This window comes from Microcaecilia unicolor, chromosome 2 (assembly GCF_901765095.1).
Source record: "Microcaecilia unicolor chromosome 2, aMicUni1.1, whole genome shotgun sequence".
NCBI lineage: Eukaryota > Metazoa > Chordata > Amphibia > Gymnophiona > Siphonopidae > Microcaecilia > Microcaecilia unicolor.
Genome location: NC_044032.1, coordinates 590,379,269 through 590,451,357, shown reverse-complemented (window position 1 = coordinate 590,451,357; position 72,089 = coordinate 590,379,269).

Sequence of the window (72,089 nt, the reverse complement as noted above, 5' to 3'; positions counted from 1 at the left end):
AGGCTAAGGGTATGAGAAGTTAAATATTGTGTGTTGCAAGGAGCTGCTTTGGAACTTGATATTTAGCAACTAACTGAGAGTAAAAGAGAGAGGGGTAAAGGTCATTGAACTATACTCAGCGAATTAACAGGAAATCTCTGTCTGGCATTGTGAACATGAACTTGTCAGACTGCAAATTGAGATTGTTGTACTGTGTTGCTGAATTCACTACAATTGAACAGCTGTGAACAGTGGCGTACCAAGGGGGGGCGGTGGGGGTGGTCCGCCCCGGGTGCACGCCGCTGGGGGGGGGGGTGCCACGGCGCACGCCTGTCAGCTGAGTTTGCTGACTTTGCTAACTTCGCTGCAGCTCCCTCTGCCCCATTAACCTGGCCCAAATCATTCCCCCCCAGATGTAAGATCAAAACGTGCGGGGCAGGCTGAGAGTGGAACTGCCATAACAGGGTGGGCAGGAGCTGCGCCCATCGCATGCCTCTAAACCCCAGCCATGTAATAGCGACCTGCCCACCATAAAAACCCAAGTTCTCCCCCGTGGGACGTATAGCTGCCCTCCTACGAGCCCAATAAACAAAGGAGTGGCCGCATATCCAAATCCTTCGCCTGTCCTCCAGGCCACCTGCAATAGGCGAAGCAAATATGAATTAACAGTGAAGAATGACAGTACATCAAATACAAGCTGTAACAGGATAAATATGTCAGGTAGGTACAGTCAGAAAACCTAACATGCGAACCCCCAGTAAACCGGGGTCGAATGTAAGTCTTGTACACTTTAGACTTCCAGCGACCTACATTCATGATTTGCTGCTCCAGCAAGCCCTGAGCAGCCGCCGCAGTGGCCGCCCCAATGCGGAAGGAATGTGAACTGAAACTCCTCGGCGGCATACCCGCCCTCTGAACACACAAAGATAGAACTTGTGTAAACCGAAAACGGGTGAGAGGTGCTCCATTTTCATGAACCAGCAGCCAGGTACCAAACAGCGGGCGGAGTTCCAAATATTCCCTCAGGGTCCGAACCGGGCATGTGCTTTCATCCCTCTGCTGTTGCAAAGAAAAACGGACCTCCCCGGGACATTTGATCCGTCTTGGACTTTCGAATGACTAACTGCAGAGAGGACCCATACAAGGTGACATCCCACAGCAGCAGACCCATCACCGGGGTGGGGGGGGGCAAAGTTGAATTAGCTACCAGCTCACTTACTCTCAGCGCCCCATGAAAAGCCAAGGAAAAAGCAGAACGAAAGAGGCAAGTCTCCCACACCCCCAGGTCAGCCTTAATCTCCCTAGTGACCCAGATATGATAATGTGCCTGTGACACCCCTTTAGTTGCCATTGCCAATTTCCGTGCAAAAACCCGGCCCATGGGAATAACCCCAGTAGCATAACATAATAGCCCCAGTAGTTCCTGAAATTCTTTCAGTGTGGCCTTGCGAAGCTGCCGCAACTGCCGGACAGCCGTCAACAATTTCGTGATCTTCTCCTCTGGGAGCCTAGAATGTTGACCCCGCACATCAAGCTCAATTCCCAAAAAAGTCAACACCCAGGAAGGGCCCACAGTTTTATCAGCCGCCAATGGAATGCCAAACATCCCCGCCACCTCCGAAAAAGTCCGCAACATAAGTGCACAATGCTGAGCATCCCGTCCAATACATAAAAAATCATCCAGGTAATGGACAAGGGCCCCACTGGGGGCAACCTGTTCCACCACCCAATGCACAAACGTACTGAACTGTTCAAAGTAGGCACAGGAAATTGAGCATCCCATTGGCATGCACCTATCAAAATAGAAATTGCCATCAAAACTGAAACCCAAGAGATGAAAAGAATCCGGGCAAATGGCAGCAAGCGAAAAGCCGACTCAATGTCAGCCTTCGCTAAATGTGCCCCCGGGCCATGATCCCTAATGATCCGGATGGCCTGATCCAAAGAAGTGTACTGCACTGAACAGTCCTCCGGGTCAATAAAGTCATTCACCGACCTTCCCAAAGGGTAAGAAAGGTTATGAATAAGCCTGAATTTGCCCGGATCCTTCTTCGGAATGATCCCAATGGGGGAAATAATCATCGCAGGAAAAGGAGATGAAGAAAAGGGGCCCAATACCCTACCTAGGCGCAGTTCCTTTCCTATTTTATCCGACACAACCTGATGATAAGTGTCAATGGATTTAGAGTTCCTAGGACAAACAATAGATTGAAGCAAAGGCCCTCTGAAAGAAATGGAATCCCCGCACGATCGCCGCTGCGCTCACCCTATTCGGGTACCGCGCCAGCCAAGGCAACATAGCTTCAAGCCTAATGGGAGACGCAGCACTAAGTTATGGTCAGATCAAGAGAGAGGAAAAAACTTTTCTCAATGCTTTCCCTGTCGAAGCACAGCCCTTGAAAAAGCTCACAAGCGAAACGGATGGGGCCACCGTCGTGCAACAGATAAGTGCTCGACTTTACTTTATCTTTGTAAAGCTGCTTTAGAACACTTCATGAGAATCAGTGAAGGTTTTTATGAACCAAAGAAAATTTGAAGTTAGCATTGATATTGTCAATATATTTAAAAACATTTTCTTGTAAAAAGAGCAAAATTGTTAAAATCTATTTGGAAATAAATTAAAAGTTAAAATAATTCTTTTCAAGCAAGGTTTTTATGACCAGTGATGAACACCACGCCCCCAGTTAAAGCAGCTGAAAACTGAAAGTAAGCGGTCGGACGTTTTGAGGTCTTTTCCTTGCTTTTTAGAAATATTTTGTTATAAAATTTAAATCAAACATTATATTTCCATATAAATTTTATTGGATTCCTATTTATATGTTCGGTCACCATTTCTTCCAGCCATAAGTCCACCACCCTATGCTGCCAAGAAATAGTAGGGTCATCGGCCATGCTGTTGCGGAACCTAATCTCGTAATTGAGCCTGGCCCACCCCTCATAACGCCTGTGGGCTTTCATAATGGAGTCCATATAGCGAATCAAATAGGGGCTCATTGAAGGATCCCGCTCCACCACAACTGACATAAATATATGAAAAGCGGATGTCCAATTTGTAAGGGACCGGAATATCCGAGGTTTCCTATCCCCTCCAAACAGCATAGTCAACTTGTCTTGCGCCGTGTTACTGTCATCTTCCGTCTCCCGTAAAAGGAGGGAAATATATCAATGTATTCCCGCTTCCAAATCTTCTCCTTCATGGTCTTAGATACACATCTAGACAGTGTAAACACCTCACACACTACATCACTACGCGGGTTAACTACATCCTCCCTAGTAAGTGACGCAGCTACCGCAGTCGTCCCCTGAGGAGCCACCATTAAGGTGGAGTCCTCCAAGTTCGAGGCAGCCCGGCCCTCAGAAACGGCCTCCCGAACAACCGGGGCCACACGACCCAGGCCGAGCCTCAAACTCAGTGAGTACCCTCCTAATCACCTCCTCCATAGATGTGCTTTGCATGAACTGTGAAGGTATAGGATCAGGGGACTTACCCGCACCCGACAGCACCTCTGGCCCCATAGGAACCACTGCTGGTACCGCGGAAGTCGCAGCTCCTCTGGGCTGTCCCTGCCGGGCCACCGCTACCGGAGCCGCCGACGCCCCCACTCCCATAGTCTGCAGTTGCTGAGTTACGGATGCCAACCCATGCTGCTCAATTTGCTTACGGAGCTCCGTCATAAGAGCATCCATCTCAGATGACGATGGGCCCGTCTCCGGCGCTGATGTCATCCTGCTGCCAGCGGCCCATGGCTGCCTAGAGCTGCGAGTGACCTTCGAAGTCGCCGGTACCACCACTGATTTTGCCCGGGCTCTTTGCTTCGCTCCACGCTGTGAGGGCATACCCGCAAAAACAACACTAACAAAGAGAGCAGTGAGTACCATCAGGAATAGCGTAAAACTGCAGACATGCATTCCCAGTATCCACCCCCTCCTGCAGTACCCACCAAAAAGACCTGAAAATAAACACCCCGTCACGTCCAAGGTACATCACCGCGGGCGTCTTTTAGCGCTATATAAATACTAATATTAGTAGTAGCAATAGTATACTGGAAAACCCCCCCTGTCTTCTGCTAAAACTGAAGCAAAACCCCAACCGGAAGGGAAAAAAGTCTCACTTCGCCTCACAGAGGATCCATCTGCAAGGCAAGTATGCCCTCTGCAAGCAAACAGCGAAATTGCAGCCTGCCGCTAAACAGGGAAGAAAATTGCTGCAGCATCATATTTTGGCGCCTCCGCCCACTGCGCGTCATCGTCCCGGCCCTCACGCGTTACTGTTGCTGCCTGCGCAATGAAAAAAGGCGCACACAGATTGCCGCTCACAGCAAAATGGCGCAAACCCAAACGGCCCGCTACCGAGCTGTAGGCACCCGACCCCATACGAAAAATGCTACCCGGCAGGTCATCCTGTTTGCTACTTGCGGAGAAAATTCCCTCCACACTCGTGGAGGCGCAGGTGAAGGGATTTGAATGCCCACGGAGGGACAGCTTAACACGCACTGTCTACCACCCCAGCACGCGCCAGTGTCCTCAGCCCTCGCTACACCCGAGTCCGAGGCGCACGCAAAGACGGCCCAGTATACCGCTCCACATTGCATCGCCGCTCCAAAGCCTACAGCGTCGACCACACAAGGCACCCCGAAGTGGCCAGCAAACACGGAGCCACTGCGCTACCTTCCATATCCCACATCCAAATCCCAGTAATCGCTCACTCCCTCAGGCTTTGTGCTCCCGTTCCATTTGGCTTTGGTTTTATTGTTTTTTTTAATCCCAAAACCCTCCTATTACCTGCACAGTGCAGCAACGCAAAGCCAGCACACAACCACTGCTAGGAAAATGGAGCACTGCCTGCAACAGGAAAAAAACAGCCAATCTGCTTCAGAATACAGCCAGGTACTTGTCAACTCCTCTCACCAACCCCTCTTGCTTGGCAATGACAAGTCTCTGCATCATCCACCCTGCCTTATATCCCCCCATTCCCCCTCCCCCTTTTCCTTCCCCTTAACCTTTCTTTGCCCTCTAGCCTACCCTTCCCCTCTCTTCCTCCCCCTTCTAGCTCCCCCCCTCCCACCTCCCTTCTACCTTAACCCTCCCTAGCCCTCAGCTCAGTTGTGACCCCCCTGCTCTTAAGGGATTGGCCTCTTTCTTTCACTGCTGCTTTTTTAAATGTACAGTTACTGATATTTGTGTGTTCAGAATTGGTGCTGTTAAGTTTGCTACATAGGCTCTGAGAAGCTTTTTTGCACGATTTAATGTTATTTCAGAAAGTAATTTGGTAGACAATCCTTTATTTGTTTACTCTTTCTTAAGGAGAAGGGGGTGGAAGGAACACTCTCAGGAACTCCCGGGACTTGAACTGGTTCATGTCAGCTTCAGAAAGGAGAAAAAACCAGTAGAAACAGAGGAATATATGACACTGTAGTATTTATTTTCCAGGACATTGTGATATGTGTGGGGAGGTTGACCAGACTCAAGTCTACTATAACTGCAAAGTTTAAGTTATGGAATAATACAACTTCATTAAAAATGTCAGTGTTTTCAAGGTTTCCATAAGTGTGCATGTGGTTTATTTTGATGCAGGACAGACTGTTTCCTTAGAAATATGTTATCAAGTGCACTCTAAGAATATCATACCTATATGTCTGGTGCTCCCCCCCCTCCCCCATGTTAACTCTGCCCCCCTAAAAAAAATGTCAGGTCTGGCTATGCCCCTGGTTGGGGTATGTCTTGGGAGGGATTTGGGTGGGCCCAGAATTTGGATGCTTTTCAGGGATAATGGAACAAGATGATAAAATCTAGGGCAAAAATTGGGGTGTTTTTATCTGGACCTGTTTCAATCACAGCTAAGTCACAAAACGGTGCAATAACTGACAACTGGAAGGATTAAGGCATGACCCCTATTCTTCATCTTAGATAGTCTGCATGTCATTATGAAACAACTCTTACAGAAGTTAATAGTGAGATCTGGAACATTTGGACACAGGAGATATTGTTCTCCCAGTATTGCTTGATCCGCCCTCTGCCTTTGATTTATTATATCACCAACTTTTGCTCTCTTGGTTAAGGTCTCTGGGTTTTGTGGGCACTGTGATTGTCTGGTTTACTTCTTTCGTAACAGGTTGCAGTTTCTCTGTGTCGATGGGTGATTGGTCTACAAAATCCTGAGTGGTGTAGACTGAGTAAGATGTAAATCGATTTTTTTACTTGATCCAAAAGTAGAAAGACTAGGGGACACTCAAGGAAGTTATATGGAAATACTTTTAAAACAAATAGGGGGATTTTTTTTTCACTCAATGAATAGTTAAGCTCTGGAACTCTTTCCGGAGGATGTAGTAACGGCGGTTAGCATATCTGGGTTTAAAAAAGGTTTGGACAAGTTCCTGGAGAAAAAGTCCATAGTCTGCTATTGAGACAGACAAGGGGAAGCAACTGCTTTTCCTGGGATTGGTAGCATGGAGTGTTGCCATGATTTGGGTTTCTGCAGGTACTGTTGGAAACAAGATACTGGCTCTTCTTATGTTCTTATTGTTGGATTATTTGTAGTAAATAATTAGCAGATTTTAGTACACACAGCTTCAGCTTTAGAAATGTTAATTTCTTTCTTCATCTCTCTCTCATTCACCCCTGAATAATTCACTGCTGAGTCACTTTAAAGTTGAAGTAACAAAACATCTGTTTACTCACAGTTTGTAGTTAGATTATAATCAGACAGGCTTATATATACATATTACTATACATTTGTCTTATCAGCTCCTTCCATGTGCTTAGATGGTAATGGATGCTCACACCACCATAGATCCTCTCAGGTTAGGAGAGAACATGAGCTCCATGTGCTCCATGTGCTGCATGTGCTGTGTCTAAACCCCCACAGGAAGTTACATAGCTGTGTGACCTCTCTAAGTAATTCACATCAGAGGTCACAGAGTAATCACAGAGAAATAATAGGTGACAGGCAATGCATGTAAAATACAATTACATTCCAACAAACCCCTTCTCATGCATAACTGTCATGCAATTATTTATTCATACAAAGTCCAAGCTTTATACGCAGATTCACAAAATGTTCTCTGGGTAACGGTTTGGTCATGATGTCAGCTGTCATCTCACTGGTGTGACAATAGTGTAGACTGATGACCCCTTCTTTCGCCAACTCTCGCACGTTGTGGTATTTCGTTGCGATGTGCTTGGTGCGTGACTGAACCTTGTCATTCTGTGACAGTCGGATGCAGCTCTGATTATCTTCCATTATCTGGATTGGTCTTTTTTCAGCTATTCCAAAATCCAGCAAAAGTTTTTCAATCCACATCAGTTCTCTGCACGCTTCCGATACAGCCACGTATTCAGCTTCTGTAGAAGACAAACTCACAATACTTTGTTTATGACTGGCCCATGAAATTTGTACATTTCCATACATAAACACATATCCACTTGTGGATTTATAATCAGAATGATCCCCTGCCCAATCTGAATCACAGTAACATATTAGTTTTGGATTACTATTGGCTGAAATCTTTAATTTACAATCAATGGTACCCTTTAAATACCTTACCATCCTTTTAACTGCAGTCCAATCTGATTTGGTAGGTGAGCTGACCCTTCTGCTCAAAATTCCTACTGCATTTGCTATATCAGCCCTGTATGTGGTAGCTAGATATAAAAGCTTACCTATGGCTGATCTATATTGGATGTTATCTGGTAAAGGTTCTCTTACTGTTTCATCCTTCAGAAAATCAGTGATCATGGGAGTGCTTACAACTTGGGCATCTTGCATACCTAAACTTTCAATAAGCTCATTTATTTTCTGCTTCTGGCTTAGAAGATAAGAACCATCATTTTGTTTCTCAATTTCTATACCAAGATAGTATGACACATTACCAAGTTCTTTTATCTCAACATTGAGGTTTAAACATTTTACAATGTCCTTGTACTCTTGCTCACTTTTGCTTGCAATGAGCAGATCATCAACAAAAGCTAAAATGTATGCATATTGTCCATTTGTGCACCTAGTGTACAAACATTTATCTGCTTCACCTTGCTTAAATCCTAAATTTGTCAATATTTCATGCAATTTTTCATTCCAACATTTTGCACTTTGCTTTAATCCATAAAGACCTTTGTTTAATTTACACACTAGCTGTCTTTGTTTTGTATTTATGAAACCTGTTGGCTGTTCCATGTACAAGTCTTCAGTTATATCTCCGTGAAGAAACGCTGTTTTCACATCAATGTGGTTGACTTGCATGCCTTTTGAGACTGCAATGCTCAGAAGTGTTCTGATTGTCGTGTGTTTCACTACAGGTGCAAACACTTCATCAAAATCTTCTCCATATTTTTGAAGATATCCCTTTGCGACTAATCTGGCTTTATACCTTTCCACTTTTCCTTGTGCATTCCTTTTTAACTTGAATACCCATTTGCATCCTATAGCTTTCTTGCCAGGAGGTAATTTTGTAAGAATCCAAGTATTATTTTTATCCAATGCATCAATTTCTTCTTGTGCAGCTTTATGCCATTCAGCAGCTTCTTCTGCTGGCATTTTCTCAATCTCATCCCATGTTAAGGGCTCTTGAGCTTCTGCTGACTTTGTTAAGTAAGACAGTCTTAGGGGTGGAACACCTTTGTTTTCCCTGGATGAGCGTCTGACAACAGGTTGGTCTGACCTTTCCGCATCCTCTAAATCTGAGAGTCCTTCTCCAATTGATTCCCCTTCTCCAACTGTACTGTCTTCTTCAATGATCCTTTCTGTGTCTGCTTCCTCTGCCTGTTCCTCGTTAGATACAGATGAGTTGCTTTCAGACATCTGCCTTGGTATGGCATTTATATACACTGGCATGTCTATTATGGTTCTAGTTTCATATTCTGGATGATAAGGCCCATGGATTAAGAACTGGTTGAAAGATAGGAAGCAGAGAGTAGGATTGCGTGGCCAGTATTCTCAGTGGAGGAGGGTAGTTAGTGGGGTCCCGCAGGGGTCTGTGCTGGGTCCGTTGCTTTTTAATGTATTTATAAATGACCTAGAGATGGGAATAACTAGTGAGGTAATTAAATTCGCCGATGACACAAAATTATTCAGGGTCGTCAAGTCGCAGGAGGAATGTGAACGATTACAGGAGGACCTTGCGAGACTGGGAGAATGGGCGTGCAAGTGGCAGATGAAGTTCAATGTTGACAAGTGCAAAGTGATGCATGTGGGTAAGAGGAACCCGAATTATAGCTACGTCTTGCAAGGTTCCGCGTTAGGAGTTACGGATCAAGAAAGGGATCTGGGTGTCGTCGTCGATGATACGCTGAAACCTTCTGCTCAGTGTGCTGCTGCGGCTAGGAAAGCGAATAGAATGTTGGGTGTTATTAAGAAGGGTATGGAGTCCAGGTGTGCGGATGTTATAATGCCGTTGTATCGCTCCATGGTGCGACCGCACCTGGAGTATTGTGTTCAGTACTGGTCTCCGTATCTCAAAAAAGATATAGTAGAATTGGAAAAGGTACAGCGAAGGGCGACGAAAATGATAGTGGGGATGGGACGACTTTCCTATGAAGAGAGGCTGAGAAGGCTAGGGCTTTTCAGCTTGGAGAAGAGACGGCTGAGGGGAGATATGATAGAAGTGTATAAAATAATGAGTGGAATGGATCGGGTGGAGGTGAAGCGACTGTTCACGCTATCCAAAAATACTAGGACTAGAGGGCATGAGTTGAAGCTACAGTGTGGTAAATTTAAAACGAATCGGAGAAAATTTTTCTTCACCCAACGTGTAATTAGACTCTGGAATTCATTGCCGGAGAACGTGGTACGGGCGGTTAGCTTGACGGAGTTTAAAAAGGGGTTAGATAGATTCCTAAAGGACAAGTCCATAGACCGCTATTAAATGGACTGGAAAAATTCCTCATTTTTAGGTACAACTTGTCTGGAATGTTTTTACGTTTGGGGAGCGTGCCAGGTGCCCTTGACCTGGATTGGCCACTGTCGGTGACAGGATGCTGGGCTAGATGGACCTTTGGTCTTTCCCAGTATGGCACTACTTATGTACTTATGTACTTATCTGGGATAATCCAGCCTTTATCAACCCTTTTGTTTTCATCAAAATATGTAACATGTCTTATGCCAACAATGCCAGTTTTCAGATTCAAAATTCTATATCCTTTGTGTCCTGGAGTATAGCCAACTAAAATGCCCCTTTCTGTTGTGGAATCCAGCTTATGCCTTCTTTGCTTTGGTACATGAGCATATGCTGTACTTCCAAATGTTCTTATGTGTGACAGGTTTGGCTTCCTACCATGCCATGTCTCATGTGGTGTGCGCTCAGCGCCTTTAGTTGGCATTCTGTTTTGTAGGTACACTGCTGTGAGAATGGCTTCCCCCCATAGTCTTTTAGGGAGATTGCTATCTGACAGCATACATCTGGTCATTTCCACAAGTGACCTAAATTTTCTCTCTGCAACAGAATTTTGCTCTGGTGTATAAGCTACTGTTGTGATATGCTGAATGCCTTCTTGTTCTAGAAATGTGCGCATGCTTTGTGAAGTGAACTCACCACCATTGTCGGTCTGAAGAACCTTTGGTTTTCTTTCAAATTTGTTGCTCACCATGGTTACGTATTTCTTCAGCATGTCTGTGACTTGACTTTTTTCTTTCAGCAAATAGGCCACACAATATCTAGAGAAATCATCCAAGAATATTAGCACAAATCTGTTATTTCCCAATGATGGGATATTAAACGGTCCACATAAGTCACTGTGTATTAAGTCCAGCACTTTATTACTCCTATTTCCTGTGTATGCAGGAAATGAGGGTCTTACACCTTTTTGAGTAACACAGTCTATGCATTTCTCCATTTTACCAGCATCTGCACTTATCTGAATGCCGGTGGCCAGTTGCTTACTGTAAAGATCCTGGATCACCTTACAATCACGATGTCCCAGGCGGCGATGCCAGATTTCCGGACTACATTTACCATCATTCTTCTTTACTTGCGCCATATGTGAGGCTTCACCTGAAATGCTCAGTTTATAAACATCATTATGCATAAAAGCTTCAGCATACACTTCATCATTTTTAGAGATTGTGCACTTACTGTTTTCAAAATGAATCACAAATCCCTTCTTATCTAATGTAGATACACTAAGCATATTACAAACTGCTTGGGGAATATACAAGACATCACTTACAGGAATTTCTGTAACTTCATTAGACACTTTGCATTTTAAGAATCCAATACCTTTTGCTTGGATCTTAGCAGTCCCTGCGTTTGCAGTTTTAAGAATACCTTCCTCTGGACACATTTCCTGAAAGAAATCCTTACAATTGGTTAAATGGCATGTGCTCCCCGAATCCAAAATCCAAGTACTTTCATTTGAATTATTATTTACCATAGTCAAAGATTTTTCTGTCATTAGAAAGCCCTTGTGTTTATCTTTGTCCTTCATACATTTCCTGGTTTGAAAATTCTTTAGTTCCATTGGCTTAGGTGAGCTAGAGGGAGTGTCTTGTGTTTCCTTACACCATTTAGATACATGTCCCTCCTTTCCACATGAGTAGCAAATCAGCTTGCCCTTGGGTGGAGTTTTCCCATAGCTCCGCCTTCCTCTGTTCTTTGCCAAGAAATTTGTTTCATTTCTCTCTGACTTGCTTTGAGAACACATCTCCTCAGAATCATTTATTATGCATTCCTGCCTTAGTTTTGATGTTGCCTGTTCAAAAGATTGCCCTTCAATGGCCTCATTTACAGACCTAAAAACATCAAACTTCTTTGATAGTGAGGTAAAAAGAAATGCTCTTTTCAATGCATCACACATGGGAATTCCAGAAAGTTCTAGCTTTTGAAATGAAGACATAAGATACATAATGTGATCATTACATTTACTTTTATCCCTTAATTTGGTTTCATTCAACTCTGCCAGCCAAATTGGTTGCTGCTTTGCATATGTAGTTGCATACATAGTTCTCAGTTTATATAAAATGTCCTTTGGTGTATCTTTTCCCTCCACTAATATGGCTTGTTTCTCTGAGAGAGCTTCCAAAAGCATGCACTTCACATAATAGTTTGCATTGTCCCATTCAGCCATATTTTCAGCTGTTCTGTCTTGGTCTAAGCATATATTTAATCTTTTTGCTCGAAGGAGACATATGAATCTTAGTTCCCATTGCTGATAATTAAACTCAGTTAATTTAGGCACCTTGAGAGAATAGAACAATGGTGAATTTCTTCCCTCAGCCATTTTCTTAGCCTTCTGTCTGCTGTGTGGGGGGAGAGAGAGACAGACTGAATCTTTCCTTTAAAACTTAAGAGAAAAATGTGGCCTTTTTTTCTGCCTGGTAATATTTCTCTTCTTTTTCAATTCCTGGCCCTGGGCCCATAACCCTTTTGTTGGATTATTTGTAGTAAATAATTAGCAGATTTTAGTACACACAGCTTCAGCTTTAGAAATGTTAATTTCTTTCTTCATCTCTCTCTCATTCACCCCTGAATAATTCACTGCTGAGTCACTTTAAAGTTGAAGTAACAAAACATCTGTTTACTCACAGTTTGTAGTTAGATTATAATCAGACAGGCTTATATATACATATTACTATACATTTGTCTTATCAGCTCCTTCCATGTGCTTAGATGGTAATGGATGCTCACACCACCATAGATCCTCTCAGGTTAGGAGAGAACATGAGCTCCATGTGCTCCATGTGCTGCATGTGCTGTGTCTAAACCCCCACAGGAAGTTACATAGCTGTGTGACCTCTCTAAGTAATTCACATCAGAGGTCACAGAGTAATCACAGAGAAATAATAGGTGACAGGCAATGCATGTAAAATACAATTACATTCCAACACTTATGAGTTTCTTAATCCAAGGATTTAGGTTGTAGGGTGCCCCAGGGCTCAGCTCTCTTCTCTATTCTTTTTAATATAATTTTGAGCCTATTGTCGACATTGATTCAGAGGCATGAAGTGAGTGGGTATGCTTATGTGGATGATGTTCTGTTAGTAGCTCAGATCTCCCCTACTTCCTTAGATCTTAGTTCTTTATTATGCAGTATGTTGGTGGTTTCTCAGTGCATAACTGAACATAAGCTGGTCTTGAATATGTCCAAGACAACAGCCTGTTGGTTTACTGTGTTAAACTAACTAACTAACTAACTAACTAACTAACTAACTAACTAACATATAAAGCTTGTTTTCTGCATAATTCTATCAAAACGACCAATTCTTTAGTAAAGTTTGGGATATATCATTCTGAATAAATTTGCAGGAGGCTTACATTCACGCCAGCTACCTCACCTATATGACATTGCCACCAAATAGCAATTATCTTCCTGATATGCACAGACATAATTTTGCTTTAAACATAAACAGTTACCATGGTTTTTAGTCAGGAGGCTTTGGTTCTCATAGACTGGTGCAAGAATTTCCAGAAAAGAGGTTTTGAAATAATTGTGAGAAATGGGCTCTACTGATCACCAGTCAGGAAGGGGCAGGACCCAATCAGTTTGTACAGAAAAAAACTTCACAGCAGTTGAAGAACCAGGTAGTGAAGTGAAGTCATGTAGGTGAGGTGGCCAATGTAAGTGTAGGCGTATTGCAAATTTATTCAGGATCATATATCCCAAATGTTATTGAAATTGATCAAGTTTTGACAGTTATGCAGAAAACAAGCTTTGTATAGTTGTTTGGTTTTTTTTTGTTTTTTTTTTTACCACAGTATAGATTGCCCAACCTCACCCCTGATCCTTTTAGGTGCTTCAGTCTGATAGTAGATAGATTTAAATATCTTGGTGTAATCGTTGGCGGTTGATCAGGTGACTTCAATTGTGCAATTTTGTTTTTTTTTTACATAGGTTACATGCAGTTCAGGGTTTATTTATGAGGCCTCCTTCCATACTTTGATCCATGCTTTATTGATATTGATAGATTGTGGTAATGTAGATCTCACAGGGATACTGGGGACTAAATTGAAGAAACTGCAAACATTGCAGAATACTGCTATCTGCCTTTTGGGGAAGGCCCATAGATTTGACCCCTTTGCATATACATTATCATTGGTATATATATATATATATATATATATATATACACACACACACAAATGGTTGGTTTTAACTCACTGGGCCTCTAATGACAAGCCACTTCCTTCTCTTTCTAGGTTGGTAGTCCTTATGTTCTTGGGAAGGCACAGAAGTCTGAGGCTGAATTTAAATGTATGATTCCTGCCCTATCTAGAGCATGGAGGGAAAACATTGGATCATAACCCTAACAGAACCATGAAAAATGAAAAGGTTATGATCACCTGGGACATCCCCATCCTGACTGATAAAAAGCCGTATGCCAGAAAACCAGATATAGTGGTAAAAGAGAAAAACAGCAGAGCAGCATTGAGTATACAGCTGTTGGTCCCAAAAAATTACTTGGTGAATCGCATGGAGAGAGGGGGAAATCCTCAAATACCATCTGAGTCTAAGAAAATATGGCAGAAAGATACAGAAATATTTTCCATCATTTTGGGTGCCAGAAGCTGGGTTAAACAGAACTTCTAGGCGCACCTGTGTAAGCTGCCTAAATATGTTACATCTGATGAACTCCAGCAAGAAGCACTCTTTGGCACAATGCAAATACTACAGCAAGAGTTAGAAGTAAATTTAAGAACCTGAGATCATACTCCACATGCCCTGGCTTAAGAGTAAGATGCATTCCTGTCATGGTATGCACAAAACTAACCCACTTGGAGAAATTGCCCTAGAGCAGGGGAGACACCGTAGCCAGTAAGGTTTTCAGCATATCCACAATGAATATGCATGAGAGAGTTTTACATGCAGTGGAGGTAGTGCATGCAAATATCTCTCATGAATATTCATTCTGGATATTCTGAAAACCTGAGTGGCTGGAGTGCCTTCAGGACCAAATTTGGGAACCACTGACCTAGAGGGCACTTTCTTTTATTTGCCTCCCTGTGGAATTTCCTCCCTATGGCATCATGGGCAGAGGAATCTCTAAAGAGATTTAGAAGACTGTTGAAAGCCTATTACTTTGCTACTGCTTTTGGACCCTTATCCCAGTGGGATTTGTTGGAATCTATTCTGGATACTTTTTCCCCTTAGGAATGTTTGGTCTTGGCTGGGTGTGTTTTCCTATTTGATCTTTGGCTTGGCATTCTTGATTTCTGGTACTTGTGACTGTACACAGCTTTGTACTTGCATTAAGTTAAGTGGTGTAGCAAACTGAGTAAACCATAACTTGACACCACATCAGTTTTGTTGTTTCCTTTTTTCCCCTCTATTATCTTGAGAAGATAAGTGTATAACCTTCCATACGTAATCCAACATATAACTTGCATCTCATGTTCTACCACAAAGCTGTATAACAATCTAAAGAACAATCAAAACTAGTGAAGCTGTTGCAAAAACCTAGTAATATGAGTACCTGAACATTGATGAATCCTGGGGCTTTACTGGATGGTAATTAGCTACCATCATTCTGTTGGAATAGGCTCTATGATAAATTAATGTAGCTGTTATATATTCAGTGAGTATCCTATTTAGTAGCAATAAGAAAGAGAAAACTGGTTATGGTCAACTTAAGGTGGTAGTGTTTGACCAGCCGATATTAAATTCAATCCACTGTAGCATTTTTGATAGCACTGAACGTCATAGGCAGAATTAGGCCCCAACTAGTGCTGGCATTTATCTGGGCACTGGCACTGGAAAAATGGGTCTTTGGTGGCACCCAGAAGTTTTGACATATATTTGATATTCAGTGCCATTAACCATATAGGTAATCAGGCATAGTAGTTATGACCACTGTTCCCTCTAAGCTAAGTGGGACTCCTTCACCTTTAGTGCTGCCAGTAGGGGGTGCTGCTTCACTATCATATTTTCAGTAGTGAGGGATGGGCAAGCTCTGTAGGAGTCCAGTGAACCTACCTGTCTCTAGCAATTGAAAACATAATATTGAAGCATCAGTCCCTGCTGACAGACATGCAGTTGGAGGACTCCCGCTCAGCTTAGAGGGAACAGTGGTTATGACTGCCTTTTGTGCATTCTACCATGCCTGGTTAGCTACCTAGTACTGGCACTGGCACTGAATATATGTGGTTCTTAGATAACTCCACCCCTGGACTCCTCTGACACTATCTGGATAAGGTCGTGGCTGTCAGAGCACACATTCAGTGGCACTGTTTGGTCTGGCCATCACAATTTGACTAGACAGGAGCCTCTCCTGCCAGGTTTAAATCTTTTGAACATCAGACCCTGAATTGTTCTCCATTCTCTAAACTTGGCTTCAATTCCCCTTGAATTATTTCCCTTGTATGTTCATTGTGACTTATTTATGAAGTTTTAACTTGATATGTTTCAGATTTTCCATGACTGCTACATTAGATTTGCCATTATTTTTATCCACAAAGAATAACCAAATTATACAGATAAGTTCATACATTATTTTATGACAGTAACTACATTTTTAGCTGACTGCAAGCTTTCCTAGCTGCCATCTTGGGAATATTATTATTCTCTATTGTTCTACACTTTGCCAGAATCAGTCAAGAGGCCATCATTCTAAGAGAAAGCTGTGACCAATTACTTTAAAAATAAATGATACTTGCACTGAATCAAGGAAAAAGAAAGTTCATTAAAACTTCCATTGGAGAACTCTCATCAGTCTCTCACCATCGGGTTTGACATAGCCCAAGAGATTGCTACTTGAGAAAAAACATTGTTACTTGCAAATAGTGCTTCAAGGGACACTCATTTCCATAAAATGAATGCTTTAGTCCTTATATTACTCTAGCTATTTGTAGATTCAGCTCTAATTTATCCATATTTTTGTGTAAGTTTTATTGTTCTCCACTCTGGATAAGAGTGGATTATAAATAATAATAAATGAAATGAAATCATTTTTACAGGTGGTAATTTTATAGCACATTTTCTACATGGAAAGCATGTTTTAATCCAGAAAATGGCAATTATAAAATGTAGGGATGTATGCATACAAATATGCATGCTGATAAGAGCATGTGTACTTTTACATGTTCCATGCATAAGCACTCCCAGGGGAAGGATTTGGGCAGAGCTGGGGAAGAGTTACAGGATATACACATGGGGCCTTATTCTATGAGGATTATGCTTCTAAATGTACTCTTCAAACTTTGCGCTGCTGAATTACGAGCGTAATCTGTGCTCCTAATTTAGGGCCTATTACTGTCTTGGATTTAGCATATATTTAAGAGCATTTAGAAGCATAATTTATACTCATAAATTTGGGAGCATAAGAGTCTTTGTAGAAAACTCTTGCGGGTAAAGTCTATATATGGCGCCAAAAAAAAATCAGCAGCAAGAAACCCCACGCTTAGCACTATTCTATAAACCTTGTCTAAAGTTAGGTGTGGTTTATAGAATACCCATTTCTGTGACTAAAATTTAGATGCAACTATTTGCACCAACTAAAACCTAGAGCAAATCCCCACACCTAACTTAGGTGAGGATCGGGCATATTCTATAACAGTTCATGTAATTTTTAGGAATGCCTGTGCCCCTCCTATGACCACTCCCCCTTTTGAGATCTGCACATCTTTACAGAATACATGTAGAAAGTTGCACCTAAATTCTAATTAGTGCCAACAATTGCTTGTTAGTGGCCAATTATTGGTGCCAATTGGCTTGTTAACCAATTAAGTTGCATGTGCAATTTGCCCACATTGACAGATTTGCATGCACAATTTTAGGTGCCATATATAGAATCTGGGAGATAACTTATAAAATACTAGCAGTCCTGCATAGAATCCATGCAAACAGTTGCACTTGCTTTGGAAAAAGTATTTTTATTGCTCTACTGGAGATTATCATAGGAGTATATTTTATAAAGGGACATACAGGTGTATGTTGCCTTTATATGTATACTAGTAAAAAAGCCCCGTTTCTGATGCAAATGAAACGGGGGCTAGCAAGGTTTTCTTCTGTGTGCATGTGGGAGTGTGTGTGTCCCTGCCTTCTGCCCTCTCTCCCTTCCCCTGTGCTGTCTGTCCCCTCCCCCCTCGGAGTCGAGTCCTTCAGTGTTAAGTTTCTTGCTGTGCTGTGTTTGTGTTACAGAGATAGTGAGGACTTCTGCCCTCTCTCCCCTCCCCCCTCTGAGTCCTTCACTGTTACAGAGAGAGCGATTTGATTTCGTGCTTTGCTGTGTTTTCCTTCACTGTTTGTGTTACAGAGAGAGCGAGGGCGGGGCAGACACTCATGGGGAAACCGGATATCTCTCCCCCTTCATACTTCCGGCTGGAGGCTTCATTTAGAACGTTGGTGGTGCCTTTTATATATAGAGATGTTTAATAAACTTGTTATACCTCATATTCCAATAAAGTATGTAAATGATCCTCCCTTCCGCCTGAAGGTCCTCGGGATCTCCCCTTCACCCTGGCTACTCCACCTCCTGGTTCACTGCAGTCCACGGGCAGGGCTCAAAGAAATCAACTTCAAAGCAAACCTAACAAGTTCTTTATTTTGTTTGGGATCCAACAGCCCAGCAGTTCAAAAAGACAAAATACTTGAAGCGAAAAAAAACCCTCCCAATTCCCCCTGTTGCTCCTCTCAGGGGTACAACCACAGCAAGAAAAAAAAAACAACTTTTAACTCCCAGGCTTCCAGCACCCAGCTGGTTCCTTGCAGACAGTTTTATAGCCCTGGGTCTTCTTTCTCCCCTCCCCCTTTCCCTTTCTCTCCCTTGCGAGGGGGCAAAACACTGCAAGCAGTTCCAGCAAAAAAAAAACCCAAACACAGTTCTTGAGGCTTCAGCACACAGCTCAAAACCCCTTCAGCTTCTTTTAGGCTTTTTAGCCACAGTTCACACTCCACCTTCCTCCTGCTGGGGCTCAGCCCACTCCGAGAAAATCTCACCACCCTCTTCAACCAGAACTCTTTAAACTCACAGTTCAATCACAGCCTGAGCTCTGGAAAATGAAAAGGCCCCACCCATCTGGGTCACTCTCTCTAAGCACTGACCCATCCTCCCACATGACCTTTCCTCTTCCCTCTCTTAGCCCAGCTACCATACCATGAGGTTACCTGCTCTCTTATTTTGTTACCTAAGGAGTGAGCCCAGGCTGAGAGGTCCATAGGCTCTTCCTCGCTCTCCTCTCTTTCTCTCTGCCCAGCTTCTTGATACTCCATAGGCTCCCCGTCCCACCCACTTTGCAGCTGTTCCTCTTTCCCTTGATTACCCTGCAGGGGCACCACCCTTTCCTTGTTAGAGGTCTCCCCCTGTTCCTGCTGGGGAAGGTAATCTCTGTACCAGGCTTTTCCCCGAGGTTGCTGGGAAATGTAGTCTCTTCCTCTCCTCCATTTTATAGGGGTCACGAACCTTTCTCTGCTCTCTCTCGGGGGCTGCTGGGTAATGTAGTCCTTTTCTCTCCACCCTTTTCTAGGGGGCATTACTACTTCTCTCGCTCTCTGGGGATGGAATGGAGGCAAGGCTCTGTTCTGCCTACGTCTGCTCGTGAGCCGCCTCCCTTCTTCCTCTTCCACTTCCATCTTATCTACCCCCAGGTCCTCTCCTTCACAAGTAGCGTCTAAATGGTATACAATAAAAGAATAATCAAAACACCAATATAACCAGCAAATATTCTGTAACCCCCAAATATCTCAGAAATATTTATAAATAGTTTTAGACAATTAAACTGGAAGACCATTATCAAGTGGAACATTTCACATAAATGTATCTTATCCAACTTTTATATCAACCTATATGTCCTTATATTTCAACATTTTAAATAATGTATACTTGAAATAAATATTCCAACAGTACTTATCAGCATCAAAACTCCAAATCTCTGTTGTTGTTCCCAACATAATATCATAGTTTAAAATTAATCTATATGAAGGAAATCTTCTGTTAGTACACTCTTTTCTGCCATGGTCCAGCATCAGCTGGATTGCTCTCCGAAAGCAAAACTGGTATTGGTGACTTACATAGTCTTGTCACGGCACAAAGAATCCAATCAGATTTGACCATTCACAATTATCAAAGAACAATTTATATCTAAGATAACCAAGTTCCACATTTACTGTTCCTAAGGAATATATGCAAAATTGCTTTCTATAGTTAAGGTGGTATTCCTGATCTCTACTACATTATCCTTCTCTACTTTACTAATCTACTCTTATTAGTAATCCTTCAGATCAAATTCTCAACTTTGTTCATTAATTGGAGTGGAGTGGCCTAGTGGTTAGGGTGGTGGACTTTGGTCCTGGGGAACTGAGGAACTGAGTTCGATTCCCGGCACAGGCAGCTCCTTGTGACTCTGGGCAAGTCACTTAACTCTCCGTTGCCCCATGTAAGCTGCATTGAGCCTGCCATGAGTGGGAAAATGCGGGGTACAAATGTAACAAAAAAAATTGTATTCTATATATTAAACATAGTAACATAGTAAATGATGGCAGAAAAAGACCTGCACGGTCCATCCAGTCTGCCCAACAAGATAACTCATATGTGCTACTTTTTGTGTATACCTTACCTTGATTTGTATCTATCTTTTTCAGGGCACAGACCGTATAAGTCTGCCCAGCACTAACCCCGCCTCCCAACCACCAGCCCCGCCTCTGCCATCCAATCTCCAACATTCTCACCTCCAACATTCTGAAGCTCAGTCTGTGGCAGGGAAACACTGAAGACTTGCACTGTTGGTAGGCTAGGCTGTCAGCACCACTCACTGTCACTCATGCACCACTCACTGTCATTCATAGACCCGCCCTCAGCCACGCCCCTTCCGCACATAATTCGCAACCCCAAAGTTCTAATGAAGCTGCAACTTCCGAGGTGGTCTAGATCGGAATTTTTCCCCATGAGTGTGTGCCCTGCCCTCGTGTCATAATGTAATGACGTTGAGTGCGGACCACTGACACTTGACTGGCGAAACAGACACCACCCCGAACACAGTCGCCGCTGCCTACAATCCGAACCTGTCCCGCACACACCTCCAACACCCAGCCCCTCCCGAGTCGCCAATTAACCCTCCCCCCTCCCATACCGACTCGGGCGCCGCTGGACCTGGACTTCACCATCTACCCTCTCCCTCACCAATTGTGTTCTCTCACTCTCCCCTCCCGAGTGGCCGCTGGACCCCACCCCTCACCCCCCTCACCCACCCTCCTCCCCGATGGACACTCACCGCAGCCGCACGCTCGCGGTTCCACCACCCTCCCTCTCCTCTCCAAGTCTGCGGTCGGATCTCAGAGAGGGAGGGTGCCGGGACCATGAGCGACCGGCTGCGGCGAGTGTCCATCGGGGAAAAGGAGGTGGGTGAGGGCTCTGGGCGGGGGACGGTGTCTAGCGGCGAATTGGGAGGAGGGAGGGACAGAGCAGCTAACGTTTAACAGCTCTGTGTTGTGACTTTCATATAAGAAGCTCGAACCCGCAGAGCAAGGCTGCTTCTCAGTGCCCACACCCACCTTCCGCCTCTATCAACCCTCCCCGCACCACCTCGCATTCACGGAAACCGATCCCCGTGGCCACGACGGCTGCCATCTCGCAAACCGCCTGCCTGGAGCACGCTGAAACCGACGCTACGGCGAACTGGAGCCTTCTCTGGACGAGGTTCCAGGACAAAGAGTAGCACTACAGTGCAGCTGTGGCAGAGAGGGGCAGAAAGGCCATTGTGCTGGAGGTGGAAAGACAAACTTCAGAGCTGGGGCTTTGCTGCCCTTTGTTAATAACCTCCCACCAGCACTGACATGCCTCTTAAACCTATTTTATTGCACAAGATTGTAGTGGGGGAAGACAAAAGGACAGCAGATGCTATAGAACAGGTAAACCAAAAAAAAAAAGGAAAAAAAGGGGACACAACACACACACACACACACACACACACACAGTGAACTCACTTTCACAAACAATCTCTCTGGACGCTGGGGTGCGGACAGAGGAAGTAAAGAATGCAAAACCAGATTGGGGGGAGAGCCGGAAGTAATTGGGAGGATGCAGTCACACACACACAGATACGCGCCCCTACCCTCCGACTTCGCAACACACATGCACACACACACACGATCTCTATGTGACACACATGATCTCTCAGACACCTGCCCCCTCCCCCCTCTGTCAATCTCTCTCTCACACATAAACACACACACACACACACACACACTGATGCAGGACATGGATAGATGGACACTCACTGTCTATTTCTGTATTGCCCCCCCCCCCCCACCAACGCTCACCCCCCCCAAGCCCACCACACTCGCACATTCACTCTCTCTCTCTCTCTCATACAGCCACTCTCACACATACTCTCTCAGACATACACACTCTGAGGAAAAACCTTGCTAGCGCCCGTTTCATTGGTTTCAGAAACGGGCCTTTTTTCCTTATAGTATAATAATCACATACATAATGAGAAATATAATACAATACAATAACCAAATACAAACAGATGACAAAAAAAAAAAAAAAATATATATATATATATACAGTATATATATATATATATATATATATATATTGCCACCTCCATGGTCATGCTATCCCCCTAATTCTATAAAAGGTGCCAAAAATTGTGTGTGTAAATTTGGGCATGCACCTAATTTGCACACACAATCTGATTGAATGACAAGCTAATTAGTGCCAACAACTGGCTTTTTAACCAACAATTATTGGCATTATTTAGATTTAATTGACATGCGCTTAAACTTAGGAATGGGATCGGCACCTAAATTTTACATACATTCTGAACAAAGGGATGTAGAAATGGGAGGGTCATGGGCAGTTCAGGGTAGGTCATGGGCATGGTTTTTGGCTACCTGTGAAGTTATAGAATGAGGGGGCTTCACGCTTAAACTTAGGAGCGGGTATTTGCACCATGTTTTCATTGGTGCAAATGGGTATGCCTAAATTTATTCATGAACCCTGGGACTTAAGTGCTATTCTACTGTATAAGCCATACCTAAGTTTAGGTGTCGCTATTAGAATAGTGCTTAAGTGTTTTTTTTTCAGTGCTGACGTTTTAGGCATCATTTAAAGAATTCACCCCTATATGTTTAGATAACCAATGATCCATCAAGGCTGCTATCTTATTTTCAGTATTAAATTAACTCCAATGATCATTTAGTCATAGTCGGATGCTGCATTTAGTTCTCATATGGACCAACAGACATGGACACATAATACTATATGGCGCCCAGATTTCTGCACCCAAAGTTGTGCATGTGCCCAAGATGCGCACACAAATTAATTGAATAAGAATTTCTAAGAACGTAAGTGTTGCTATACTGGGACAGAATGTTGCCGGCGAAATAGATCGCCGGCAATCTATTTTGGCGGCGGTGCAACAGCTGGCTGGAACCGTATTTTCGAAAAAGATGGCCGGCAATCTTTTTTTTCGATAATATGGTTTAGCTCGACCAAATGCCAGAATTCGCCGGGTTTGAGATGGCCGGTTTTGTTTTTCAGCGATAATGGAAAAAAATGCCGGCCATCTCAAACCCGGCGAAATCCAAGGCATTTGGTCATGGGAGGAGTCAGCATTTGTAGTGCACTGGCCCCCCTGACATGCTAGGACACCAACCGGGCACCCTAGGGGCCACTTCTAAAAATGTTTAGAAAAATACACAAATAGCTCCCATGTGCATAGCTCCTTTACCTTGGGTGCTGAGCCCCCCCAAATCCCCCCCAAACCCACTCCCCACAACTCTACACCATTACCATAGCCCTTATGGGTGAAGGGGGGGCACCTACATGTGGGTACAGTGGGGTTTTTTTTTTTGGGGGGGGGGTTGGAGGGCTCAACACTTAGCACCACAAGTGTAACAGGTAGGGGGGAATGGACCTGGGTCTGCTTGCCTGAAGTGCACTGCACCCATTAAAAACTGCTCCAGGGACTTGCATACTGCTACATAAGTACATAAGTACATAAGTAGTGCCATACTGGGAAAGACCAAAGGTCCATCTAGCCCAGCATCCTGTCACCGACAGTGGCCAATCCAGGTCAAGGGCACCTGGACACGCTCCCCAAACGTAAAAACATTCCAGACAAGTTATACCTAAAAATGCGGAATTTTTCCAAGTCCATTTAATAGCGGTCTATGGACTTGTCCTTTAGGAATCTATCTAACCCCTTTTTAAACTCCGTCAAGCTAACCGCCCGTACCACGTTCTCCGGCAACGAATTCCAGAGTCTAATTACACGTTGGGTGAAGAAAAATTTTCTTCGATTCGTTTTAAATTTACCACACTGTAGCTTCAACTCATGCCCTCTAGTCCTAGTATTTTTGGATAGCGTGAACAGTCGCTTCACATCCACCCGATCCATTCCACTCATTATTTTATACACTTCTATCATATCTCCCCTCAGCCGTCTCTTCTCCAAGCTGGTATGACATTTGAGGCTGGCATACAGGCTGGTAAAAAAAGGTTTTTATTTTTATTTTTTTAGTGTGGGAGGGGGACTACGGGAGGTCAACCCCCATTCCCTCCGGTGGTCATCTGATCAGTTGGGGCACCTTTTTTAGGCTTGGTCGTGAAAATAAAAGGACCAAGTAAACCCGACAAAATACTGCTTAACGCCGCTTTTTTTTCCATTATCCGTGAAAGCCGGCCATCTGGTAGCCACGCCCATGCCCGCCCATGTCTCGCCTTCGCTATGCTGCCAACATGCCCCCTTGAACTTTCACCGGTGTGGCGACGGGAAAGCAGCGATGGTGTCAAAAAAGCCGATTTCGATTATGCCGATTTCGCCGCTTTTGAGAGATCGCCGGCCATCTCCCGATTTATGTCAGAAGATGGCCGGCGATCACTTTCGAAAATAAGCCTGTAAAGGTCCATCAAACCTAGTATCCTGTTTCTAACAGTGGCCAATCCAAGTTATAAGTACCTGACAAGATCCAAGAACAGTAAAATAGATTTTGTGCTGCTTATTCTAGAAATAAGCAGTGGATTCTCCTAAGTTCATCTTAATAATGGCTTATGAACTTTTCTTTTAGGAAGTTATCCAAACCTTTTTAAACCCTGCTAAACTAACAGCTTTTACCACATTCTCTGGCAACAAATTTCAGAGTTTAATTACAAACCAAATGAAGAAATATTTTCTCCGATTTTCTTTTTTAATTTACTACTTAATAGCTTCATTGTGTGCCCCCTAATCCTAATATTTTTAGAAAGAGTAAACAAGTGATTCACATCCACCCATTCCATTCCACTCATTATTTTATAAACCTCTATCATATCTCCCCCTTGGCTGTCTTTTCTCCAAGCTGAAGAGCCCTAGCCACTTTAGCCTTTCCATAGTCAAGAAGTTGTCCCATCCCCTTTATCATTTCTATTGCCCTTCCCTGTATCTTTTCTAATTCAGTTATATCTTTTTTGAGATGTGGTGACCAGAATTGCGACCAGAATTGCACACAGTATTCGAGGTATGGTCGCACCATGGAGCGATACAAAGGCATTATAAGATTCTTATGTTTGCTTTCCATTCCTTTCCTAATAATAGCTAGCATTCTATTTGCTTTCTTAGCTGTCGCTGCACACTGAGCAGAGGGTTTCAAGTATCATCAATAGTGACACCTATATCCTTTTCCTGGTCTGAACCATCAATAATTGGGTGCTAACAACCAATTCATTGATGTTAATTGGCGCCCATTAAAATCTGCATATGCATCTAGGTGTGCACTATTCTATAGGGCAGGATAATTAACTCCCATAGCATGTATGTCAGAAAGGGGTGTGGCCATGGGCATGGGCATGTAACAAGCATTCCAAAACATTACACATGGAGTTACAGAACACTAGGTGAGTGCTTCCAAGTTGGGTGCCAGCATTTACTCCAAGCTTCAACAAGTATAAATGTGGCGACCGCACCTGGAGTATTGTGTTCAGTACTGGTCTCCGTATCTCAAAAAAGATATAGTAGAATTGGAAAAGGTACAGCGAAGGGCGACGAAAATGATAGTGGGGATGGGACGACTTTCCTATGAAGAGAGGCTGAGAAGGCTAGGGCTTTTCAGCTTGGAGAAGAGACGGCTGAGGGGAGATATGATAGAAGTGTATAAAATAATGAGTGGAATGGATCGGGTGGAGGTGAAGCGACTGTTCACGCTATCCAAAAATACTAGGACTAGAGGGCATGAGTTGAAGCTACAGTGTGGTAAATTTAAAACGAATCGGAGAAAATTTTTCTTCACCCAACGTGTAATTAGACTCTGGAATTCATTGCCGGAGAACGTGGTACGGGCGGTTAGCTTGACGGAGTTTAAAAAGGGGTTAGATAGATTCCTAAAGGACAAGTCCATAGACCGCTATTAAATGGACTGGAAAAATTCCTCATTTTTAGGTACAACTTGTCTGGAATGTTTTTACGTTTGGGGAGCGTGCCAGGTGCCCTTGACCTGGATTGGCCACTGTCGGTGACAGGATGCTGGGCTAGATGGACCTTTGGTCTTTCCCAGTATGGCACTACTTATGTACTTATGTACTTATGGCTTACAGAGTTGGAATCTGGCACTTGGAAGGGCATAATTGAAAGGGACGTCCAAGTTTTGTTGAGGACATCCTTGCAAAACGTCCCGATGGAGGGGCGGGGAAACCCATATTATTGAAACAAGATGGACATCCATCTTTCATTTCGATAATACGGTCGGGGACGCCCAAATCTTGAAATTTAAGTCGTCCTTAGAGATGGTCATCCCTAGACTTGGTCATTTCTGATTTTCGGCAATAATGGAAACCGAGGACGCCCATCTCAGAAACGACCAAATGCAAGCCATTTGGTCATGGGAGGAGCCAGCATTTGTAGTGCACTAGTCCCCCTGACATGCCAGGACACCAACCAGGCACCCTAGGGGGCACTGCAGTGGACTTCATAAAATGCTCCCAGGAACATAGCTTCCTTACATTGTCTGCTGAGCTCCCCAAAACCCCCTACCCCCAATCACTACCATAGTCCTTATGGGTGAAAGAGGGCACCTAGATGTGGGTACAGTGGGTTTGTGGTGGGTTTTGGAGGGCTCGCTGTTTCCTCCACAAATGTAACAGGTAGGGAGGGGGATGGGCCTGGGTCTGCCTGCCTAAAGTGCACTGCACCCACTAAAACTGCTCCAGGTACCTGCTTACTGCTGTGATGGACCTAAGTATGACATCTGAGGCTGGCATAGGGGCTGGCAAAAAATATTTTGAAAGATATTTTTTGAGGGTGGGAGGGGATTAGTGACCACTGGGGGAGTAAGGGAAGGTCATCCCTGATTCTCTCCAGTGGTCATCTGGTCAGTTCGGGCACCTTTTTGTGGCTTGGTCGTAAGAAAAACAGGGCCAGGTAAAGTCATCCAAGTACTCGTCAGGGACGCTCTTTCTTTTCCATTATGGGTCGAGGACGTCCAAGTGTTAGGCACGCCCAAGTCCTGCCTTTGCTACACCTCCGATACACCCCCTTGAACTTTGGCCGTCCTTGCGACGGAAAACAGTTAGGGGATGTCCAAAATCAACTTTCAATTATATTGATTTGGACAACCCTGTGAGAAGGACGCCCATCTTCTGATTTGTGTCAAAAGATGGTCATCCTTCTCTTTCAAAATTGAGCCTGTAAGTGTTATTCTATAAAAAGCGTACACCCTTTTTAGAATAGCACTTAGCACTGAACTTTTTGAGCACCATTTATAAATTTCACGACAATATTCATTACAAAATCCAAATTAGTCAGATTTTTCTGTATCAGTTTATTCAGAAAATAGTTAGATTTCTTTCTTTTGTTTTTTTTTAACCAACAACATCTGCAGATGATTCTGTAGTATGTTTGAAATCTAGATGGATGGCCCACAGAGATTATGGATCCTATAATTTCTTCCTGTATGGACTGGATGTTTAAGTGATATGAAGAAATTATCTAATAATATGACGATAGAGGAGAGACAAGTGCCTATCCAATAAAAAGAAAACAAATATGGATTATTTTGAGAGTTGATAAAGGTGAGGTGGTACAATTTCAATGTATGAATACATATAAGTATGAAGTGTGGAGGGAGTTTTTGGATCAGAAGCTTCTCCAGTGCTTTGCATTCTTACTTAGAGGGCAGTACCTGTTTCATACAGTCAAGTTCTGCAATGTCTTTTTCTCATCAATTGTCATGTGGTAGTCCACATGGGCCTCTTCTTGCTCCCTTTTAGTCATAATTTGTCTTAGTCATTTGTCTTAGTCGTTAGTGCAGTATATGAGTACTAGTGCTTTCTTTGAACACTCATTTTTTAAATTTAGCATTTGGTGGTGCCACTCGGTAGTTGGATAGGATTGGATTTATTAAGTTCATATACCGCAGTTTACATCAGTGTCAAAGTGATGTTGGCGTTTGGAGTGAGACTCTATGGAACCTTTTTATTTTTAGTTTGTCTGTCTTCTCTTGTTGGAAGATTGTGTACTTTTCTACAGGATTTTTAGAGTTCCTGTTTTATGTTTTTAGTATATTGTAAACCACTTAAACTTATGCCCTGGATTTTGCAGTATATCAAGACTTTTTAAACCTTAAACATTTCATGTGGATGGCATTCTTTTTGATCTATATGGACCTTCTAGCTTAGGTTTTAAAAAGGTTTGGATAATTTCCTAAAAGAAAAGTCCATAAGCCTTTATTAAGATGGACTTGGGAAAATCCACTGCATATCTTGCCAGGTACTTGTGACCTGGATTGGCCACTGTTGGAAACATGATACTAGGCTTGATGGACCTTCAGTCTGTCCCAGTATGGCAATGCTTATGTTCTTATGACCTATTACAGCTACATAGCATCATGGCTAAATACTCACAGACTCATTATTGGTAAATTATTGGTCAGCCTACCTGCCCCTCTGTTAGAAAGAACTTTGTTGCTTGGCTCCTCAGTCAGTCTACATGATTCCTTTAAATATTTGGGATTAATTTTGACCACAAGCTATCTTTCAAATCTCAGATGTCTGCTTATGTTACAGCTGGTTTGCTTGCCCTTTGGCAATTTCATTCTATTTGATAGTATCTAAACAAGGCAGCTCATTGTATCCTAATTCATGCTGCTTTGTTTTCTCAGTTTTATTACCCTATTATGCAGGAATTAATGCTTCAATGATCAAACACCTCCAGTCTGTTCAGAACACAGCCAATAGGATATAATGCCTGGCACATAAATATGATCATGACACAGCTTTGTTATTTCAGTGTCTGATACAATGGAGGAATCATTTTAAGGTTCTGGTCTTGGGTTATAAAACGTTGTACACTAATATTTCACACTATCTTCCATGATCATTTTGCAAACTTCCTCTCAGCTGCTTTTCTCATTGCGTGAACATCAGCTATTGTTAACCCCAGCAGCAAATGTAAGACTGGAGATAACAAAGCATTGGGCCATTTCCTTTCAGCATCTTCATTGTAGAAGGTATTACCGCTCCTTTTACAAATCATGTCTTCATATTAAAAATAATTTAGGTCAGGTCTTAAAACCCATCTGTTTTCTCTTGATTTTAATGGTCCATAATTGCCCATTTTGAGATCTGGCAAGGCTGATTTGTTTCTTGTAAATTTCTAAACTAGGGACCCTTTTACTAAAGGGCATTAAGCCCTAATGTGGGGCATTCTGTAAATGGTGCCTAGAAAACTGGCACCAAGAAAACCCTACTTAAGCGGTATTCTATAAGCTGCGCCTAAAGTGTAGTGCAGTTTATAGAATAAAACTTAAAAGAGAGGTTGCATGGATATTTTAGGCACCACCATTTGCACCATTGAAAACATGGTACAGGTTCCAAGATGGCGCTCTGACTGGTCGCACCCGAGTTAGCTGCTGAGGTGACTCTGTAGTTTTTTCGCTGATTTCGCCGCTTCTGCAACCTCTTTGATGGGGAAACGGAGGGGGAAAGTTAAGGAGCGTTCCTCGGCTCCTGAAACGTCCTCGGCGCTACGGCAATCGACTCTTCAGTTCCCGAAGCAACTACCGGGACCTCGGGGAACTTCGACCCCCTCTGCTGCTCTCGACGCATCGGCGTCGATCGAGAGCGCCGACGGGGCTTCTCTGAGCCCTGTAGAACGCATTGCCCCGCCTCAACCCGGAAGGGAATCGCCGGCAGCCCAAGCAGGGAAGGAGAACGTAAACGCTCAGCCAAGCCTGCTCGAGGGAAGGTCTGCGACGATAGAAAATGAAATCCAACTGAAAGAAACACTTCTTCAATCAGCCTCTCAGGTACTTCCTTTGGAAATTGTTTCTAAACTTTCGCAAGCTGGTATTCAGACTCAACCCTTTCCTGGAAATTTAGGCGTGATTAAACCTGCAATTGTGACACTTGAGTCACTATGGGACATGGTGCATAATATTCAGGTCTCTATGCAACCTTCAATAAAAGAAAATACTGAACATATTAAAATTATTTCTCAAGCTGCGCTACTCCAAGCACAGGCATCAGCACAACAGGCCTTGAAACTGGAAAACTTACATATTAAATTACAAGAGAGGGGAACTTTGGAGTCAGCTTTGATTAAGGATAACATTTTTCTTCATAAACGGACAGAATACCTGGAGAATCAGATTCGGAGACTTAATCTTAGGTTTCTCAACTTCCCTAAGTCGCCTTTAATTTCACCGATTGAAATGGTTAAGAAATATATCGTGGACATTCTAGGAATGGACAAGGATTCATTGCCCCCCATAACACGGGCCTATTATATCTGGAACCCACAAGGGGGTGATGGACATCTCCCAGGGAAAGGGGATGGAATGAATTTAACTTCATTCCTAGAGAGCTCACTGGAGATTGTTACACAGAGGTCTACTTTGCTTGTTACTTTTGCTTTGGAGCCAGATCGTAATGCAATATTAAGACTTTCCCTAAGACACTTAGAAAATCTGTTTATGGGATCAAAGGTCCGTGTTTTTCCTGACCTCTCAAGACCCACTCAAGTTAGACGCAGGGCCTTTTTGGAAATGCGTCCGAGAGTGTTGGCCATGGGAATTAATTTCACTTTACGATTTCCTTGTATTTGTAATTTAATGCTTGAGGGTAAACAATTTCAATTTGTTGACCCTAAACAGTTAAAAGAATTTCTTGATGCTAGAGTAGATATGAATGTTATATGCCCACCATAATATAGCAGGCTGGGATCAGTAACCCCTAGGTAGCAACTGGTGGGACTTACTTAATTGCTTTTGATATGTATTTCTTTATTCTTGGAACCAATGTTTCTTTATTTTTAGTGGACGAAATGGCTATAAATTTTATTTTTCCTTTTTTTTTTTTTTCTTTTCCTGATGTTAATGCCTATTACATGATCATAATTTGTTGTGAAATAATGATTTAAACTAATAAATAAATAAATAAAAAAAAAAAAAAAAAAAGAAAACATGGTACAAATACCCATGCCTAAATGTATGCGTGAAGCAACCATGTTCAATAATTAAGTGTGCAACTCAAAACCACACCCCAATCCACCCTGAAACACCCATGATTCTCCTATTTCCATGCTTCCTTTTTCAGGCCATGCATAAGTTATAGGCACGGATTCCCATGCCTAAATTTAAGTGCATAAATTTCAATTAAATTTATAGTGCCAATAATGGCTTAACAAACCATTATTGGCACGATTTGGCTCGTTATTCTATTAAATTGCGTACATAAATCAAGGGCGGGCCTAAATTAGCACACACAATTTTTGGTGACTTTTATAGAATCAGGGGAAATATGCGCCTAGTGTGTGAAAACAGGCTACTGAAAAACAGGTTTAAGTATTTTGCAATATTATGCCTGTTTGCATGTGCTAAGAGTATGTTCAAAATTTTTCAAAAATAATTTTTCAGAAGGAGTGGAGAATAGGTATGGAAGTATTAACCAGCTAACATGTTCACATTTGAGTGTGCTAACTAGAGTGGCTAATGCTGAGTTAATCCTGGATCACGTGGAGGGGCATAATCGAACGGGGCGCCGTCCTCGCAGGACGTCCCGCGAAGGGGCGGGGAAACCCGTGTTATCGAAATAAGATGGGCGGCCATCTTTAATTTCAATAATATAGTCGGGGATGCCCAAATCTCAACATTTAGGTCGACCTTAGAGATGGTCATCCGTAGAGATGGTCATCCCCGATTTTTGGTGATAATACAAACTGAGGACGCCCATCTCAGAAAGGACCGAATCCAAGCCATTTGGTCATGGGAGGAGCCAGCATTCATAGTGCACTGGTCCCCCTCACATGCCAGGACACCAACCGGGCACCCTAGAGGGCACTACAGTGGACTTCAGAAAAAGCTCCGAGGTGTATAGCTCCCTTATCTTGTGTGCTGAGCCCCCCCCCCCCAAACCCCACTCCCCACAACTGTACACCACTACCATAGCCCTTAGGGATGAAGGAGGGCACCTAAATGTGAGTACAGTGGGTTTGTGGTGGGTTTTGGAGGGCTCACATTTACCACCACAAGTATAACAGGTAGGGGGGGATGGGCCTGGATCCGCCTGCCTGAAGTGCACTGCAGTACCCACTAAAACTGCTCCAGGGACCTGCATACTGCTGTGATGGACCCGAGTATGACATTTGAGGCTGGCACAAAATATCTTTAAAGATGTTTTTTTAGGGTGGAAGGGGGTTAGTGACCACTGGGGGAGTAAGGGGAGGTCATCCCCAATTACCTCCGGTGGTCATCTGGTCATTTAGGGCACATTTTTGTGACTTGGTCATAAAAAAAAGGACCAAGTAAAGCCAGCCAAGTGTTCATCAGGGATGCCCTTCTTTTTTCCATTATCGGGCGAGGACGCCCATGTGTTAAGCACGCCCCAGTCCCGCCTTCATTATGCTTCTGACATGCCCCCGTAAACTTTGGTCATCCCTGCGATGGAAAGTAGTTGAGGACACCCAAAATCAGCTTTCGATTATGCTGATTTGGGTGACCCTAGGAGAAGGACGCCCATCTCCCGATTTGTGTCGAAAGATGGGTGCCCTTCTCTTTTGAAAATAAGCCTGTTAGGGGGTCTTTTACAAAGGTGCATTAGCGTTTTTAGTGTGTGCTGATTAGTGCGTGCTAAATGGTAGAGACACCCATTGGAATATATAGGCATCTCTTGTGTTTACCGCACACTTATTTTTAGCACACGCTAAAAACTATAGCGCACTTTTGTAAAAGTACTCCTTAGTGCCTCCTAAATAGGAGGCGGTAAGTGATCTCACATTATTTTTTTTGCAAGAACTGCATGCTAATGCAAAAAATTAGCATGGGGCCTGCAAACATTTTTTAAAAAGCCCTATTTTATGACATGCTAGAAATAGGCTTAGCGCACAGGAAAGTCCCGCTTCAGCACATGCTAAGCCCATTTTTTAGCACGTTAGTAAAAGGGCCCAGTGGCATACCAAGGGCGGGGTTGTGGTGGCAGTTCACCCCAGGTGCATGCTGCAAGAGGATGCATGGAGCAGCCGAATGGCTGTAGGCTCTGCTGGTTTCCTGCTCCTTCTGATGTTACTTTCTGTTCCGGGGCAGGGAACAGGTGGAGCCGACAGCCGCGTGTGCTCCCTGCTCCCCCAGGAGATGATGTGCCAGAGGGGAGATGATGCACTGTGGGGTGGGGGTGATGCACTGGTGGGTTGGAGGTGATGCATCAGGGGGCCGCGCAGTGGCGATCTGTCCCGGCTGGCAGTCAATATAGGAACACCACTGAAAGGTCCCCATAGGTCCTTCTAAGTGATTATATTATGTGCTTCTTTTTTTGCTATTCATTATTTGAAGGAGATTTTTTTTCCTCTTTTAGTTGTAAATCACTTTGACATTTTGGTATTTATTTATATAAGCATTTAGCTCACATCTTTTTCCAAGATACGTTACATTCAAATAAAGTAGGTATTAATGGCAATATAATAAGCCACAATATTAAACATATTTTAGAGGAAGACACTGTTAGTTTCAGGAGGAGATTCAAAATTATGTGAATAAAGCTGAGAATCAGAACATTATAACAATAAAGGATGCTGCATTTTTTTTTTTGAAAGCAGCTCAATAAGTAGAATCTTTTCTTCAGGATACTTTACTTATGTTGATGATTTTGAATGAGCTGGAAGAACAACCTGATTCTGTATGGTTAGGATCTCTGGATATTGCTTCTTTGTATATTCAAATTCCTTAGGACAAAGCATTAGGGGTTACCAAAGACATTTTACAGGCTTGAAGGAAACCCCCATATGATTCAAGTTGACTTTCTTGTAGATTTGGCTAAGATTGTTCGGAAGAAAAATTACTTTTAGTTTGCAGGCTAACTTTCATGCTTGGCGTTATTAAAATGTTTGTTGCTCATTTGTAGTACTAAAAAGTCAATGGGCAAGTTTAATGTTTCGGAATGGATGTGTACATTTCTGCTCAAGAGGCCAGATAATGACTTGGCTAAGAAGGTGTAAAGAGCTGATTTTAACTTGCAGCTTTATATGGAAGAAGAGAGAACTGTTTCAAAATAGTAAGATAAGACATTTCCATTCTGCTGGGATTCAGAACTAACTGAAGCCACTTATTGCTGAACTGTTGATCATCATGTGGGCAATGTGCCTAAGAAAACAACTGAAACCTTTTCTAGGTAATGAAGACCTAACTTCATTGACCCAAACTGTAGAAATTGCAGGGCTGTCTATTGAAATATTTTATTCACTTGTGTACTCCAGAAGTACACCTAAAAACAATGTCAATTTATTCAAAATGTGACAGTAAAGCTTCTTTCAAACAGAAATATCCAGAAACATGTTCAGCTTATCTTTTATTTATTTATTTATGACATCTATACCCCACATTTTCCTGCACAATTTCAAGTTCAATGTAGCTAGCAAGCTAAAAAGAAGTCATTACAGAATATGAATCAAAATACATAAACCCATACTTATCAATAAGGAAAAATCAGAAATATATAAATAATTGAATAATGAAACTTAATGGGGAGAATGGAAAGGAGGAGATTAGGCACCAGGATCAATTGAGAGAAACTTTTTGAAAAGAAAAGATTTCAAAAACTTACGAAAAACCAAGTAATCATGTTGGGATCTTATATTTTTCGGTAAGGAATTCCACCGTTTAGTACTTGGCTTGGTATGAAAAAGTAGCTGACTATATAGATTTATAAACTACTTTCTTAAAGGTATGAAAATGAAGATGCAGATAGTCTTTTGCACCAAAGACTAAATTGCGAGAAGGCAAAGTAACAAGGGGCAACATATAGTCAGGGGCAATACCATACAAAATCTGAAATATGAGCGTACAGCGTTTGAATACAATTCTGGCCCTAATGGGAAGCCAGTGCAAATGTATCATCTAAGGAGTAGCCTTCTCAAAGCATGGTGTGTGCTTGACAAGTCTAGCTGCAGTATTCTGGGCAGTTTGCAGTTTCCTTAACATACATTCTTTACACTGTGCATAGATAGAATTACAATAATCAAACTGGGTCAAGACAAGAGATTATTTATTTATTTATTTATTTATTTATTTATTTATTTATTTATTGTATTTGTACCCCACATTTTCCCACCTTTTTGCAGGCTCAATGTGGCTTACAGAGTATGGAAATGAGAACGTCATTACATGATTTAAGAAAACAGTTGATCATAAGCTGGGGTGAGAGAGGAATTTAGGTAGAAGGTGTTAGGTAAGGTCATGTGAGAGGTGTTTTGGTGTACTTGGGTGGTTTAAGGAATGATTTGTTTCATTGAGGGTGACTTTTGTAGGCTCTGTTGAAGAGATGTGTTTTCAAAGCTTTGTGAAAGCTGGTTAGATTGGCCATGGTTTATAGGGACATGGGTAGTGCGTTCCAAAACTGTGTACTTTTGTACGCAAAGGTAGTAGCATAAGCCTGTTTGTATTTTATTCCTTTACAGCTGGGGAAATTCAGGTTGAGGAATTTGCGGGCCGATCTTTTGGCATTCCTGGGCGGTAAGTCCACTAGGTTTAACATATAGAGTGGGGCCTCTGCATGAATGATTTTGTGTACAGTCGTGCAGATCTTGAACTCAATTCGTTCCTTGAGCGGGAGCCAGTGCAGTTTCTCTCTGAGGGGCTTCGCACTTTCGTATTTGGGTGTTCCAAAGATGAGTCTGGCTGTGGTGTTCTGGCTGTTTGGAGTTTTTGGATGGTCTGTTCTTTGCAGCCTGCGTACAGAGCATTACAGTAGTCCAAGTGGCTTATTACCAATGACTGTACTAGGGTGCGGAAGATGTTCCTTGGGAAACAAGTAATCTGAAAATATCTGTTGGAAAAAAGGGCCTAATATGCTCCAGCTTCCAGAGTCAAAGGTTAAGTGCCGATCAACAACAACCCCTAAAATTTTTAGAGTGGACTCCAAAGGATAAGAAATACAGTCAATGCTAAAATTGCTGCAGGGATCATGGTCAAACAGTTTAGTTATTACCAAACATTTAGTCTTCTCCTGATTTAATTTTAGCCTGAATTCATAGGCCAAGGATTCCATTAAATCAAGGCCAGTTTTAATCCTATGTAGAATTTTTTGGATGTCATCTCAGAAAGGGATGTAAATAGTGACATCAGCCACGTAGATAAAAGGATGGAATCCCATTGACTCAAGACACACCCCTAGCAAAGACATCATGACATAAATAATAATGGAGATAGGGGTGAACCTTGCGGCACACCACAATTTGGAGACCAAGGCGATGATAGTGTGCCCGATATTTTTATTCTTTAAGACCTAGACTTTAGGAAGTCCTGAAACCAGGACAAGACTTACTCACAAATCCCAAATTAGTCTAGTAAATTAGGAAACAATCATGATCCACCACATCAAAGGCACTTGACATGTCAAACTGCTTAAATAAATTTCTTTCCTGAAGGCAGAAACTAAAGTGGTTAAAACAGTATCAGTACTATAACACGGCATGAAGCCAGACTGGGACACATGCAGGAGACGAAAGCTGAAAAGGTAGAGAGCTGGGCTACTACAATTCCTTCCATCATCTTGACCAATAAGGGAATTGAAGCAACTGGTCAGTAGTTAGCAACATCACTCACTGAGCCTGAGGAAGTTTTAGGAATAGAGGTTAAAATCATAGAACCTCTCTCAACTGGGAAGAGGCCTTGAGTAAACAAGAAAGATATACGTTCCCTGAGAAGTTCAATGAATAAGGTAGGGGCATTCTTCACAAGATTACTTGGACAGGCACCAAGGATACAATGGGACGAGAAATACTTTGAAAGGAAGAATTTAACTGTATCAGAGGAGGGCAACTGAAAAGAAGGCCAAAGTCTATCGACAGAGATACTAGCCCAATGATCAGCCTGAGAGACAGGAAGGGCGGTATTGTTGCCAGGAGACTGAAGGACTGCCCTCCTAATAGATGCTATTTTCAGCTCAATGTGGAGTGGAGGAGTGGCCTAGTGGTTAGAGTGGTGGACATTGGTCCTGGGGAACTGAGGAACTGAGTTCGATTCCCACTTCAGGCACAGGCAGCTCCTTGTGACTCTGGGCAAGTCACTTAACCCTCCATTGCCCCATGTAAGTTGCATTGAGCCTGCCATGAGTGGGAAAGCACGGGGTACAAATGTAACAAAAAATAAAAAAAATTAAGCTAGCTGTTGCGCTGTAGGCGTAATCACAATAGTAAATATGACATCTTTGGTGGAAAAGACTCTCAGGCTTATTTTCGAAAGAGAAGGGTGCCCATCTTTTGACACAAATCGGGAGATGGGCGTCCTCCCAGGGACGCCCAAATCAGCATAATCGAAAGTCGATTTTGGGTGTCTTCAACTGCTTTCCGTCGCGGGGATGACCAAAGTTCACAGAGGCGTGTCGGAAGCATAGCGAAGGCAGGACTGGGGCGTGCTTAACACATGGGCGTCCTCGACTGATAATGGAAAAAAGAAGGGTGTCCCTGACGAACACTTGGCCGATTTTACTTGGTCTTTTTTTTTATGACCAAGCCACAAAAATGTGCCCTAAATGACCAGATGACCACCGGAGGGAATCGGGGATGACCTCCCCTTACTCCGCCAGTGGTCACTAACCCCCTCCCACCCTAAAAAAAATTAAATATTTTTTCCAGCCTCTATGCCAGCCTCAAATATCATGACAGCAGTATGCATGTCCCTGGAGCAGTTTTAATGGGTACTGCAGTGCACTTCAGGCAGGCGGACCCAGGCCCACCCCCCTACCTGTTATATTTGTGGTGGTAAATGTGAGCCCTCCAAAACCCACCACAAACCTAGGGTGCCAGGTTGGTGTCCTGGCATGTGAGGGGGACCAGTGCACTACGAATGCTGGCTCCTCCCATGACCAAGTGGTATGGATTTGGTCGTTTCTGAGATGGACATCCTCGGTTTCCATTATCGGCGAAAACCGGGGACGACCATCTCTAGGGATGACCATCTTTAAGGTTGACCTAAATGTTGAGATTTAGGTGTCCTCGACCGTATTATTGAAATTAAATATGGCCGCTCATCTTGTTTCGATAATACAGGTTTCCCCGCCACTTCGCGGTACGTCCTGCGAGGACGTCCTCAGTAAAACTTGGGTGCCCCGTTCGATTATGCCCCTCCACATGTACCAGCTGATATAGTTTGTGGATATTTAAATTAATGCCCCCAATCTGTTCAGTAAAATACATCTTAGCCTCCCAAATTTTATCTTTGTAATCCCTAACAGCTCTTTTCCAAAGCAGTCTATTAACATCTTATCTACTTTTGGAACACTGTCTTTCATGCTTTCTACAGTGTCTCTTGATAGAGAAGGGATTGGTCAAACCAGGGAGATACTCTGCGAGTGAGTTGAGGCTTAATTTTAAACGGGGCTAAGACATCCAGAATACATTCGCAGAATCCATTCTACTGAACTAAAAAATCTGTATTCGCTGGCAATGGGAGCAGCTGACTATTGAATATACTGGCCCAGAAAGCAACAATATCTATTTTGCCCCTGGACTTGCAAAAAGAACTAATGCTACTTGCTGGCATAGCTTTGCCAGATTCTCTCCAATAAAGAGTAAACTCGAGTTTTGCATGGTTAGACCAGGGTATATGTGACCAACCTGGGTTACCTAAATAGAAAATACCAGTATTTCCCCCCGATGCACTAGTAGGTCTAAAAGATGATCTGCAATATGAGAAGAAGGTGATGCAGTATGGACAAACTACCAAGAAACCAGAAAATCAAATAGGCTACTTGTGTATAAATTTCTTAGAGGAATTATTGCCTTCTAATTCTATATCATAACAAATTTAACATTTTGGTGGGACATTGAGATGGTAGTTTTCTATCAGTCATACTAGCACATATGTTGTGTCTAGCTGAAAAGCTTTATACTGCAGCAAATGCTGTTCAGTAAGAACTCGCTATGTTTCAGTCAGTAGTCCCATGCATACATTTATAAGGTCAGAATAGAGTCGTATTAGCTTTTGGAATCAAAGTACATCTTCACAGCTGAACTTGCTTAAACTTAGGAAATGGTGGCTCTTGTTTAGAAGCAAGATACCATAATCTTAATTGTGATAATTTTGGTTTAATCCTCTTATCAATAAAGTTATTGTAGCACCTGAGGTCTCCAGGTGTCAGACTTGTGACTTCTTGTACCAAGTAGAGCACTGCTGAGCCCGGTACTTGGACCAGGTTCTGCTTGGTGGCTGGCCAACCGCGGGTTTCACCTGTGCTGACCGCTGTTCCCCAGAGGTTGAGCCCCTAGGTGCGGGTGGCCTGCAGGACTTACAAGATGGAGCTGGAAGAAGGGTGGTGAACATATCGGCCAGGCAGGTAGCAGGTCAAGAGAGTAATCCAGGTACAGGTAAAGTCAGTAGGAAGGCAGCAAGCAAGAGAGTAATCCTGGTACAGGCAAAATCAGTAGGCAGACAGCAGGCAAGAGAGTAATCCAGGTACAGACAAAGTGGGACAAAGTAGAGAAGAAGCACACTACTGAGCAAGTAACACCTACCAAAGTAGAAGACGAAGCATGGAATCCAGGAAGAGCTCAGCTGATAAAAGTGCTGGCATCTGACATCAGCAGGGACCAGCAGGGAGAAGGAGCACAGCCATAGGACAAGAGCAGGGGAAGGAGGAACCGGACAACCAATAGGAGAGAAGCAAGGGAAGCCAGGCCGAGAGAGAGAGCAGACTCAGGTGCATGGAAGCAAAGCAATCAAGGAGCCTGCAGCCAGAGAAGAACTACACACACATGGCTCAGGGCTGTGCCAATCAAGTGTGCGTGTTAACGGGACCCTGCGCAGCCCGAGGACGCCGCTTGCATTGATGTAGTGGACATGACACCAGGCTACAAAAGTCTCCTGTATCTGCAGTGCAATATTTAAAGTGTGTATGTGTAAACATGCGGGTACTTTTTACTTGCAGACTGTACATCAAGTTAAACATAAATTCAGTCAGTAAGAAGCAGAAAACAACACTTATTCTTACTACAGCTAATTTTCTATTAAAGCTTATATAACAAAATTATTATACTGCTCACACTTTAAATAAGATATAAGAAGTTTACAAAAACAATCTACAGTGCAGCAATGGTGTCTTCAGTGTTAGTTCTGAATCTACAGCACAGTGGAAATGTCTCATCTTTCTACTTTTGTTCTCTCTTCTTTCATATAAACTACAAGTTAGAATCCGATCTTTACACCTTCTTAGCCAAGTCATTACCTAGTTTTATACTAGCCCATCAGACAAGGTAGCAAGCCCATAATTTTAATGGCTATGTACACAAACATTCCAATATATTAAACTGTTGACTTTTTGGTACTGTGTTAACCATTTTAATAACATCAGGCAAGAAAGTCAGTCAGATATAAACAAACTCATCCTTTTCCACTACCCTTGACATTCTCAGTAATCCTGAACAACTGATTTCTGAATTAGTGGATTGATAACACAAATAGTGTTACAATGAGGCCATTTGCCCCATCTTTTAATAACAATGGGTGACAGATACATAAGAAAGCAAATACATATTTAAACTAGCATATAATGCTCCAACTAAAGAGACCTCAAGCTAATTGAGAGGGCATAAAAAAATGGCCTGAGACAACCGATCCAGTCCTTAGCATGAGTAGATCTAGGTAATCACGGTATAATAATTGGAAAAAAAACAGCAATCAGGCTTTTGATATTTCCTGAAAGGTGTACTGTCTGCAAGACAGATATTTGGGGAGAAGGAATTTCAAATAATTAGAGTCTGATGGTAAAAATGCTGCATAGGCTACCATAAATCAGCTCACTTGTAGCAGTTTGATAAGTGCCAGTAAAGCTACTTTTGATGACTGCAATGGATGAAGTGGAGTATATAGGGTTATGCTCTCTGATATATGAAACCAGACCCATTCAGTGCTTTGTGGACTTGTGAAGCAATTTTAAAGCAATACATGCCTCTACTGGAAGGCAGTAGAGGACCCTTGGAAATGGAGCAATGCAGTGACTGAGTTTTTAGCTATTAAATTGGCTGCAGTGTTTTTCAGCTTACATAAGTTCTTCTTTGGGAGATCAACTTACAGAAATCATCAGAGGTCTATTCACAATGTAACAAAGGTGTAAATGGCTACTGCCAAAGTCTCCTGTTCTAAGAGAGGAGAAAGTTGCCTTAGTTATTTAAGGTGATAGAAAGCTAATCTAGATGTGTTAGTTATCTGTGTCACTGCTGAAAGCTGATCATCGATAATCATCCCAACATGATGGATTTCTTCTTTTAACATCAGAGCAGACCCATTCAAGTTGATGTCTCTATCTTTATCTCTTGAGCGTTTTCCTGAAGGGCCTCAGTAATTGCGGTATCTAGTTTTTGTTTGTTGGTCTTCAGACAAATGACTATATTGGCAAATTAACCATCTAGTTTGCTGAGTGTTTCACCTGAGTCTGCGCCAATCACAGCATATAACATCTAAATTTGACAACCTAAATCATATTTTCTGGTAATGACCTCAGGCTTTTGCTTTACCCTATAGATGTTAAATAGGATCAAAAAATATAATGGATCTCTGGGGAACTCCATTAGTTGGTTGCCATGAGTGAAAAAAAAATGTCTGATGGTTTGTATTCTTTCATAAGGAATGATCTAAACCAGCACAAGACCAATGCAACCCTATGACACAACAAAATGTTATGACAACCATGACAAAGGCTGCATATGAGGGAGTGAGTGATTTAGCAACAGGTGTCAATGAGAGAATTCCTTCAGTGAGGGGGTCTTTTACTAAGGCGCACTCACGTTTTTAATGCACGCTAAAATTGGGTGTGCGCTAAATGTTAGAGATGCCCATAGGAATGCATTCACTTTCAGAATACTCAACTTCACATCAATTACATCCTTATTACAATTTAGCAGTCAGAGGCGCTTTAATAGGATCATCAGACCAGCGTACCTGTCTCTATAATGGCTAAAAATATTATGATATACACTTCTGGGGTATAAATAATCCCCCCGCTGCCGAGTTCGCCGCTGCCCCTCCCCCTCTGAATTCGCGCCCCCCCCCCCCCCCGAGCCGTCACCACCCACCTTCCACCAGGCCGGGCCCTCGCTCCGCTATTGAAACAGCGAGGGTCCGGGAACGCAGCACTGAGCTCTGCTGAGCTGCCGACGTCGGCCTTCCTTCTTCTTCTCTGCCTGTCCCGCCCTCGTGTGATGTAACGTCGTCGAGGGCAGGACAGAGGCAGAGAAGAAGAAGGAAGGGCGATGTCGGCAGCTCAGCAGAGCTCAGTGCTGCGTTCCCGGACCCTCGCTGTTTCAATAGTGGAGTGAGGGCCCGACCGGGTAGAAGGTGGGTGGCGGCGGCGACTCGGGTGGGGGTAGCATTAGGCGGCGGTGTCCCCCCCTCAGAAATAAGCAGTACAGACCCTCTCTGTTCCGCCCCCCCTCATCACGTATTGACGCGGGGGCGGGGCAGAGAAGGTCTCTACTGCGCATTTGCGAGTGAGTACGACACTCGCCTTGTATATATATATATATATATATATATATATATATATATATATATATATATATATATGTGTGTGTGTGTGTTGCAGGCAGTGCAATATTAAATAAAAAACTTTCCAAAAACTCTTTTTTTTCAATTTTTCTTTTGCATTCAAGTAGTGCTCAGTGACTGGACAACCACCTCTAGACTGACTGGCAGTCATTAAATGTGCTAAGATAAGTGGTTTATCTAACGAGTTTTTGATCTGTATATAAGAAATACTGATTCCATCTCAAAGAGACATAATATAATATCTCGGATAGGCACGTGGCAGAGTGCAATGATGTACTAGTGGGAACAACAGTCACGCCTTCGCTACCCTGCCGACACGCCCTCATGAACTTTGGTCATCCCCATGATGGAAAGCAGTCAAGGGTGTCAAAAAATCGGCTTTCGATTATGCCGATTTGGACGACCTTGACAGAAGGACGCCCAGCTCCCGATTTGTGTCGAAAGATGGGCGTGCTTCTCTTTCAAAAATAAGCATGATAGTAACATAAAAAGAAAAACAAAGCTTAAAGGTTTGCATATGTGTTTGCATGTCAAGTGGTGCTTAGATGGCAACTCTGGCTATACCATCTGCTGGGCTGGCTTGTACGGTCTGAATCCCACATATAGCAACCCAACTTAGAATGGGCTGTAGAGAGCTTTGACAGAAACTTCATTAATTTGGAATGAGAGGACAGTGATGGGCAGACTTTTATGGTCTATGTCGTGCAAATGACCAGATGAATTTGAAAAGGCTATTACGGCAAGTCCTGTAGTTGGAACATATGGATAGAGCAGGGTAGACTTCTACGGTTTATGTCCCTGAAGCAACAAAGAAAGATCATGATCAATAATATAATATCACATTCATTGTTGAGTCAATCTAGAATTACGAATGAATGAGACTGTTGGGCAGACTGGTTGGAGCGTACAGATCTTTATCTGCCATCGCTTACTATGTTACTATGGGAAGAATAATCTGAATCATAGTTACTTGATGCTGGGGTCCACCTTAGGAGTCAGCACTCAAGAAAAATATCTAGGTGTCACTGTAGACAATACTCTGAAATCTTCTGCCCAGTGTGTGGCGGCGGCCAAAAAAAACAACAGGATGCTAGGAATTATTAGGACAGAGATGTAAAGTAAGACCAAGAATATTATAATGCCTTTGTATCGCTCCATGGTGCAGCCTCACCTTGAGTATTGTGTTCAGTTCTTCTCGCCGTATCTCAAAAAAGATATAGCAGAATTAGAAAAGGTTCAAAGAAGAGCAACCAAAATGATAAAGGGGATGGAAGGCCTCCCTTATGAGGAAAAGCTAAAGAGGTTAGAGTTCCTCAGCTTGGAAAACAGACATCTGAGGGGGGATATGATTGAGGTCAGTAATATCCTGAGTGGTATAGAATGGGTAACAGTGAATTAATTTTTCACTCTTTCAAAAAGTACAAAGACTAGAGGACACTCAATGAAATTACATGGAAATAATATTAAAACAAATAGGGAAAATATTTTTTCATGCAAAGAATAGATAAGCTCTGGAACTCGCTGCTGGAGGATGTGGTAACAGTGGTTAATGTATTTGGTTTAAAAAAGGTTTGGACAAGTTCCTGGAGGAAACGTCCATAGTTTGCGATTGAGATAGACATGGGTTAAGCCACTGCTTTCCCTGGGTTTGGTAGCATGGAAAGATGCTGCTATTTGGGTTTCTGCCAGGTACTTGTGACCTGGATTCGCCATTGCTGGACAGGATACTGGGCTAGATGGACCATTATTCTGACCCAGTATGACTGTTCTTATGTTAAACAAGTGATGAGCAGAAAAGGCTCATGCCTCTCAATTCAAGGTCTTTTTTTAAAAAAAAATAATTTAGGATTTTTCCAAACTGGTCCGAATTTGGAAGTGATGTCTAGGGGTGGTGTTTCATCAGAGGCAGGGAAAATCACAGGTAGAAAGAAAAGGTTCCTTTCTTATTTTCCAGATTAATATTTTTTTCCTGACAGCATTGGGCTGCTTAGCACAGAAGTAGGGACTTTCATTAGTTCATCTTTAGTTCATTCATTCACCTTTTAAAAATGTTGTACAAAGTAAATTGTTTTAACACATATTAACCGACAAATTAATTAACATGAGAAAAACGGCTCACCACAAAACCACATACATTTCTTGTGTCGTATCTCCCCCATCTCTCCTTTCCTGTAATATATACATATTCAGATCTTTCAGATGTTTCTTATACATATTTTGACACAAACCCAGTACCATTTTTGTCACCTTCCTCTGCACTGCCTCAAGTCTTTTTATGTCCTTGGAGAGATACAGCCTCCAAACCTGAATGCAGAACTGTAAGTGGGGATCACCAATACTTGTACAGAGGCATATGCACTTCCTTTCTTCTGCTGGTTATGCCTTTCTCTATTCAGCCTAGCATTCTTCTGGCTACAGCCACCACCTTGAGATTCTCAGACACTATCAACCCAAGGTCCTTTTCCTGTTCCATACATGTTAGTCTCTTGCCTCCTTGTGAATCACTTTCCAGCTTATTTTCGAAAGAGAAAGACGCCCATATTTCTACCCAAATCAGGAGGTGGGCATCTTTCTCCCGTGGGCATCCAAATCGGTATAATCAAAAGTCGATTTTGGGCTTCAACTGCAATCTGTCGCAGAAACGGCCAAAGTTGACGGGGGCATGTCGGAGGCGTTGTGACGGCGGGACTGGGGCGTGTTTATTGGCCGAGGAGAGATGGGCATCCTCGGCTGATAATCGAAAAAAGAAAGGTGATTTTAGCGCGATTTTGGGTCACTTTTTTGGACCCTTTTTTTCACGAACAAGTCCCAAAAAAGTGCCCTAAATGACCAGATGACCACCGGAGGGAATCGGGGATGACCACCCGTGACTCCCCCAGTGGTCACTAACCTCCTCCCACCCAAAAAACAACAACTTTAAAACCTTTTTTTTTCCAGCCTATATGCCAGCCTCAACTGTCATACCCAGCTACATCATAGCAATATGCAGGTCCCTGGAGCAGTTGTTAGTGGGTGCAGTGGACTTCAGCCAGGTGGACCCAGACCCATCCCCCCCCACCTGTCACACTTGTGGTGGTAAATGGGAGTGCTCCAAACCGCCCCAAAACCCATTGTACCCACATCTAGGTGCCCCCTTCAGCCATAAGTGCTATGGTAATGGTGTAGAGTTGTGGGGAGTGGGTTTTGTGGGGATTTGGGGGGCTCAGCACCCAAGGGTAGGGAGCTATGGACTTCAGAGTTAGTTAACTTTTTTTTTAATTATTACAAGTGCCCCCTAGGGTGCCCGGTTGGTGTCCTGACATGTGAGGGGGACCAGTGCACTACGAATCCTGGCCCCTCCCACGAACCAATGCCTTGGATTTGGTCGTTTTTGAGCTGGGCGCCTTTGGTTTCCATTATCGCTGAAAGACGATACCGCCCAGCTCAAATCCGCACAAATCCAATGCATTTGGCTGGCACAAACCGTATTATCGGAAAAAAGATGGTCGCCCATTTTTTTCGAAAATACGGTTTGTCCCGCCCCTTCACGTACCCGTTTTCAGAGATAGACGCCCATGGAGATGGGTGTTCGTGTTCGATTATGCCCCTCCACGTATGTTTTTGCATTAGACCATTCTTCTAATTGTTGTAGATCCCGTCTTATGTTGTCTACTCCTTCTGGGGTACAACTCTTTTGTAAATCTTGGTGTCATCTGCAAAAGGGCAAACTTTTCTTTCTAACCCTTCAGCAATGTCGGTCACAAATATGTTAAATAGAATTGGCCTATTTTGACCTTTTGAGACGTTCATTATGCTTCAAAAATGAGCACCATAACAATCAAGTAGAAAATCCAATATTTTTCCCAATAGTTAAGGCAACTATCACAATCATTTTCATGCCAATCAACAGAGACCATATCCAGAATTCTCCAGCTCATGTCGTCAAATTTATGTTTCAAGTTTCCAAAAAAAAAAAAGGTGAGGGGATTGGCTAAAAGCTAACATACTTCTGTACTCTTCCAGTCGACTACTCTGCTCTGGTTCTACCTCTTACAGCATAGTAAAGTTTATAATTTTTATGACATAAATCAGGCAACGTGGAGGGGCATAATCGAATGGCACCGGCCATCTCTATGGGCGGCCATCTCTGGGGCCGGCGCCGCAAGTGGGCGGAGCCAACCGTATTTTTGAAAAAGATGGCCAGCCATCTTTTTCTTCGCTAATACGGTTGGGCCCGGCCAAATGTCAGAGGTCGCCGGGTTTGAGATGGCCGGCTTCAGTTTTCGGCCATAATGGAAAATAATGCCGGCGATCTGAAACCCGGCGAAATGCAAGTCATTTGGTCATTGGAGGAGACAGCATTTATAGTGCACTGGCCCCCCTCACATGCTAGGACACCAACCGAGCACCCTAGGGGGCACTTGCAGAAACAGGAAATGAGGGCAGGACCAGAGCTGAGAGAGAGAGAAGGATCGAGCCTTCATGCCTGTTACCGCTGCTGCCGGGTGCCGTAAACCCGACTTCGTAAGTGAAGATGACTTTAAAAATTTGGAGGTAGGGGGCCTGGAACTGAAAGGGAGGGAGGGAGGGGGACCCTGAAACTCGGAGGGAGGGAGTGAGGGAGGGAGGGGGGAACCTGAAACTTGGTCCCCTGGAACTCGTAGGGAGGGGACAACCCTGGAACTCAGAGGGAGGGAGGGGGGATGCCCCTGGAACTCGGAGGGAGGGGGACGACGACCCTGGAACTCGGAGGGAGGGGGACCCTGGAACTCGGAGGGAGGGAGGGGATGACCTTGGAACTCAGAGAGAGGGAGGGAGGGGATGACCCCGGAACTCAGAGAGAGGGAGGGGATGACCCTGGAGCTCGGAGGGAGGGATGGAGGGGTCGACGACCCTGGAACTCGGAGGGAGGGAGGGTGATGACCCTGGAACTCGGAGGGAGGGAGGGGGGACCCTGGAACTTGGAGGGAGGGAGATAGGGGGGGCCCATGGCACAAACTCTCATTCTCACACACACACTCTCTCTCTCACAGGTAAACTCACACCCAGTCTCACTCTCTCTCTGTCACACACACACACTCGCACATTCACTCTCTCTCTCTCTCTCTTTCACACACAGTCACTCTCACACACACTCTCTCAAACATACACACTCTGAGGAAAACCTTGCTAGTGCCCGTTTCATTTGTGTCAGAAACGGGCCTTTTTTACTAGTTTGGTTATATCTTTCTTCAGTGTTCTGTGAAGATCTCTTCTAGCAGATTTTATCCTAATGCTTGGTTCACTTTTATTACTTGAGAATTTTAATATATATTTTAATGGTCCTTCATCTCTTTTGGAGGTTGATTTTTCTTTTAATTGATGTCTGCTATGCAATTTTCTTTCCTATCTCTGCACTGTCCATTATTTGAACCTGGCTGCTCAGTGGGATCTCTTTTTCTTCTGATACTATACTACTTTTCCCATCTTATGGTTCAATCATTTTTTGTTCTCAATCTTCACTCACTCAATACTGATCCTTCTGCTTTGAGTTGACTTTCTAAATGACAGAATTTCTCTACTTTGTCAATAAGGGAGAAGGTTTCTTCTCTTTCACATTTGTTTTCTTATACCCTTGAAGTTCATGCCTCCTCCCCTCCCCCTCCGAAAGAATCTATTTAGTGTCCTAGTACAAACAAACCTTGGTTCTCATTACAGCTTACAGATCTTAGAGCAGATGTTCATAAAGCTGAGCACATCTGGTATAAGGATAAAATCCTTTCTTAATTTACAACATTATAAAGAATTGCATTTGAAATATAAAGCTTCATTAAAAGAAGCCACATCCTAATATATTAATGTAACAATTCACTCTGCTGGGAATTACTCTTGCTGTCTTTCAGATTATTTATCATTTATGTTTTTCTAAGGTCCTAATTTTTCCTCAGATGTTTATGCTCATTGCTTGTGAGATAAGATAGTTGGTATTCAAGGCTGCCCTTTACAGGACTTTAGAACTCCTTCTATCCTTTATCTTCACCCATAAGTCATAGAAACATAGTAGGTGATGGCAGAAAAAGACCTATACGGTCCATCCAGTCTTCCCAACAAGATAAACTCATATGTGCTACTTTATATGTATACCTGATCTTGATTTGCATCTGCCATTTTCAGGACACAGACCATAGAAGTCTGTCCAGCACTAGCCCCGCCTCCTAATCACCGGTGCTGCAACCCAATCTTTGCTAAGCTTCTGAGGATCCATTTCTTCTGAACAGGATTCCTTTATGTTAATCCCACACATTTTTGAATTCCGTTACCATTTTCATCTCCACCACCTCCCTCGGGAGGGCATTCCAAGTACCCACCAGTCTCTCTGTGAAAAAGTACTTCCTGACATTTTTCTTGAGTCTGCCCCCCTTCAACCTTATTTCTGACCCCCCCCCCCCCCATTTTTTTCTCCTTTGTCATCTTTTTTGTAACCAGAAATTGCTTATTTTCATGAGACCTTTTGGCTTACCATAGTTTATAGTTTAGTTTATAGCTTATTGAAACTTGCTATACCTCCAAAGCTGACTCGCAGATCAGGTCGATTTATAATCTAAAATAACATTTAGAAGACAATTTGGAAAGGAACTACAATATAAATGATAGAACATGTTCTAATTCTCTTCAGTAATGTCAGTAGAATTATAAGAGACAAGTGAGGTTAATTCAAGAGGGAGGAGAAAAGAATAAAAAGAGCAATCTGTGGCAGCTGAAGTGACACACTCCCAACCCAAGTGATCTATTTATACCTGACTAAAAAACAAAACAAAACATGTTTTTAGGACATTCTTGAACTTTTTGAAAGGTATTGCTGCATGGATAGGAAGTGGAAGAGAGTTGCAGTAAGAGGGTGTGAGGAAATAGAAAGTGTTAGGAGCCGACTCTGTGGGTGCTGTGGGTGCTTGAGCACCCCCAATATTGAGAACATTCCTTGTATGTGGCCAAGGAAGTGTTATTTCCACTGGGCTTAGCACCCCCAATAATTTTGAAAAGTTGGCTCCTATGCATGTGATGATGGGTAAATTCTAGTTGTGCTTGCTCTGGACTTGACAGAACCAAACGATGGTCATTCATGGAATGGGAAGATGAACAGAAGACTATAGAACAGTGAATGTGCATAAGTAGTCAAGCAAACCAAATCTGTGAGCTTTAAATGTGAGTGTAAGTAATTTAAAAATCAAACGTTTATCCACAGGCAGCCAGTGATGTTCTTGAAACAGGAGAAACATGGTCGTATTTGTGTGCATGCTAAATGAGTTTGGGAGCGGTGTTTTGTAATAATTGAAGATGTGCATTATGTTGCAGTAATCAAGTTGGGAAATTAAAAAGGACAAAACCAGAGAATGAAAAGATTTGTTGTTGAAGTAATTGCGAACAGACTTTAGTTGTCAAAGCAGGAAAAAGCTTGTTTTACAGAGAGCGGAAAGCTGCAGGGAGAAAGTCAAGTGAGAATCCAAGGTGACACTAAGGTATCTAAAGCTTTCAACCGGACCGATTGAAGTACTGAAAAGATTCAAGGGAGTTGAAGGGACGGATAGCTCACCAGAAAACCAACATACTACTGTTTTGTCTGTATTCAATATTAATTGGTGATCGTTTAGCCAAGTTGAAATTTGTACCAAACAGGCCTTAAGTGGACCATGAGATGGGTTGTATAGGTCTGTAGGGAAAAGCAAGAGGATATCATCTGCATAAAAATGAAATGAGGTGTCTGTTGATTGAATCAGTGTAGCAAGAGGGTTTAGAACCAGGTTAAAGAGAAGTGGAGATAAGACTGATCCTAGGGAACGCCGCACCTCAAGGTGTGGGACGGAGAAAAGCATGAGTTTGTGACTACCATAAAAGATCTATTTGACAAAAAAGACTTGAACCATGCCAGCCTGGTTGTTAAAGACATGCAGTTCCACTTTTTCCCATGTTGGTTTGGACCATTTTAATTCCAGTCTAGAAAGTGGTTTTGATCTACATCAATGAAAATAATCAATAATTCAACCTCGATTTAAAAAAAAAAAAAAAAAAAAAAAGAGCTTGATTCAGCTAATCCTTCTAATTTTCACCCCATTGCCTGTTTGCCTTTTTTTTTTAGCTTTACAGAAAAAGCTGTAAATCAGCAACATAACTTTGAGATAAGAAAAACATTTTTCATCTAAGGCAATTATGATCTAGGGTAGAGCATAGCATGAAAACTGCTCTTTTGGGCTTGTTTAATGACATCATCTGTTATCTTGATGCTAATAACAATGTTGATTGCTGCATTAAATTATTATTACGTTTATATTCCAAGAATGCAGAATGAATCCTTGGGAAATGTAGACTTTTTAAATTTAACTGAAGTTTTAGAGACATCTCAGGATATTATTTCCTCTATGGCTATACTCCTTGTGTCCTTTGATTATTGTGCATATTTTGAAGCATTTTCATCACTTTTGCACTAGGTAAGTACAGCGTGTGTCAGGTTGGGATTCATTAGTACACTCTCTGGATGATTTTTTCTTTGCAGGTACAGTCGGGAGTTCCCTTTGTGAGGATTTAGTGGCTGCATTTCGGGATGTGACTGGGGCTATGGAGCTTCCTTTGGTGAGAGAAAGATCTGAAGAAACTTGTTGTTTAGTATTTTTGGGTATTGAATTAGATTATTGAATTAGATTCTGTATGAATGGAATCAAGGCTGCCTAAAGAGAAGGTAAGAGAGCTGTTGAGATAGCTGTAAAAGTAGGGAAGAAAAAGTTGAACTTGCGGGAGACTCAATCGTTGATAGGGCATTTTAATTTTATGATGGGAGTTCTCCCAATTGGATGAGTATTTCCATATCGCTTGGCGCTGCTCACTAAAGAAATGCAGAGGAGGCATTTTTTAATCCATATCATAAGGGGTGTTCAGGAAGACTTGCATTTATGGATGCATTTTTGTCTGATTTTAATGGTATGATTCTTCGGCAGCATCCATCAGTCTCTAATGCAGATCTGAGTTTGTTTACAGATGCCTCTGGAGGTTTAGGTTTTGGGATCTATTTTAACAGGTCATGGTATGCACATGAGTGGCCTTTCGGCATGTGGTACTACACTTGGATAATGTAGTTGTAGTGGCAGCAATTAACCAGCAGTCTTGCTCATTGCCCATTGATGGTTGAAATTTGTGTTTGATTGTGTTGCAATGTTTAAAGTTGAACTTTTGGTTGTATATGCAACATGCTCTAGGTGTATATAATGATATCTCTGATGCATTGTCTCAGTTTCAATGGGCACAGTTTCAAGCATTAGTGCCAGAAGCAGATCCAACATTGACAGCTATGCCTCTGGATCTTTGGACCTGCTTTCTTCACCCTTCAGAGAGGTGTTAATTAATGCATTAGCCCTGAACACTTGGAAGAGCTATAGTATGGGCTGGAATAGTTTCAGATTGTTTCTGACAGAGCAAGAGTATCAACTATGCTTTCCTTTGCCTTCATCTTGGATTGCGGAGTTTATTTTGTTCGCTAAGCTTCACCAGTGGTCGGTAGGAATGGTGCGAATGTCACTAGCCAGTGCCCCATTAATTTCTTAATTGTATGGTTTCAATCATCCAGGAAGTTCCATGCTTATTAAAAAAGTAATAGGTGGATACGGGTCCTGTAGCCAATCTTGTACAGAAAGAAGGGTTTATTGCCCTAATGGACATGAATTGTTATTGTGGTTGTGTGGGGTGTTGAGGGATATTTGTTTTTCACTGGAAGAGGTCAGTTTGTTTGAATTGGCTTTTTCAGTAGTATTCTTTTGGTGCCTTCTGAGTAGGAGAGTTAGTAGCTCAGCACAGAGGAGCAAAGGGTGAAACTGGTATATTGCACCAAGATGTGGTTCTCACTCCTAATTTCCTGAGGTTGCAGATTCGCTACTGAAAAACTGATCTTGTCTTGTCCATTGTGCTCAAGCATATATAGAGTGGTGTCCAGCTGAGGGTTTGTATTGGCTGGTGCATAGTGATAGTTCCCAGCTGATGCGCTATTAATTTGCGGGAGTATTGGCTGTTGGGAAAGAACCTCAATTATTTGGGACTCATTCCTTTAGAACTGGGCTGCATTATTTGCAGCAGTGCATGGTGGATCTCCTGTGATGTTGAAAAGGCTGGGTAGATGGAAAAGTGATTGTTAAAAGGGATATGTTCGGGTGTAGAAGTTGAATAGAGAGGGTTAATTGTTCTTTTTATAGTTTCTGTTACAGATTCGTTAATCTTTGACAATTGTGTCTGGATTTGTGGAAATTTGTGTATTTACTGGGCTCAGAAGAGAGCTAAGGAGTTGAATTGTGGATTAAATTTGGGATTATCCTCTATGGAAGTCCAGATACGATGGCTGGGTCTGCGAGGCATGTATTTGGAACAGCTTCTGCCCACATTGCTTCAAGCTAGATGATTTTCTTCTCTGCAGCTAGTCGTTGTTCATTTGGGAGGTAATGATATTTGTAATATTAAAGGGATAGGACTCATACAACTGATGAAAATAACATTTTGTTTTGTTCCTACTTGCTATTTTTCTGTTACTCATTTTCTATGGTCTTGTATAATACCTCAGGTGGTTTGGAGGGATGCAAAAAAAGTGAAAGCTGTGGAGCGGTTGAGATTACAAGAGATTGACTGGGTTTATGTTGTCTGGATGGGGAGCATCTTTCAGACATTGGGTTGGATATCTTCTTGAGTGATATACAAGATTTATTAGAAGCTCGTTATGGCAACAGACAGGCCGCAGCTGCTGAAGTGGGGGAAGTGGCGAAAAGCTAAGGCTGTCGCTGCTTATGTTGGGAAAAGAAGTGGATAATATAGTATGAAGGGTTATGGACATGTTGATCAATAAGTTTGGCTCAGTCAAGGGCATAATAAATTGTTTGTGTGCTTTACTGCCATGAGTTTTTGGTACACGCTCCTTTGACACCTTGTGGTATTTGAAGTTTAAAGTGTGATAATGGAGTGGCTAGTTTGATACCGACTAGCTGAGAGGGGTGGGGTAAATGAAAGTTAAAATTGGGTATTGTATAAGACGTTTATATTTATGTGATTTAAATAAAGCGGCAGCCAATATTTTGCCACTTAATTGAAGTGTTGTTTTAAATTATTAAGCATAGTATTGATGTGTTGTAAGAATGGTGAAAGGTTGTGCAAGTGCCAATGTTATAAGCTATATTAAATTCTTAGGGCCCTGTCTACTAAGCCACACTAGTATTTTTAGTGCACGCTAAAAACTAGCACTCGCTAATGCTAAAGATGCCCATAGCAATATATGAGTGTCTCTAGCGTTAGTGCACGCTACTTTTTAGCATGTGCTAAAAACACTAGAATGCCTTAGTAAACAGGGCACTTAAACTTTTATATTTTAAAATATTTTATCTTTTCATCTAAGAATGAAACAAAAATCTGAGAATCTATACAGCCAATTTTTTTTCTCTTCACGCTGTCTGCCGTTCAATCATAGGCTTAAAAAACACCCTTTCTTTTTCATACAGCATATTATTAAATCCATTCTGTCTATAAATCTGTTGGTAAATAGTTAAAATATTATATTTAAATGTTCAAAGGGTTAGGCTTTAGAACTAATAGAGAAGGCTTTGATAAACAGAGACAGCTTGTATTTTCCCTGACGTAGCAGTCGATTATACTGCGAAACGCTGGCCATGTTGGAGAGGCTGTTGTGATAAAGAAAGGACAGACTGTTATGGAAAAGAAAGATAAGTCCTCCAACATTTAAGCTTAAGCTTTGAACATTTAAAGATAATATTTGAACTATTTACCAACAGATTTGTAGAGAGAGTGAATTTAATATGCTGTATGAAAAAGAAAGGGTGTTTTTTTTTTTTCAAGCCTATGCTTTAATGGCAAATATTCTGAAGAAAAAAAATTGGCTGTATAGATTCTGAGACTTTTTCATCCTTAGATAAAAAGATAAAATATTGAAAATATTAAGGGGTCTTTTTACTAAGGTGCACCAAAAAATGGCCTGTGTTGGTGTAGGCACGTGTTTTGGAAACGCTCAGGTCTATTCTTCAGCGTGCCTGAAAAAAGGCCTTTTTTTGTGGCTGAAAATGGACGTGCGGCAGAATTAAAACCAGGTCACACCCATTTTCGGCAAGTGACCTTACTTCCACCCATTGACTTAGTGGTAATGTCTCACATGTTAACCGTGCGATAATCATCAGCACGTTAATCGGGCAGTAATCATCAGCACGTGTACACTGCTGATTACCGCCGGGTAAGCATCACACAGTAGAAAATTTCTACTGTGTGTTTTGGATGCATGTCAAAAATGGAATTACTGCCTGGAGCACGCGGTAGCCGGGTGGCAATTCCAATTTGACGTATGTTGTACATGCGTAGGCACCTACACGCCTTGGTAAAAGGGCCCTGTTTACTAAGCTGCACTGTAGGCACGCTAATGCCTTTAACATGTGCTAACACTAGAGACACCCATAGGAATTTATGGGTATCTCTAGCGTTAGCGTTCGCTGATTTTTTGCATGCGCTAAAAGCAGTAGTGTGCATTAGTAAACAGTGTCCTAAAAGTTTTAAGAATTAAAAATAGTTTACTATACTAATTTAGGGGCCCTTTTACAAAGGCACACTGAAAAATGGCCTGCGGTAGTGTAACTCGTGTTTTGGGCTCGTGCAGAATCATTTTTCAGTGCACCTGTAAAAAATGTCATTTTAAAATTTTTGCTGAAAATAGACGTGCAGCAAAATGAAAACTGCCACTCATCCATTTTGGGTCTGAGACCTTACCGCCGTCCATTGACCTAGTGATAAGGTCTCACACGATAACCAGGCGGTAATGGTCTATGTGTGTAAAATGATTACAGCCTGTGCGTCAGAAAATAAAAATATTTTCTGGTGCGCCTAACATATGCACGTCAAAAATGAAATTACCGCAGTAACCGGGCGGTAACTCAAAATTGACATGCTTTGGGCGCACGTAGGTGACTATCCAGCTCATTTTCAAAGGAGAAGGGTGGCTGTCTTCTGACACAAATCGGGAGATGGCCAGCCTTCTCATAAGGCCGGCCAAATCGGTATAATCGAAAGTTGATTTTGGCCGGCTTCAACTGCTTTCCGTCGCAGGGACGGCCAAAGTTCAAAGGGGGGGGGTGTCGGCAGTGTACCGAAGGTGGGACGGGGTGTGGTTAAAAGATGGCCGTTCCTGACGAGCAATTGGCCGACTTTACTTGGTCCCTTTTTGTTCACGACCAAGCCTTGAAAAGGTGCCTGAACTGACCAGATGACCACCGGAGGGAATCGGGGATCACCTCCCCTTACTTCCCCAGTGGTCACCAACCCCCTCCTACAAAAATAAATAAATAACATTTTTTTGCCAGCCTCTATGCCAGCTCAAATGTCATACACAGCTCCATCACAGCACTATGCAGGTCCCTGGTGCAGTTTTTAGTGGGTACTGCAGTGCAGTTCAGGCAGGCAGACCCAGGCCCATCCCCCCTGTTACACTTGTGGTGGTAAATGGGAGCCCTCCGAAACCCACTGTACCCACATGTAGGTACCCCCCGTTACCCTTTAAGGGCTATGGTAGTGGTGTACAGTTGTGGGGAGTGGGTTTGGGGGGGGGTTGGGGGGGCTCAGCACACAAGGTAAGGGAACTATGCACCTGGGATCAATTTCTGAAGTCCACTGCAGTGCCCCCTAGGGTGCCTGGTTGGTGTCCTGGCATGTGAGGGGGGCCAGTGCACTACAAATGCTGGCTCCTCCCACGACCAAATGGCTTGGATTTGGCCGGTTTTGAGATGGTCGCCATTAGTTTCCATTGTCAGCGAAAACCAATGTCGGCCATCTCTAAGGGCAGCCGAAATGTTGAGATTCGGCTGGCCCTGACCGTATTATCGAAACGAAAGATGGCCGCCCATCTTGTTTTGATAATACGGTCGGGTACGCCGCTTTAAGGGGCCGTCATCAGAGATGGGCGCCCCCATCTGATTATGCCCCTTTATGCGGCTTAGTAAAAGGGCCCCATAACAAAAAGACTGTACATATTGTGTATGCAATAGACAGTGGACTTTTTTCTTGAATATCGACCGGGTTTTATTCCACAGTCCTTTTGTTTTTGGAATTGTGGACACAAAAGAATTGAACCTATTATTAGGTGCTAGTTGACACATAATTTAGGGGGTCTCTTACTAAGGCGCGCTAGTGCTCTTAGCTCATGCTAAAAATCAGCTAGCATTAACCACTGAGATGTCAATTATAGTCCTATAGGTGTCTCAGCGTTTAGCACCAGCTGATTTTTAGAGTGAACTAAAAATGCTAGCACACCTTAGTAAAAGACCCCTTTATAGAATATTAGTGCTCGCACAGGTCACAGGCACCAATATTTGGCATTTATGCTCATATGTTCCATTACTAGTCTGTAAAGTACAGGGCAAAGCCACGTGGGGATCCTTTTATTAAAGCGTAGTAAAATCTGCATTTAAGAACATAAGTGTTGCCATACTGGAACAGATCGAAGGTCCATCAAGTCCAGTATCTTGTTCCAAGTGGCCAATCTAGGTCATAAGTACCTGACAAGACGTCAAAAGAGTAATGCAGATTCTATGCTGCTTATTCTAGAAATAAGCAATGGATTTTACCAAGTCCACGTTAATAACGGCTTATGGACTTTTAGGAAATTATCCAAACCTTTTTTTAAACCCTGCTAAGTTAACTTCTTTTACCACATGCTCCCCAGGCCTCATTTACATCTTTATCCTCTGATGAATTCAGGCTCCTGATGCAGCCCAGCACCAGCGGGGCTGAGGAGGCTCGAGGAGGAAGGAATGTTGAATTAGTTGTAACTGGTTGTGGTGAGTCAGCTTCAGAGGCAGAGGTACTGGGGGATCAGGGTGTTCCCTAATTTATCTCTACAAGGGTGTTGGAAATGTTTGGCAAGTCTTGGCTATGTACTCAATAATAGAGCTTTGCATCCATGCCAGTCTTTATTAGAAAAACTAAGGGGCCATTTTACTAAGGCGCATAGGCGCTTATGCGTGTCCAACGAGCATCAAATTGGCACTACTGCCCAGCTACTGTGTGCCCTGGGCGGTAATTCCATTTTTGGTGTGTGCCCAAAACACATGGTATAAAATATTTTCTATTTTCTACCACGGGGCCCTTACCCGGCGGTAATCAGCAGTTGTCACGTGCTGCACACTTACCGCCCTGTTAGTGCATGAGACCTTACCACTAAGTCAATGGTTGGTGTTAAGGTCTTGGGCCGAAAATGGATGCATGCTGGTTTTAATTTTGCCGCATGTCCATTTTCCGGCACATTAAAAAAAATCCCCTTTTTTCCAGGTGCGCTCAGGAAATGGACCAAAGCACATCCAATACATGTGCCTACGCCATCACAGGCCACTTTTGGGCATGCCTTAGTAAAAGGGTCCCTATGAGAAGTTCCTATGGAATCGCTAACAATAGCTATCAATAATTTGGGGAAGATATAGGGGCTCATTTTCAGAGCACTTAGACTTACAAAGTTCCATAGGTTACTATGGAACTTTGTAAGTCTACGTGCTTTGAAAATACGCCTGCACGTCTGGCAGATTTAAATCTTTAGAAGATCAGTTTTCCAATCTTGCTGGAACTTCTTCTGAACATTCAATTCCATTTGGAGCTTATTTTTGAAGCATATGACTGTCTCAAAATGCCCAATTGGACACCCATGTGCTTGGATCCTCCAAATCCCGATTTTGCACAGGCAGAAAAGGGACATCCATCACTGCAGTATTTCCAAAGAGCTAGGGGGTGTTGTGGGTGTGGGCTCATTACTCAATTAAGTTGTGCACATAAATTGAGTGAGTACCCAATTTAATGCACACAACTTGCTGTGTTCTATATAGAATTTGGGGGATACTACATAAAATAACAAGACATTTTAGAAAATAGGAAATTAATTAAGCATCTATTATAAATAAAAGCATGGAACTACAATATAATACATATTTACCTTTTCCTTAAGTGAACTGTAAATGTATTTCATCTGCATTTCAAATGCATTACAGTAAATGTATTTGAAGTTCAAATGAAATAATCTTGTAATTCATTTGAGAGAAAGCTTAATATGGACTGTACCATACTGATAATGCTGTAATAAATGTATAATATAATTTTTAAAAGATCAATATACATAACAGCTGTACACAAGAGCAAATGTATTGAAATGTTCAGGTAAGCTTTATAGTAATTGGTTAGGAGGCACTTCATGATTTACAATGTCCCTTTATGGGCTACTGAACATAAAAGATTTACTTTTTCATTTTTCCCTGTATAGGAGCACATTATCATCAATCAACTCAAAACTGCAATCTAAAAGTTCAGTTTTGTTCCCTTAGGTGGAATAATCTGATATAGTATCAGCACTGCCAGGGAGAATGTTAATGTATAATTTATAATCACAATTAAAAAGCATTTTTAGCCCGGTGTCACAACACAGTGACAACTAAATTAGACCATGATTTATGTTACAGCGTGCACCAACTTGATTTAGTGTCACTTTAGGGGAACTGACAAACTCTTACAATGTGTCAAGACAGTGACTTCCATGAAGATAGTTTGCTACACCTGGGCTGTAGACTTGAAAAGAAGCGCAGAAAGTTATATTGAAGAATTGTTATTTTCTTTCATCTAATTTTGATCCATATGAAACCCTTTACCATTGCAGTAATGCCATAAGGTGGTATCTGAGGGCTTGATATTCAGTCAGTGGTGATTCATACCTGGAAAATCAAAGCTGAACCATTTATGAACTCCAGTATTAAATTTCTGGGTATACAGAGCTGGCAAAAACAAAACTAGGGCGTCTTTTACTAAGGTGTGTTGACGTTTTTAGCGCGTACTAAAATTGTAGGCGTGCTAAATGTTAGAGATGCCCATAGGAATCCATAGGCATATTTAATGTGACACCACCACAAACATTTTTTTATTTTTTTTTAATGAGGTATCATATAAAGACCGCTTTAAAAAGTGCTAAACCGTAGCTATTAGAATATAATTTTAATCATTTACCTCAAATTTTAAAATGGTCTTTATATGGTACCCCATAAAAACAAAACAAAAAAATTACATATGTCCCTTCTGCCTACAACTAAGCTGCTCCTTATAGAAATACTGACCACAAATTCTTGCAGTCTAAGCAATAAAGTTCATGACCTTCAAGCCCAGATGTTGGAGGCAGACTTAGACGTTGTTGTTATCACGGAGACATGGCTCAATGGTTCTCATGAATGGGATGCAAACATACCAGGCTATAATCTATTTAGGAAGGATAGAGATGGTCGTAAAGGTGGAGGAGTAGCTCTGTATGTGAGAAATGATATCGCAGCGACTGAAATGACAATGGCCTGGGGAAAGGAAGAAGCAATATGGATCACCTTAAAAAGAGATGCTAGAACCTCTGTCCACTTGGGTGTTGTTTACAGATCTCTGACACAATCGGAGGAACTAGATAAAGATCTGATAACAGATATTCAAAAGTTGGGAAAGAAGAGAGAGGTGCTGTTGCTGGGAGATTTCAATCTGCCAGATGTAGATTGGAAGGTTCCATCTGCGGAATCGGAAAGAAGTAGAGAGATTGTGGATGCTTTTCAAAGTGCTCTGCTCAGACAAATGGTGACGGAACCCATGAGAGAGGGAGCAATGCTGGATCTGGTGCTCACAAATGGGGATAGAGTGTCAAATGTCCAAGTGGGTGCCCACCTGGACAGCAGTGACCATCAAACAGTTTGGTTTGATATAACAGCTGAAGTGGAGGGCGGCCACTCAAAACTCATAATCCTGGATTTCAAGCATGCTGACTTTAGTAAAATGGAGGAATACCTGAGGAAGGAGCTGATGGGCTGGGAGGACATATGAGAAGTGGAAAAACAGTGGTCCAGGCTGAAAGAAGCTATAAATATGGCCACAATCCTTTATGTAAGGAGAGTAAATAAAAGCAAGAGAAAAAGGAAACCGATATGGTTCTCCAAGCAAGTGGCTGAGAAAATAAAGGCTAAAGAGTTGGTGTTCCTGAAATACAGAAAAATTCAAGAAGAGGAAGTCGGAGAGGAATACCGGATGAAACTGAAAGAAGCCAAGAAAGAGATACGTCTGGCGAAAGCGCAAGCGGAAGAACAAATGGCTAGAAATGTAAGGAGGGGCGACAAAAATTTCTTCAGGTATATTAGTATAAGGAGGAAGACTAAAAAGGGAATTGTGAGACTGAAAGATACTACAAACCGCTATGTAGATAATGATGACGAAAAAGCAAGTTTGCTAAACAGATACTTTTGTTCTGTTTTCACAGAAGAAAATCCTGGAGAAGGACCACGATTGACTGGCAAAAGTACATATGAGAATGGAATGGATATAGCACCATTCACGGAAGTGAGTGTTTATGAACAACTTGAAAATCTAAAGGTGGACAAAGCCAGACAGGATCCACCCCAGGATACTGAGGGAGCTAAGAGAGGTTCTGGCGGGTCCTCTTAAAGATTTGTTTAATAAATCCTTAGAGATGGGAGAGGTTCCGTGAGATTGGAGAAAAGCGGATGTGGTCCCTCCTCACAAAAGTGCTGATAGGGAAGAAGCTGGAAACTACAGACTGGTAAGCCTCACTTCAGTTATTGGAAAAGTAATGGAAGCGATGCTGAAGGAAAGGATAGTGAATTTCCTGGAAGCCAATAAGTTGCAAGATCCGAGACAGCATGGTTTTACCAAAGGTAAATCATGCCAAACTAATCTCATTGAATTCTTTGACTGGGTGACCAGAGAACTGAATCATGGACGTGCTATAGACGTAATCTACTTAGATTTCAGCAAAGCTTTTGACACAGTTCCCCACAGGAGGCTCATGAATAAACTTGACAGGCTGAAGATAGGACCCGATGTGGTGAACTGGATTAGGAACTGGTTGACGGACAGACGCCAGAGGGTGGTGGTTCATGGAATTCGCTCGGATGAGGGAAAGGTGAGTAGTGGAGTGCCTCAGGGATCGGTGCTGGGGTGGATTACTACTACTACTACTATTTAGCATTTTTATAGCGCTACAGAGCATACACAGCGCTGCACAAACATAGAAGAAAGAGAGTCCCTGCTCAAAGAGCTTACAATCTAATAGACAAAAAATAAAGCAAGTAAATCAATTAATGTGTAGAGGAAAGAGGAGAGGAGGGTAGGTGGAGGCGAGTGGTACAAGTCAAAAGCAATGTTAAAGAGGTGGGCTTTCAATCTAGATTTAAAGATGGTCAAGGATGGGGCAAGACATAGGGGCTCAGGAAGTTTATTCCAGGCGTAGGGTGCAGCGAGGCAGAAAGAGCGAAGTCTGGAGTTGGCAGTAGTGGAGAAGGGAACAGATAAGAAGGATTTATCCATGGAACAGAGTGCACGGGAAGGGGAGTAGGAAAGGACGAGTGTGGAGAGATACCGGGGAGCAGCAGAGTGAGTACATTTATAGGTTAGTAGAAGAAGTTTAAATATATTTATGAGTGACATTGCCGAAGGATTAGAAGGTAAAGTTTCCCCCCCCCCCCCTCCGAAGGGACACCACCTTGTAAGTGGTGGAGGGGCTTCCGTGTTTCAATGACTCAGAGGGCTATGCTGAAGGGTTACCCATATCAGACAGGCCTCTGAGGAGAAACCAGACAAAGAGTGTCTCAAACTGGAGGATCCAAGATGGTGTCGAGGGAGGATGTACGTTAGTTGAGTTCCCGTTATACACCAGAATACCTGAAGAAGTAGGCGCGCTCCCCAGAGAATGGGGAAGAAGAAATGCAAAGCCGTGGTGTTGTCCTCCTCGAACACGGCTGGGGTTCTCACCACTTCTCAGTCTACTTTGGAGAGATTCGGGGTCATAACGTCGGGGATATCGGTTCCTGCTTCAGGGAACAGCAAGGCTTTATTGCCGAATCTCAGTGGAGAGGGAGTGACTTTGAGTCCCCTTGTTGGCATGACCTCTCCAAGACCCGGAAACAGTAACGCTTTGCTATGGAGGTTGACAGTGGAAACGCCCGAAGTGGGTTAGGATTTTCACGCGATCCGAGGAGGTCCTGGCGCAGCATTGACTCTGGATAATAAACCAACTGGGGGATTGGAGAGTGAGCTCTTCCCCCCGAAGATATCTGGAGCAGTTTCTGTGGAGAAATTGGACCTGGTGAAGCTAAACAGTGTCACAATGGACGCACTATGGGAAGTGCTGCAGAGTGTGAATAACTCTCTTCTTCAGATGTCAAAATTTTTTAAAGAATAAATATGTGATTATATCAATACTTATCTAACAAAGTGGAAGTCCAATATAAAAAAATAAAGACTTTGATTTCGGAAATGGTTTCTCTACGAAAATCAGTTAATCTGGTAATGAAGGACAATTATGTTTCTTGTAAAATATTGGAACTTCTGGAGAACCAATTAACAAAAAATAACTTGAGAAAGATACATTTTCCTAAAATACCCTGTATATAGAGTTATATTATTAGTGACTTTTGCCTTTGATTTAGATAGGAACAATGTTTTGAAATTGTATTTCCGACATATGGCTGATAGTTTTTTTGGGTTCAAAGATAAATATGTTTCCTGACATATCAAGGGAATCGCAGACTAGGAGGTGTGAACTCTTGGCTTTTAAGCCAAGAATCATTGCCCTAGGTGGGACCTTCCTAGAACGATTCCCTTGTAAGTGTTTTATTTCCTGATTACTTATTTGTTGAACCCAGGAAATTATAAGAGTTTGTGGAGTTAAAAGAACAGATGAAGAGCCCTCTGCAGGAACTTCCTTTAAGTTACCACTGTACCGGCTGCAATTACCGATTAACCTTCCTCCCTCAGAAAATATGAATTGTAAGATTAACCATTCTATGTTTTTCTTATTTTTTTTTTAGATTGTTTTCCTGATCTTGGATCCCCCAATTGTGGACTAACAAAGATATTTTTCCTTAATGTTTCTTTTTAATTGATATTTTCTCTTTTCTTTCCCATTTATGTATTGGACATAAATGTAATATAAAATGAATAAATAAAATAATTAAAAAAAAAGAAGGTAAAGTTTCCCTTTTTGCGGATGATACCAAGATTTGTAACAGAGTGGACACCCCCCGGAGGGAGTGGAAAACATGAAAAAGGATCTGCAGAAGCTAGAAGAATGGTCTAAGGTTTGGCAATTAAAATTCTTTGCGAAGAAATGCAAAGTGATGCACTTAGGGAGTAGAAATCCATGAGAGACGTATGTGTTAGGCGGTGAGAGTCTGATCTGTACAGACGGGGAGAGGGATCTTGGGGTGATAGTATCTGAGGATCTGAAGGCGACGAAACAGTGTGACAAGGCGGAGTGAGGGAGAGGGTGGCTGCAAGAAAGCTATGTGGTTAATTGTAGGCCTACATTTGGCAAAGCAGAGTTAACCAGTAAATTATAGTCAACTGGCACTGAATGTAAGCACTAACCAGCAGGGTTTAACTGCCCCCTGGGAATAGCCCCTTAGTGGTCTCTTTTGTCTGTTTAAATTTTGAGAGGACTAAAATTAAGTCATACAGGGCTAGATTCTGTATATGGCGCTGAAAAATCCACGTGGAAAAAAAAATAGGCCTAGGCATTTTCTCTAAAGTACACCTAAATTTTTATAGAATAGACTTAAATTTTCACGTGGTATATAGAATATGGTGAGTGGCTCACCACACGACTAAGGGCTACTTTTACTAAGCAGCGGTAAGCTCAGTGCGGGCTTACCACTCGCTATACAGAAAGTACAGCTGAGCTACCGCAGCAGCTCAGCAGTACTTCCCACCCCTCATGCGCCGTCATTTCCAGTGCTATAAAAATGTATTTATTTTTGTAGCACCGGAGTATACCCGGTGATAATCGGTCAGTGCTGTGTGCTGCCCAGTCACCACCAGGTTAATGCCTGAGCCCTTACTGCCACCTCAATGGTTGGTGTTAAGGACCCCCCCAAAAAAAAAAAAAAATGGCCACGCGGCTTTACTTGCCACATGGCCATTTCCTGTAGGAAAGCGAGACTTCCCTTTTACCAGCTGCAGTAAAAGGGGGCCTCGGCGAGTGTGTAAAACATACGCCAATGCCAGCACCGTTCCCCTTTTGCTGTTGCTTTGTAAAAGGGGCCCTAAATTTGGTTGCATCCATTTATTCAACATTTTACTTGCTGTAAATCCCAACACCTAAATTAGGCTCAGATCAGTATACATTCTATAATAATGTGCATAGATTTTAGAAATGCCCATGCCCTGCCCATGGCCATGCCCACTTTTCAACTATGTGACTTAGAATTTAGGCACACCGCATTATAGAATACACTTAGCAAGTTGTGCACATAAATCTCAATGCCAATTAGTGCTAAAAATTGCTTGTTAACATCCAATTAACAGCACTGATTAGCTAGTTAACCAATTAAGTTACACGTATTGCTATAGAATACTCTTTGGTTTCTGCACAGATTTTCAGGCATCATATATAGAATCCGGGGGACAGTGGGGGGAATATTTAAAATGTCAATGTCTGTCCAGTTAGCTGCACATAACCTTTGACTATCTCAATCGGTCCACAGTGGGACTGTATGTTTTGTATCATTTTTCAAAAGGAATACCCTCACGTACTTTCCCTTTGAGAACTAATGTGGGAAGAAAGTGTGTGTGTGGTTACTTGCACATGCTTTTTTTCTGGGTAGATTTTTGCTCATAAAGTAAATACCTAGATATGAAGATGCAATCTACATACATGATCTTTCCTTCCCCTTCCTAAAGATGTTCCCATAAACCCTTCCTGTCATAAGTACATAAGTAATGCCATACTGGGAAAAGAACAAAGGTCCATCGAGCCCAGCATCCTGTCCCCCGACAGCGGCCAATCCAGGTCAAGGGCACCTGACAAGCTACCCAAATTATGCGTTGGGTGAAGAAAATGTTTCTGCTATTTGTTTTAAATTTACTACACTGTAGTTTCATCGCATGCCCCCTAGTCCTAGTATTTTTGGAAAGCGTGAACAGACGCTTCACATCCACCTGTTCCACTCCACTCATTATTTATATACCTCTATCATGTCTCCCCTCAGCCATCTCTTCTCCAAGCTGAAAAGACCTAGCCTCCTTAGTCTCTCTTTATAGGGAAGTCGTCCCATCCCCGCTAACATTTTATCGCCATTCGCTGCACCTTTTCCAGTTCTACTATATCTTTCTTGAGATGCGGTGACCAGAATTGAACACAATACTCAAGGTGCGGTCGCACCATGGAGCGATACAACCGCATTATAACATCCTCACACCTGTTTTCCATACCTTTCCTAATAATACCCAACATTCTATTCGCTTTTCTAGCTGCAGCAGCACAGTGAGGAGAAGGTTTCAGTGTATTATCAACGACGACCCCCAGATCCCTTTCTTGGTCCGTAACTCCTAACATGGAACCTTGCATGACGTAGCTATATTTCAGGTTCTTTTTTCCCACATGCATCACTTTGCACTTTGTTTACATTAAACATAATTTGCCGTTTAGCCGCCCAGTCTCCCAGTCTCGTAAGGACCTTCTGTAATTTTTCGATTATGCTGATTTGGGCAACCCTGTGTCAAAATATGGGTGCCCTTCTCTTTCAAAAATAAGCCTAATAGACATCATATGAAAAATGCCTGTGCCAACCAAGATGCTATCTCTGTGGGACAGCACTTCAGTAAACCAGAACACTGTACTAATGATTTTATGGTGAGAATACTTAAGGGAAACTATAAAACAATACAGGAATGCAAGACCTTTGAAGCCAAAATGATTAAATATTTTGACACCCACCAGACAGGACTTAACAAAGATCTGGGTTTTCTAGCCCATTATAAACCATGAAATTTCACTGCTTTGTCACCCTCTGATCACCATGCATATCTCCCTGCCCCCCATGCTCTCAGCCCCCTCTGTTTCTCACCTAGCCCACCCCTCCTTCATCCTTTCAGACCATCACTGAAATACTTTGATGTTTCACTTATATATGCTGTTACTTATCAAAATCTGCTTATTTATGATCTGACGAAGAAGGGCTACCTTCAAAAGCTAATCAAAAAATGTATTAAGTTAATCCAATAAAAAAGGTTTCATCTTATTTTCTTTTCTATGTTTTATTTTATTCTATTGACTATCTTTCCCCATAAACTCACCTCTCCTCTTCCTCCTCCTGGGTTTCTGTGGATAATATTGTATTCCTCCCTCTCTCATGTAAAAGCCTGGCGTGAATCATGTTTTGCCCTATCTGTGGGCTGTGTCAGGGGCAGAGTGATTGTGCCATTAACACACAAAAGGTGTTCTAAATAGAACATCAAAACAGAAGTGTACCAGGGCCACTACAAAGCAACTGAAAGATGTGTCATCTGCTTACAGCAAAAATCCCTTTAGCCAAATACAAGAGACTTAGGGGAGGGGTAGCTGGAAACAGGACTTAAGAGAAAGGCTCAGCAGGTAGCTTGGGAAGGAATCTTCATCTACTGGGAGATGTAGTGCAGAAGCTTCTGTAAGAATATTATTATTGAATTAAAGTGCTTTGACACCAAATGTGTATTCTGCTTCTTTGGACTACCTTGTGCTATCTGCAGACTACAGTTTCCTCTTTCATGTTCCCCATCCTCCCTGTGTCTTCAGGTTGTAATTTTGGGGTCTTGACTCTTCTCTTTCTCTGCATTTATCCAACAGATTGCTAAAATCTGTCATATTTTTTTTCTCTATAACATCATCAAAATTATTTCCTTCCTTTCTGAATACACTACCAAAACTTCCTCTTCTTAAGTCACTTCATTGACTCCCTATCCATTAACATATGCAGTTCAAGCTTCTCTTATGGACCTACAAGCAGTACATCTTTTCTAGCAAAAAAGGTGCCGGTACTCAAATGCTAGGCCACCCTTCGAGGGTGGGGTGATCACTGAGGGATCCACCCCACAATAACTAGGCCCCCTGCAACCAGTCACAGAACCTATGACAAGACAGAATTGGTGTGTAGAGCCTGAGCTCTTTCATTAAAACTTGGGTCCTTGGGTCAACTTTAGCAGACAATGGAAAAGGTGCCGGTACTCAGTACCCCCACAAAAAAAAGCCCTGCCTACAAGTATATTCATTGTGAGCTCCACAATATCTCTACTCTCATATCTCTCCCTACACCCATCCTCAGGAACCTTGTTCATTGGGTAAATCACTCTTATCTCTGCCATTTTCCTCTACCAACTCTAGACTTAAGTCACTTCACTGGCTCCCTATCCGTTTCCGTATTCAGTTCAAGCTTCTTTTATTGACCTACTAGTAAAAAAGGCCCATTTCTGACACAAATGAAACGGGCGCTAGCAAGGTTTTCCTCGGAGTGTGTATGTTTGGGAGAGTGTATGTGAGAGTGAGTGTTTGAGAGTCAGAGTGAAAGTGTGAGTCCAATCCATGCTCCTCTGTCACCTGGCCCCTCCATTCATTCCTATCCAGCAATTCCGCTGTCTCCCTGAGGCCTGCCCTGCAATCCTTATGCATCCATGGCCATCTGTCCCCTCCATTCATCCCTATCCAGCAATTCCCCTCTCCCTGAGTCCTGCCCTTCCAATCCATGCTCCTCTGTCACCTGGCCCCTCCATTCATCCCTATCCAGCAATTCCCCTCTCTGCCTGAGGCCTGCCCTGCAATCCATATCCATCCATGCCCATCTGTCCCCTCCATTCATCCCTATCCAGCAATTCCCCTCTCCCTGAGTCTTGCCCTTCCAATCCATGCCCATCCATGCTCCTTTGTCACCTGGCCCCTGCATTTTTCCCTATCCAGCATTTCCCCTCTCTGCCTGAGGCCTGCCCTGCAATCCATATCCATCCATGGCCATCTGTCCCCTCCATTCATCCCTATCCAGCAATTCCCCTCTCCCTGAGTCCTGCCCTTCCAATCCATGCTCCTCTGTCACCTGGCCCCTCCATTCATCCCTATCCAGTAATTCCCCTCTCTGCCTGAGGCCTGCCCTGCAATCCATATGCATCCATGCCCATCTGTGCCCTCCATTCATCCCTATCCAGCAATTCCCCTCTCCCTGAGTCCTGCCCTTCCAATCCATGCCCATCCATGCTCCTTTGTCACCTGGCCCCTCCATTTTTCCCTATCCAGCATTTCCCCTCTCTGCCTGAGGCCTGTCCTGCAATCCATATCCATCCATGCCCATCTGTCCCCTCCATTCATCCCTATCCAGCAATTCCCCTCTCCCTGAGTCCTCTCCTTCCAATCCATGCCCATCCATGCTCCTTTGTCACCTGGCCCCTGCATTTTTCCCTATCCAGCATTTCCCCTCTCTGCCTGAGGCCTGCCCTGCAATCCATATCCATCCATGGCCATCTGTCCCCTCCATTCATCCCTATCCAGCAATTCCCCTCTCCCTGAGTCCTGCCCTTCCAATCCATGCTCCTCTGTCACCTGGCCCCTCCATTCATCCCTATCCAGCAATTCCCCTCTCTGCCTGAGGCCTGCCCTGCAATCCATATGCATCCATGCCCATCTGTGCCCTCCATTCATTCCTATCCAGCAATTCCCCTCTCCCTGAGTCCTGCCCTTCCAATCCATGCCCATCCATGCTCCTCTGTCACCTGGCCCCTCCATTTTTCCCTATCCAGCATTTCCCCTCTCTGCCTGAGGCCTGTCCTGCAATCCATATCCATCCATGCCCATCTGTCCCCTCCATTCATCCCTATCCAGCAATTCCCCTCTCCCTGAGTCCTGCCCTTCCAATCCATGCCCATCCATGCTCATCTGTCACCTGGCCCCTCCATTTTCCCTATCCAGCAATTGCCCTCTCTCCCTGAGGCCTGCCCTGCAATCCATATCCATCCATGCCCATCTGTCCCCTCTATTCATCCCTATCCAGCAATTTCCCTCTCTCCCTGAGTCCTGCCCTCCCAATCCATGCCCATCCATGCTCCTCTGTCCCCTGCCCCCTCCATTCATCCCTTTCCAGCAATTGCCCTCTCTCCCTGAGCCCTGCCCTCCCAATCCATGCCCATCCATGCTCCTCTGTCCCCTGCCGCCTCCATTCATCCTTTTCCAGCAAGTCCCCTGTCTCCCTTCCATGACCCCCCCTTGCATCCAAGCTCCTCTCTCTCTCATGTCCCAGCCTGGCCCGCCCTCTTCTCCCCCCCCCCTTCGCATCCATGCTGTCGTTTCTCCCCTGCCCTCCCGCTCCCATTGTTGTACTTTTGTGGCCACCCTCTTCTCTCCCCCCAACATGGGTTTTTTTTTTTTAATTGTTTTTAAATTTACCTCCGTTGCGGTTCCGGCAGCGAAGCGTCAGGGAAGTAGGCGGTGCTCCCGACGTCTAGGTTTCCCTTCGCTGTGTTCCGCCTTCTTTTGACGTCATCCTTGACGTCAGAAGAAGGCGGAACACAGCGAAGGGAAGGCTAGACGTCGAGAGCGCCGCCTCCTTCCCTGACGCTTCGCTGCCGAGCGTTGCGATTGGTTGAGTGTCATTGCTCCGCCCTCGACGTCATCACGTTTGACGCGTGGGCGGGGCAGACACAATGCGATCTCACCCCCTTCACTTAGAATGTTGGCTACCTAACAGAGGCTTCATTAGAACGTTGGAGGTGCGTTTTATATAGAGAGATAAGTGTATTCACTCTGCTGCTCCCCAGTACCTCTCCACTCTCGTCTCTCCCTACGCCCCCCCCCCCCATCGAGTACTCCGTTCTGTAGATAAATCTCTCTTATCTGTCCCCTTCTCCTCTACTGCTAATTCTAGACTCTGTTCCTTTTGTCTTGCTGCACCCCACGCCTAAAATAGACTTCCCAAGCCTGTGCGTGTAGCCCCGTTTTTGGCCGTTTTCAAGTCCAAACTTAAATCCCACCTCTTTACCACTGCTTTTGACTCCTAACCACTACTCACTTGCCCTGTCCTTTACCTCACCTATTTATTCCCTTACCCTTAATTGTTCTGTCTGTTTACCTGTCTTATCTAGATTGTAAGCTCTTTGAGCAGGGACTGTCTTTTTGTATATGGTGTATAGTGTACAGCGCTGCGTATGCCTTGTAGCGCTATAGAAATGATAAATAGTAGTAGTAGTAGACTTTGTCCCTTCTATTTTGTTTTCCAGAAATAGACTTCCGGAATTGGCAGTTAATGCCCCATCTTTGGCTTTATTCAAATCTGGGTTAAAGCCCACCTTTTTGATGCTGCTTTTAGGTTTTATCCTCTTATGGATTAGATTCTATATATGGTGCCTGAAAAATTGGCGCTAAAAATATTTCTGCCTAGGCGTATTCTGTAAACCGTGCCTAGATTTAGGCACGGTTTATAGAATACACCTAGCGGATTTATATAATACACCTAGTGGCAATGCCTGTATCTAACTCTAGGAGTGTCCATTAGGCACAGAGCAGGTGTATTCTATAAACCTATGTGTTGATTTTTGGAACACCCATGGCCCACCCATTCAAAGCCTATGGCCATGCCCCCCTTTTTTGGAGCACACATTAGAATTTACATGTACCACTTTACAGAATACTCCTAGCAAGTTGTGTGCATAAATTCTAATTAATGCCAATTAATGTCAATAATTGCTTGTTAAGTGGCAATTATCAACTCTGATTGGTTTGTTAAGTAAATAAATTGTGCACACAAATCCAGAATATGATCAAATTTGCACACACAATTTTGGTCGCTCTATATGGAATCCGGGGGTATTTGCCTTTTTAATGCCATGCTGTTTTAATCATTTTCATAATAAATTAAACTCCCTAAGCTCTGATTTTCCTGCTGTCTGTCTTGATGAGATTCTAAATTCTGTTGAGGAGGGAGTGTTTATTGTGTGTAGTGCTATGTACGTCTAGTAGTGCTTTGGAAATGATGAGCAGTAGAAGTATTTAAGGTATATACAGTACCCAATGGGGAAAAAGAGCATATGACTTAATAAATTATCAACTTATGCTCATCCACATAAATATGTGCTCTGGATTTTTCCTTGGTAAATGTATTTAATTAAAAAATGCATACAGTGCCTTCATGATCTTGGGATATTGTCCAAAGTGGTTTACAATTGTATATACATAATAAAACGAGCAAATGTGAAATGGTTGTATACAATCAATAAAACAAATCCTTCCACAAAGCTGCCAAAGATGATTTTTAGTGAACTGACATTTTTATCAATAAATCCAAAGCTAATTTCAAGAATTGGAAGAGGTTGCACAATGCTTTTCGCACAGTGCTTTGCTTTTATAATATTTTCTTACTTGTGGAGGTGGTGGAGTTGAAGACAGTATCTGAATTAAAGAATGCATGGAA